Source organism: Alosa sapidissima, chromosome 10 (assembly GCF_018492685.1).
Source record: "Alosa sapidissima isolate fAloSap1 chromosome 10, fAloSap1.pri, whole genome shotgun sequence".
In the NCBI taxonomy this organism is placed as follows: Eukaryota; Metazoa; Chordata; class Actinopteri; order Clupeiformes; family Clupeidae; genus Alosa; species Alosa sapidissima.
In genome coordinates this window covers 7000449-7070900 of record NC_055966.1, presented here as the reverse complement: position 1 = coordinate 7070900, position 70452 = coordinate 7000449, and the positions used below count along the sequence as shown (strand labels likewise).

The 70452-nt window shown below is 44.3% G+C and overlaps 5 protein-coding genes and 1 long non-coding RNA gene across 10 annotated transcripts in view; 3 read left to right on the top strand and 3 right to left on the bottom strand.

Moving 5' to 3' along the window:
* Positions 1–12482: 12482 nt before the first annotated feature.
* Positions 12483–39711, bottom strand: smarcc1a (SWI/SNF related, matrix associated, actin dependent regulator of chromatin, subfamily c, member 1a). 2 transcript variants are annotated; one of them, XM_042106884.1, is made up of 29 exons: positions 39474–39711; positions 38001–38120; positions 37661–37746; positions 37467–37548; positions 37035–37127; positions 36160–36229; positions 35648–35717; positions 35320–35395; positions 35058–35183; positions 34454–34572; positions 33806–33933; positions 33041–33100; positions 32884–32921; positions 32414–32535; positions 31944–32015; positions 31555–31668; positions 31221–31374; positions 30844–30954; positions 30295–30348; positions 29745–30003; positions 29037–29198; positions 23839–23897; positions 23107–23249; positions 22637–22639; positions 22422–22572; positions 21979–22113; positions 19563–19902; positions 18992–19117; positions 12483–14901 (listed from the first exon to the last, which is right to left on the bottom strand). In XM_042106884.1, exons 1-29 carry the CDS (start codon positions 39657–39659, stop codon positions 14810–14812), a joined length of 3351 nt encoding a protein of 1116 aa, XP_041962818.1. In that variant the 5' UTR covers positions 39660–39711; the 3' UTR covers positions 12483–14809. The 2 variants fall into 2 exon arrangements, with proteins under 2 accessions (XP_041962818.1, XP_041962819.1); XM_042106885.1 differs by having other exon boundaries at positions 34454–34548.
* Positions 39712–40250: 539 nt separating this feature from the next.
* LOC121720845 lies at positions 40251–41172 on the bottom strand. Its single transcript, XR_006034646.1, has 2 exons — positions 40746–41172; positions 40251–40556 (listed from the first exon to the last, which is right to left on the bottom strand). It is a non-coding gene; the product is annotated as an uncharacterized LOC121720845 (long non-coding RNA).
* Positions 41173–43352: 2180 nt separating this feature from the next.
* Positions 43353–49725, top strand: LOC121720842. Its single transcript, XM_042107304.1, has 16 exons — positions 43353–43424; positions 43656–43726; positions 43842–44124; positions 44412–44569; positions 44670–44720; positions 44867–45149; positions 45322–45470; positions 45550–45630; positions 45852–46134; positions 47032–47183; positions 47442–47555; positions 47842–48124; positions 48290–48438; positions 48733–48810; positions 49006–49288; positions 49477–49725. The coding sequence occupies exons 2-16, from the start codon at positions 43657–43659 to the stop codon at positions 49634–49636; spliced, it is 2577 nt and encodes an 858-aa protein (XP_041963238.1). The 5' UTR covers positions 43353–43424; position 43656; the 3' UTR covers positions 49637–49725.
* A 193-nt stretch (positions 49726–49918) lies between these two features.
* On the top strand, positions 49919–51847 carry pkdc (protein kinase-like domain containing). The gene is made up of 2 exons (XM_042107307.1): positions 49919–49973; positions 50270–51847. The coding sequence occupies exon 2, from the start codon at positions 50282–50284 to the stop codon at positions 51254–51256; it is 975 nt and encodes a 324-aa protein (XP_041963241.1). The 5' UTR covers positions 49919–49973; positions 50270–50281; the 3' UTR covers positions 51257–51847.
* Positions 51848–52375: 528 nt separating this feature from the next.
* Positions 52376–61683, top strand: herpud2 (HERPUD family member 2). Of its 2 annotated transcripts, none has more exons than XM_042107306.1 (9): positions 52376–52531; positions 53268–53537; positions 54733–54810; positions 55655–55765; positions 56919–57070; positions 57625–57744; positions 57957–58307; positions 60323–60422; positions 60914–61683. In XM_042107306.1, exons 2-9 carry the CDS (start codon positions 53391–53393, stop codon positions 61088–61090), a joined length of 1236 nt encoding a protein of 411 aa, XP_041963240.1. In that variant the 5' UTR covers positions 52376–52531; positions 53268–53390; the 3' UTR covers positions 61091–61683. The 2 variants fall into 2 exon arrangements, with proteins under 2 accessions (XP_041963240.1, XP_041963239.1); XM_042107305.1 differs by having other exon boundaries at positions 52396–52531; positions 53151–53537.
* A 7198-nt stretch (positions 61684–68881) lies between these two features.
* The window catches only part of tbx20 (T-box transcription factor 20), a 7753-nt gene continuing 6182 nt past the window's right edge, over positions 68882–70452 (bottom strand). Inside the window, exons 7-8 of one of the 3 annotated variants that reach the window (XM_042108301.1) lie at positions 69703–69821; positions 68882–69384 (exon numbers count right to left, since the gene is read on the bottom strand). In XM_042108301.1, the coding sequence (XP_041964235.1) occupies positions 69044–69384; positions 69703–69821 (460 nt within the window). In that variant the 3' untranslated portion in view covers positions 68882–69043. The remainder of the gene's footprint in view (positions 69385–69702; positions 69822–70452) is intronic. The other 2 variants (XM_042108302.1, XM_042108303.1) reach the window with 2 other exon arrangements.

Below are 70452 nucleotides of genomic sequence, written 5' to 3'. Positions count from 1 at the left end.
CATTTTAGGACCACAATGGACAAAACAATCAGTTTATGAAACTGAGTTATAAAAAGCTTAAGCATCCAACCAGCTGTGGTGTAAACTTATTGTGAGAGTTGCGACCCACACAGCATATGTTGTTTATTATTGACAAGAACAAATAGTTCCCTTATGAACTGTAGCTGATTAATGTCCCTGAAGTTTGACTGGCTGGGAATCGAATGCTAATTGTCATTGTAGCCAATCTGGGAGCTGGAGGTTTCAGAAGCGTTCAGCAGCATTCCATGCTCTGAAACTCCCAGCATACCTCCTGGTGTCTCTCCGACATTCCCAAACACAGGCAAGGCACGCAAGTGGAGTTTTCCACAGAGTAGCTTCATTCCAGATGTATTTATGCCATCTCACTACATGTAGCCAGAGGTCTCTTTTTTCTTCACTACCACTACCACTACCACCACCACTTCTATCCCTCCATTCTCCTCTCCCTTTTTCTTTCTTCTCTCTCCCTCCATCTTTCACTTCCTTTTATTCCAGTACCATTAGTGTGTCGTTGCTATTCCTGGCTCTGGGCTGGGCTGAGGCTTACAGGACACTAGCTGATGTGCTGCCAACCAGAGCAGAACTAAACTGTTTGTGCACCCCCCCCCCCCAAAGCCCCCCTCCCTTGGTGCTCTCCCACCCCCATCTCATACACAGCCTTAACTTAACACCACCCCCACATCTCTCTCTCACTCTCTCACTCTCTCACACACATGCACACATATACACACACACACACACACACACACACACACACACACACACACACACACACACACACACACACACACACACACACACACACACACACTTCATTACCACATAACTCCCCATCCCCCACACTTGGCTCTCTGTAGGCGCTCCCTTTTTCATTTTGCGCTTAGCTGCAAATTTTTATTTCTTTTTTCCCCTCTTCTCTCTCTCTCTCTCTCTTCAGTCAGGTGATTGTGTATCAGCTGCAGAAATATGCATGACACAGCCATCACTAAACCCAACCCATGCATAACAGGGACAAAACAGTAGCCGCTTGCACACCACATGTAAAATGCAGATGGAACACCTGTGTAAAATGTGCTGCTCTATCAAACATTGTTAGTAATATCACAGTAAGACAGAAAGTCTTACATTAGGCATGTTAGCTAAAAATTCACACTAGAAGACCTAAGAAATAGTCTTTACAAAATAGATTGGGATTGCTGTTGAATGCCTCCCATATTGCTGTGGTTGCTGTCATTCAGACTAAAGTAGGTCTCGTGCACTAAAGACCCATGCATTGAATTGATCGGATCGATCCCTCGCTGACTGGATCAAAGCTATTGAGTGGCGCAGAGCTGGGCGAGGAGGATGTGCGTGAGAAGAGGGTCGTTGACCAGAAATAAATCGAGTGGTCGTCCATGTCCACTCCGCACTGCTCACCGGACGACAGCAAGTGGAGCCCCGATGAAAACGCCCTGTCAGATGCACATGTGTCCACTCCTCAGCCAACCACCACCACCCCACCCCACACACACACACACACACACACACAGACACACACACACACACACACACACACACACACACACATACACATACACACACACACACACACTGCCTCCTATGTGCTTCTGCTGATGGTGAAAGAGAGGGCTGTGATTAGAGATTAGAGAATCTGATAAGAAGATACATCAGAGTGTCTCAAAATCTCACACACATCTATACAGTACACACACATACAAAACAAATGGTCATACAACTAACCATGTTCGAATTTTACACCCATCCAGTATATCTGAACATTACATTTAAACATACACACATACAAGCATAGACACAGGGACTGTGGTGGTGGAACTCTGAGAGCGCTTGGTGTGTCAGCCGTGCAGAGCCTCACACTGAGATGAATGAATAATGCAATCCCATCTGAATGGAGAGAGAGACAGAGAGAGAGAGAGAGAGAGAGAGTGGTGCTTACATATCTGCAGTGCTAATTTTTGCAGACATTTGGCCCACTTTCCAACTATGGAGATCTGCAAACAGAGAGAGAGAAAAAAGCCACTGTAAAACATGGAGCAGACAAGTGCACCGCACATCACATTCATCTCTCAGTCATGTTCTCAGTCCTCCAAAATATCCTGCACCCAACAAAGACATCACAGCACAAATAAGGCCAGCTCTCTCAACCGTGCACGACCAACGAGGGTCCAAATGGTTGGACACATTTGTGTCTCATTAATTCAAACCAAGCAGAAATGGTAAATTGATTGAGAGAACAATTGGGTTGATTGTCCAGCCAAGCCAAAAAGCGCTTACATAACTGGAGCAAACAAGGACGCGAACAAAACAAGAGCAGGTAATGAGAATGAAACCTAATGACGTATTTAATTTGCGCCTCCATCTTCTGAAGCCTGGCAGATACAGGTAACAGAAACAAGAGCAGACCAAACGGATGAGAGTGATCACACAGCGATGGCCGCTAATGAAAGTGATGGCACAGCGATGGCCGCTAATGCTCCCATTGTCGGAGTGAGCTCATGTGAGCACAGCTTAATGTTCCCTCCCTAAATTGCGGTGAGATTGCGGCCGAATCCAGGGATGGGGTAGAGCTCCAAACTCCCCATCATCCATGACCAAGCAACATTACACTAGCCCATTAACAGTGTCATGCACTGAGCCATACTGACTGGCGCGCCTAATTTTACACAGTGTGGCCAAGATAATTAGCTCAGTCCTTAATGCCGCAAAATGGCCTATTGAGGAGCACCCAAAGGCGCCGATGAGCCAAGAGCTAATAAAGGAGACAGCCATGAAGCCGGGCAACAAATGTTCATTACACCTGTGTGCAAGATTCTAATGACACAGCCATTCCTCAGCAATTTTTACAGTCGCAGGATTCTACAGGGTAGATATGACTCCAACAAAGAGAGAAGGCTCAAATAAAATTGAATGTATTAGGTTATATTAACATGGACATACATCATGAAGTGAGATGATGAAAAGCTGTGGAAATAATTAAATTCTCACAGTGGACATTAATGTGGGACGGTCCAATTCATCTTTGCTATTTTTATCAAATCGGTCAAAATAGGTTATATCTAAAAGCGTATTTATTTTCATAGATTAGAAGATGTCAAACTGGTGATTTGCTGTGACGGGATTTTGTGGGATAAAGAGGTCACTGGGACACGGAGAGAGGACACAGGTGAGGTGCGATGCTGGATGAACAGGCTCTGTGTGGATGAATGATTTGCGGTGAAACAGCAGCAGCCTTTGAAATGTTTCAATTCTTTTTCTCTCCATAATTTGTGGTGACAATGAGAGAAGGGAAGAGCGGCTATGAGAGGGCAGATGAAGACAAGGACCTGGGCGGTGTGTGTGTGTGTGTGTGTGTGTGTGTGTGTGTGTGTGTGTGTGTGTGTGTGTGTGTGTGTCTGTGTGTGTGTGTGTGTGTGTGTGTGTGTGTGTGTGTGTGTGTGCTCCTTTCCAGAGATGTTTGTGAATTGCTGGCCTACTTTTGCACATTCTCCATTTTTAATGCCCCCCCCCCCCCCCGTCCGCCCTGTCCCCAGTGGTGCATGCCAGACAACAACCTGTCACATCAATAAGAAACAAGATGGAGGTATAAAGAGACACAAAGGGGGGGGGGGGGGGGGCGACCCAGTTTATTTTTGGAGGGCTTCATCTGCTGCTGTCTTGGTCATATCTGCACCTGACCCGGTTCACAACCATCTCACCCTGGCGCTACATTCACTCCAGAATCAGCCACCTTCTCAGTATTCTACCTGTGGAGATTCTGTACTGATATCTACTTTGATTCCATGTTTGTTGTAGATCATGTGTAGAGTAGATTGTGTCGCTCTGTTTTGTTGTGTGCCACTGTATATTGTGTACATATATGTGTGTTGTATGCCTATGTAGATTGTGCACCTATTTCTTGTCCTACCTCCGCTACTGTTTCTTCTCCTGTCTGTGGATGAGGATATGATCTAATGTGTCATCTAGAAATATTAAACTGTATACAGATGTTAACATCACTGCATCTGTGGAACTGTTCCGTGTTCACTTTAATCTGACTTTTTCACTTGATTTCCCATTTCCCTTATTTTTTTCCATAACTGTTAAATGACCTATGACAAATGCCTCAGAGAAAGTGAGTGAGAGGGTTCATACTGATCTGGCCAGTTGTGCAGACATAACTCTGTGTGACACTGCGTCTGTCCTTGATAACAGCTGCCTATGAAATGGATCTGTCCTCTCTCTGGCATGGACGGGCCACACCTGAGCCAGACGCGGGCCTAATCCGGGCCGGCACCGGGACCAGGCCAGCTGGGCTCAGCCAGGCGTGCCCTGACAGCAGGACAGGGATACAGCATGACAGACCTCAGTTTGGCAGGACTTTCACTTTTGCACTCACAAAGCTCAGCAAGCGCTCTGTTCTAAAGGCGTGTTCCAAAGTGTGTTCCAAACTTTGGTCAACAACAATAGATCTCCCATGGAAGTCGGCAATGACATCAGCTGTCAACTTATTCAGCTTAGCTGATTCGCTGAATCAGGAGCTTCAGATATTACATGGACTACAATACAGATACCAGTGTTATTAGTACTAGTAGTACTAGTATTAGTATAACATATACGGTTTATGATTAAATCAAATGAATGGTTTACGATGAATCAATGGGGCGGCCTTTACGAGCAGTTAGACTTTAGGATGTTATTCTCTCTCTCATGAGCACAGAAATTAGACATTATTTAGACATTATATAAGGCGACCTAGTACAAACTTTCATCTAAATTGTTATTATATAAGGCATAACAGCACGTGGCTGGATCCTTTGGGTGGTTTTGTAGTGTTTTATGTATGTGGATTATGGATTTGTTCTGCCACATCATTTCTAGTCTACTTCCCTTCAGGTCCTTCAAGTGCAGCGGTCAGCACTTAGCAGCTTTCCGGAGTCTTCTGAATGACACGCTTGTCACTGGTCAGCTAGATAAGAAGAATAGAAGAAGTGTAGAGGACTAGAAGAGCATCACATTGGTTGGCTGGTTATAACGTCAGATTCTCTTGTGTCTTTTTCATTATGTCTGGCCTATTGAATGATCTTCTTGATGATAGAAACTACACATGAAATAAGGGTCTTCTGAGCCTTTATATAATCCGTTTTCAAATGAAACAGCAGTAAAAGACAGAAAGCCGTCTTTTCCGTTTTTCCCCCCCGGATGATTGTCTTGCTTTCTTTGGCAGGAGCGAGTGAACTCCAGAGAGAGGGAGATCAGAAGTGAGCTGAGCACAAGAGGAGAAGCAGGGGAGAGTATCCTGCCCACTCCGTCTCTGTCCTCAAACATTACACTGAGGACATTGTTCACTTGAATAGACATGGATACATTTCCATGTATAAGCTTCACTCGGACACTTCTCAGTCCATTTAATTTGTTGTCTGCACATACACGTTACTCACATGCAGTGCATTGTAAACACATTGTAAACAAAAACTTTGACCATCACTCTAATGTAGGTCTCGCAGCAAGTAGTTGGTCAGTTCTCATGTTGAAACTGAGCACAACTGAACACAGAATCTCTAGAGCCGTTCCTCACTAGAGATGAAAGCATAGGACATAGGGGACCTCATTAACTGTGCAGGCTATCCAACACTAGGTAGTGAAGTTAGTTCACATGTGGAGATACAGATAGATAGATAGATAGATAGATAGATAGATAGATAGATAGATAGATAGATAGATACTTTATTGATCCCCAGGGGAAATTCAAGGTCTCAGTAGCATACAGACAACACACACACATTCACTAACAGCAGAGGACAGTAGAAGATAAAGAATATACTAAATATACTAAAATACACATTATACTAAAACTTAATCTAAATAAATTCTAAAAACAGTATCCACATAGTGGTGATTAATCAATCAAGAGGCGCTTGCAATGACTGAGGCAGGGACTGAGCCTGTGATTCTCTGTGCATAGTACGGTAAGGTAAGGTGCTCTGTGTGAGTGAGTGTCACGGTGCTCTTCTGTGGGCTACACTTTACTGGGAGGCATTGGCCAAATGTAAACGCCAGGCCAGTCCAATACATACCCTTATCACAAGACCCTTAAACGTCACTTGTGAGTCAAATGATCACTCTGTACTTGTGAGCGTATGCTGATACTGGTTTGGCACATAAATGATGAGAACTATAACCGAATATAAAGGATACAAACACACATGATGATATCATGGTGATGCTTTTTTTTGCTCAGATACAACCTACATTGAATGATCATTGCGTGTTTTGTATTTTGAAATTCATAAATTGCATAGCCTACTTCTGGGTCATGCTGTGAGAGATTATTTTCCAAAACTCAATACAACATTTGCCGTTTTCATTGTTATTAAAGTTGTCATTGTTATTACAGTATGTGGTATGCTAGAACAGATCCTTTTGACTTTTTGTATGTATTATGCCACATGCTATGCTCATTGAATTGAAATAAAATAAAAATTTGATCGCAAAAAACGTACAGTGAACGTTTGCTCACTGTAATTTTTTAGTCGTGCCTCTGCGGCAAGCTAAGGTACTTTCAGGTTATTACTCAGGCAGACGCTGGGGTACCTATCAGTTTTGGAAACACTCTGCCTCTGGTGCAGCGCTCCTGTGTGAGCTAAAGGTCCTCTAATGTGTGTGTGTGTGTGTGAAAGAGAGAGAGAGAGAGAGAGAGAGAGAAAGAGAGAGAGAGAAAACACGGGTAGGTTGTGGATGACTCACGTGCTCTCACTGTACGCCTGTGGGGCGTGAATTTAAAGCACCCCGCAACTCAAAGCAGAAACTCAAAGCAGATGCTGAGAGCAGCCAGCCAAGCGGCAGAGAGCAGAGAGTAGAGAGGCCACGTCCAGGCCTCAGCTCCCTTCCTGAGGGGCTCAGGCCCATCCCCTTCTCCATCACAACACAGAGCCGACAGTGTGAGGAGCCGCATAAATCAGCAACATGGATTTCTTATTAAACTGTCATGGCTGTCATCATGTCCATCCAGATAAAGACTGACCCAGGAGTGGACTTGGCTCTGTTGTGGTCCTGATCGGTCTCTAAACAGGTTCTGATATGAAACAAGTCTAGTTTGTAGATTGGCTGTTTGGGCAGTTGAGAAATCCAGACTGGGAGTCTGTGATATCTGGCAGACGCATGAGCCTCACACAGGGCAGACATGATGTCTGGACACAACCTTGCTGATGTGTGGCCGGACATGTGGGTGGGAACAATGACGCCATCTGAGATTTCTCAACTCATCCAAATGCTCCCTGAAGGCAGGGAAAGACTCAAAGGGAGAAGAGGTGAAAAGGACATTCAGAGGACAGTTTTATCTACGATATTTGTGAGCCAATAATTGGCACCTCTATGACACCAAAGCTGCGTTGAATTCATATTAATGTGATGGTAGACAGCATGTAGACATTACACAACCTAAACCATGTAAAAGTAAACTTATGTTTTCTCTCAGTCATATATTTACAGTATATAGAATATTGATATTGAGTGCAAAATTGTCAACACTTCGAAAAAAATGTTGAGTTGAAAAAAAAAGTTGAAGCATATTCTAGTTAGCCTGCTGAGACTGGAATAAGTTATTATGTCAAAAGAACGGATGGAAGATGACAGATGTAGGGTTTCACGAATAAAGTGGATAGGAAAAGCAAGTAGGTTTGGTCTGTGTGTGTTTGATCTTGATGAATAATCATGAATTCATGAATTCTAAATTCATAAACAGAATCTCATTCAATAACGATTCTGGCATCCTATTCGGTTGTTATTAAGTCATGATGCAATAATGGGGTGATAATTTTCTTTCCAGGTCCAACGGCTTTCAGAGCCGCTCGTTAGGAAAGTAGCAATAATAAACAAAAATGTCAATGGAATATCAATGATATTGATGATAATGATAATGACACCATTATAAAACCATAACTCATAAGATACAGATGAACAGATATGTCTTTAGACCCCTCTTGAAAGACCCAAAACTATCACAGGAACAGAGTGCACTGGGCAGCTCATTCCACTGAGGAACCAACCTAAGGAAACTGAGGAAACAAACCTAGATTTTGTTTTACCCTCATTAAAATGGAGGTGATGGTGACAAGGTTTACAAGTTGTGAAAACCGGCTGGCTGCACTAGTAAATGCTTTTCACAAAAAAGCTGTTGGGCCTGTGACATCGGGCTTAACCGGATTACACAAAAAAGCTTACATCCATAGAGGGACCGTTGTCTCAGACTGGAGACTAACATGTCACAGATCATATATCCAACTCAATCTCTCTGTGTGGTGTGTGTGACTCTTGGAGTAAAGCACCTCATGCTCCTCTCTCCACCCCAGACTGTGGTCAGCTGAGCGGACTGGCGGGGGCCCTGAGGCCCTGGCTGGAGCCGGCTTATTTACGGGGTCTAATTGGACGCTCGCAGACGGGCCTGTGGCTGTGTCCCACTTCTGTCCCATTCTTGTCTGCTAGCCATTAGCTGCTGGCTAATAATGAGCTGGACTCGTCAGACACAGCACTGACCAAGCAGTCCCTCCATTTCTCGATGTGTGTGTGTGTGTGTGTGTGTGTGTGTGTGTGTGTTGGGTGTTGAGCTGCAGCAAATGGCAGAGGGACTGTTGTGGTCTTTCCAGACTAGACAAACAAACTCCATCAAAGACTCACACATTCACATTTAACATACCAGTCAAACGGTATTCACATAGCTGCTGGACATTGGGGTTTGTTGCTGTATGTTGTGTTGTTGTACATATGTGTACTTTATTTGCCTTTAGACACCAAGAGGCTAAAACAGGAGGACCACACTGGCGTGCTAAACTAGAAATGTCTAGTGACGGACTACAGTCATCAGATCGAACACTAGCAAAGCAACAGGAAGGTAATGGTGGTGGGGCTGTATGTTACAGTATATTGGGGATATGGGTTCAACTCACCAGATAGATTTTTAACAGAGCAGAAGGCCAAGATGATGCATCTCATTCTGAAGGTGGATCCTCTTGAGTATTTCAGTAGGTGAACTGCACTTCCTTAACAGCAGATACTGGGGAGCCAGGCAACATCAGGTGGAATAATGAGAGCAGTTGCCATGGGAACCTTCTGAGAAGGAGTAGGGCAAGACATCTAAACGGCGCTGTCAGGCTGCAGCTGATAGGAAAAGAATTATGATGATGCATCTGACATGAATTCAGTTTTCCTTTTCTACTCAAAAAGTAGCACACTCACATGAATACACACACAGGCACACATACTCTCTCTCTCTCTCTCTTTCTAAACACTTGAACAGACCCTGGCAGCCTCTGAGCAGTGGCCATCTGCACATCACACACAGGCTGTCACTGTTTGTTTGTACAATTTATTTTTAAATTTCTTCTTTTTTTTTTTTGCCCGCAAGGGACCAAACTGCAAACTCTCCTTACAAACACATTTACCTGGCACCCACAGTCCTCACCACTCAGTGTTTGCGAGGTGTTAGAAGTATTTATTGAAGGCTCCCCACAGAACAGTTTTTTATGGACATCAACTTCGATGTCCAGTAAATGTGAATGCTGCCATCCATGTATGAAAGGATTCCGAAATATACCAACTTAAATACCAAACTCTTTGGCTCCCCTGTGCAGTAGAAACTGACGGATGAGTGCAGGTCCTATGATGGTGAAAGTACAACATGCACAGGCGTTTTCCACACTCCTCTCCCTGTCTCCTAGTGCCAGGGAGGAAGCCCATATCGAAGGAGCCTGAGCTAAAGGCAGACTCCCTCTCCAAGGGGCTGACCATGTCTTCTTGCTTCAGGAAATCAGTGGGTGCAAACACACACACACACACACACACACACACACACACACACACACACACACACACACACACAAACTGTTGTGTGTTTGCGCCATTGTTAGAGATTGTCTGATTCGCGCTGTCGCATGCTGAGATCACTGGATCAACAGCCACAGGGAAACAGGGGAGAAAGATAAGGGAGTAGAGCTGGAGGGGATAGGATGAGATGAGACGGGAATGAGAAAGAAGTGTGTGTCTGGGTGAGTGTGTGTCTGAGTGACAGAGGAGGGCTGCCACAGAGACAGACAGAAGGAGAGAGAACAGAATCAGAGGTAAAAGAAAACAGCACCATGGCAATCTCAAGAGAGAACAAAAAAGAAAGATGAAAAGATGGCGAGAGGAGTCAGAGAAGGGAGGAGAGGAGCAGGAGGGAGGAGAGAAGCAGGAGGGAGGAGAGAAGCAGGAGGGAGGAGAGGATCAGGAGGGTGGGGGGAGTGAGAGGGAGAAGAATGGCTGTGTGGGGATAGGGGGTGAGGCACACACGCTTGAGTTGTGATGCTGTGAGCTCATCCTGGGTGGCAGAATCAGCACAGCCAAGGGAGGAGGAGGCGAGAAGAGATGGGACAAGGGAGGGAAGGAGGGAGAGGAAGATAAGAGAGAGGGATGGAAAGGAAAAAGTAGATGAAGGGAGAGAGAGAGGGGGATGAAGCAATGTGTTAATTATAAAGCAACTATAGCGTGGCGATCAAGCTCTTAGCTGCCATGACACCAGAATGCAACATTGCTTTCTCAGCTGCACGGCCACTGCATGAGAGACAGCATGATCACAGTGTTCTCTCCCTCTTTGTCTTTCTAAAGATGATATTTAATGGTCTCCTCCGCATGCCAGGGTCTGGCTCTCTTTATATCCCGTTAGCCCAGAGCGAGGAGGCTAAGCATGAATCATTAGGAGTGTGCTGGCAGTGCCACATCTGGTGTGCCTGATCGCACCGCTCGGAAACAAAGGCAGTTAACCATCATCCATATGGAGTCTGACCCAATGACAGGCGGCACAGTTAAACAGCCAGGTCATAAATATACACACACTGATGGTACACGCACACACACACACACCCTATAGTGCCAATTGGAATCTGGGGCACCGCGTCACATAAATATATGTATTTTTGAACTGGCCTTTTTAATGTGCATTTTATGCAATCCCTACATCTCCAATGGGAGGGTAAGGTGTATCAAGGGTTTGATACACACACATATTATATTTCACTGACTGTAAATGTTTCATTCGTATGCACAGAAAATAGTGGAATAATTTCTGATTCCAGATCTTTAAATTCTAAAATCGTATTCCTCTCGTATTCTCTCAGAATATCAGAAACAATCTGCATTAAGTGAGTAATTAGTTTGCCATTAGACTGCTGTGCTGTATATATTTGTGATTCAGACCATGTGTCTGGGTTTTAGTCAAGAGCAGGCAATCATGGCCTTCCAGATGGCCAACACATCCACATTCTCGCACATTCCACTGCACGGCCACAAGACTGTGCAAATCAGGCAGACACTCGAGGATAAACAAAAGTGCCCCTCACACGTCATGCTAAATAAAGACACATCGCTCACATGGTGCCAGACAAGAAGGCAAGACGCTAACATGCCATGGCACCTCACACACTTCTACCAAAAGTAGACACAATACAACTCTGCAGCTTTAGTCACGGCAGCCTTTGATACTTTTCGCAAAACGTTTTAGTAATTTATAATTACTAAATATATAAATATAAAATATAAAAATATATATAATATTTTTTTTTTTGTAATGTAAAGACTAGGCCTACACATTAACATGGAATTTTAAGTCTTTACACATTGGACCACTTTTCCACAGAAAATGTCTTATCACTATAATCTTTATTACTGATGTTTATATTACTAAACGCTTGATTTCTGCTGGAGCTGGACAGATTAGCCACTTGTAAGATGGACTGATTTACTGCTGCTTGATGTGGGCGTGAGTGAGTGGGAGACACCACACTAATCCCTTTCCACAACCAGGCAGACCCACCCGACCCCCTTGGTTGACCGTTGCAGGTCAACCCCGCTCCACCTGCCGGATTATGCAGCCGGGATTAAGGTTTATGAAATTATAGAGCTGTTTTTTTATGATTTCTATTTATTTATTTTTGACTTGACTGCAGAGGAGGGGCAGCGTCGTCATGTGACGTGCTCGAGTCTGGCACGTGTTAAGAACCCAGCTGCTGCTTTCCACCTCCAGGAGCTTGTGTGTGTATGCATATCTGTGAGTGTGTGTATACACACACACACACACACACACACACACACACTGCATCTATAAATGGTTATGTGTGTGCACGAGCATATTGCAAATATTAATGTTTTAACCTGGGATGATCATTGATCGATCAATTTGTTTCTTTATCTACACAACATGGTCCATTCAATTCTGGTGAATTATTTAGAGTGTCACTAAAGTGGCCTAAAACCATGCTGTACAACACTTTGGGTGCATACTCTGGAGACACGGAGAGATGCTAGAATTTAAAAAACAAAAAACAAAATTTTATTTAAACAGTGATCAGGTCTCAGTACCAATGTGCCTGTTAAAAATCAAAATCAAACAAAAGAAATAATAACAGGAATAAACTACAAACTTCAGGGAACAAAGATAACAGAGTCTACACAAACTTTATTTTCTTAAAAATACATTACCATAAAATAAAAAGTAGCAATAAAAGATATATATGTGGGGAAGGGGGAGGGGATCAGAAGGGGAAACGAGGGGAAGAGTTTTGGTTCCCGTCTCGTGTTTGGAGCAGCCTGGAGAGCTGAGTTAGGGGTGTATTTGCATGGTGTTGATTTTGGGCTCGTATGTATGTAGCAATGGGGCGATGTATGAGCTGAGGGTATGGCATGACCGTGTCACGCACACATCCACAGCAATGGTGGGCTATGTATTAGGCATGTGCATGTGTGTGTGTCTGCGTGGGTGTGTGTCTGCGTGCGTGCGTGCGTGCGTGTGTGGGTGTGTGTGTGTGCGCGTGCGTGCGTGTGTGGGTGTGTGTGTGCGCGTGCGTGCGTGCGTGGGTGTGTGTGTGTGTGTGTGCGCGTGCGTGTGTGTGTGGGGAGGATTGGTACACCTGAGGAGTAGGAGGGCACGCACCCTCCACACAGCAGTTATGCAGCAGTCACATGGGCACACGGAGAGAAAGCGAGAACAAACTAGTGCATTTGCGAGAGAGGAAGAACTAAAACCTAAAAGAGAAGGAAACGAGTGTGAAGAGAGACAGAGAGAAAGAGAGAGGTAGTGAGAGAGAGAGAGAGAAGCGAGAGAGGTAGTACAGTGAGAGAGGTAGAGCGAGGCAGGGGCAGCTACGGCTTCAGCACCTACGGGAAGAGCGCACGCGAGGGGCCGGCTACAGTATGTCTACAAAGCAGATCCTCCCTCCTTTCAGTGTGACACCAGGCACAGCTCTGTAAGGACAGTGTGTGTGTGTGTGTGTGTGTGTGTGTGTGTGTGTGTGTGTGTGTGTGTGTGTGTGTGTGTTTAAAGACAGTGTACATGCATGTTTTGGAACAGTAACAGACATCAGTGTGTCTGAATGTGTGTGTAAGCGCATGTGCATGTCTGCTTTGTGGAACATTCAGAGGGGAAGAGTGTGTCCGTGTGTGTGTGTGTGTATTTGCCTGCGTTTGTGTGTGCGCGCATGTGTAGCACACTACTTGGCTTTGCTGCACGACCGCCCAGTGAAAGAAGTCAGAAGTTATGGCATGTCCACAGGTCCACATTGATCTCAGCAATGTGTGTGGCTAGCTGGGCAGAAGGCCATTAACAAAGACCTCTTCCCTCCATGTCCAATAAAAGAAACCAGCTGTGTTGCCAGACACACACACACACACACTTGATGCTTTACACCACCGCAGAGAACACACCAGAGCTAAGTCCTGGAGAGGTAGATTCCCAGATACACAGCAGGTATGGGGGTGGGGTGGGTGGGGGGGGGGAGCAAAAAACCTCTCAGTGTGTGTGTGTGTGTGTGTGTGTGTGTGTCTCGGTGTGAGCATGTGTCTGAGCGTGCATTTGTGTGTGAGCTAAGAAAGGTGACCCTGTGTAACTGTATGCATCCATGTTTGGTCACAGATGCAAATAACTTCCCGCATTTACAGTAACGCCATACACACACACGCTACTCTAACACACACTGAAAACTCTACTTCACTGGGCACTGAATAGGAACATTGAGCCGGACGCCCAGGGGCTTGGGACTGGAGCAGAGGTGCCACTAGGGAGGACAAGGCTCTTCAGCTAGTAGCTACAGTGTTATTCTGAGTTGCAGGGAGAGACAGAGAGAGAGAGACAGAGACAGAGAGAGACAGAGAAAGAGAGAGAGAGAGAGAGAGAGAGAGAGAGAGAGAGAGAGACAGAGACAGAGAGAAAGAAAGTACACTAGTCCACCACCACCCCACTAACTCCTTTCAGTTCCCCCCAGTGTGAACTTAGCTTATGCAGAACACCACAATATACACATACAGTCCGTCACATTACAGGGGAGGAGCCGACCACCAGCCAGTGCCCACCTCTGCTCTCAAAGGCCCCTGGGTGGCTACTTAACAGCAGGGGTCACTAGAACCAGCACCAACCAGAGCCTTACTAAAGTCAGAGACAGGGAAGGGTGGGGGGGGGGGGGGGGTTTAGGGGGTAACCAGTGCTATTGCTGAGCTGGAGAGGCAGGGGGAAAGGAACATGGCATCCCTGTCCATGTGCCCTGAGCTAGTAAGCGTGTGTGTGTGTGTGTGTGTGTCTTTGTGAGCAGAGAAGGGCATAAGGCCCTGAGAGAGAGAGGCTTGGTTAGAGAGGACCCACCCACAGCAAGGCAGTCAGCAGAGACAGGGGTCTGCCCACAGGGTTCAGTGTGAACAAAGGAGGGGGGAGAGGGGGACAGCTTTCGCTTTCTAAACAAGAGGCTCTAAAAATGACCAGAAACAGTGTGTGTGTTTAGTTTTCAGCCACGCGAGGCGGCACAGGCGCCGGAGGTCCAACGGGGGCTGGAGGCATCCCATCGTGCTGTCCAGGCATAGGTCCTGGGTCTGAGGAAGGAAACAGGATGACCACAAACAGCATTACTACCCACATCCATATGTACACACACACACACACGAAAATGAATGCAACAGACACCCCTGTGCAAAACAATTTACAATTTCCCTGAATTACAGGAAATCTTTTAATTAAAGCGATGGTTCGGAGTAATTTCACCCTAGGGTCCTTTGCACCATGACCCCGAGCCAAACACCCTCCCAGAAACTGTTTTCCCTTGGTCGAACTCTGGTCGAGTAGCCCTGTCAGAAACTAATGAGTTTCTGCAGGCGTAATGGAACCAACCTTTTTCTCGTACGAAACTTTTCTGGTACGAAACTTCTACAGTATGTTCTTTACTCATAAAACGAGGCATTGAAAAGTTTGTAGGTACACCAGGAGTTTATTTAAATAACACTTGCCTGATGGATGCTATTATCTGCGACTATACCGCTGCGTCGACGTTACATTCGTGATTTGGGAAAAGCCCGTAAAAGTCCTGGCAGGAAGCGTTTTTTGGTATATCCAGTTTTTAATATATTTTTTTTCCGAAGTGTTTACAACTTAGTGTTAACTAATAATTGTTGCAAACTGGTACTACAAACAAACTATTAGTGCATTTCTGGATCTACATCCTTATGCATGCTTCCTGCCAGGACTTTTACGGGCTTTTCCCAAATCGCGGAAGTAACGTCGACGCAGCGGTATAGTAGCAGATAATAGCATCCATCAGGCAAGTGTTATTATGACCGCCGCGCAGCGAAGCGGCGGTCATATAGGTTTAGTCAGATTTTTTTTAATTTTTTTTTTATTTTTCGCATGCCCAAATTTCCGTCAATGATTCCTGGGACACTGAAAGACCGGGGTACACGAAACTTGGTGGACATGTAACCCCACATGGATAGCATGGAACCATCGTTTTTCGTTTTGATCTGTAGCCCCCCCGCTGAATTGGACCCCCCGAAAGGAGGGTAGGGCAGACACAGTTTTCTGTGAATATCTCGAAAACCGTAGGGTTTAGGAGGACCTTTTTTTTTTTGTATGTTGATCTCAAGGGGCCATGTCAACCCATTCCATAACCACTCATTTCATGTATAGCGCCACCTAGTTAAACACAAAAAAGTAAAAATGAGGTGGTGTAATTGAAGGTATCTGTGACCTAATATAGTCAAAACTGCACGAAATTGGAAGTGTAGGATCATTATGACACCCTCTGTATGCACACCAAGTTTTGTGGAATTCCGTTCATGGGGGGCCACACAATAAATTAATTTATGTTACTATACACCAACTGGCCTGTAGGTGGCCGGAGACAGTTTTCTGTGAATATCTCGAGAACCGTAGGGCCTAGGAGGTCCACCTTGGTTTTGTATGTTGGTCTTAAGGGGGCATGTCAACCCATCCCATTACCACTTATTTCATGTATAGCGCCACCTAGTTAAAAATTAAAAAGCAAAAAATTAGGTGTTTTCATCTCAATATCTCTGGCTGACGAGGTCAAAACTGCACGAAATTAAAAGTGTAGGATCATTATGACACCCTCTGAATGCATGCCAAGTTTTGTGTACTTTCGTTCATGGGGGGCCTTACAATAAAATAATTTATGTGTACATTTAGTGACGTACACCAACAAGGATTCCCGGGACACTGAAAGACCGGGGTACACAAAACTTGGTGGGCATGTACCCCCACATGGATAGCATGGAACCGTAATTTTTCGTTTTCATCTGCAGCCCCCCCGCTGGACTGGACCCCCCGAAAGGAGGGTAAGGCAGACACAGTTCTCTGTGAATCTTTTATGGTATGTTGGTCTCAAGGGCCCACATCAACCTGGCTCATAATCACTCATTTGTGATTTGCCCCCCCGGTAAAAAATGAAAATGCAATATTATTCTGCTTTAATTGCCCCTATCTTCAGTTAAGATGTTCAGAACTGCACCAAATTGTATGTGTATGATTGACCTGGCATTCTCTGGGGGTCTGGGGGTATGCCAAGTTTCGTAGAATTTCATCCATGGGGGGGCTAAAAAAATTAGGTTATGTGTACATTTAGTGACTGTACACTCATTGGCCTGTAAATGGCGGTGCACACATATACACATGCACACACACAGGCACCCACATACTATCGGTATTAGAACGGCCGATACATAATTACAAATTCAATAGGATCAAAAGAAAGCCAAAATATTCATCATCATCATCATCATCATCATCATGGCTGCATTTTCAGTATTGGCGATAAGTAGTCGTTTGTCCACTAGATGGCGCATCGTTGCAGTGAGACGTAATTTTGTTGGAAGTTAAAAGTGGGTTGGAAAAATAATGGACACTTCCTACAAGGACTGTAATTTACCGCAGCGAACATCTAATAAGGACAGGACGATGTTCACATGAAGTGTAAGTGAGGATGAAGTGAGGATGTTTATCGGACATGCTTGGTTTTTACTGCAGGTACGTTAATCTTGTAATATCAATAAGGACCTAGGTAATGTTACCGTTAGCGTTGGTTGAGTGATGGAGGCCCATTTGATTGATTGCATTTGTAGAAAACTATAAATGCGGTTATACCAAGCAAATGTATAGCAGCACTGTTTGTATCTTTCGACTGTCATTTATTGCACGTGCTACAAAATCATTCTGTGCAATGGAAGATTTACCAACGTTACACTACACCGGTCTGATACAGTTTTGCCTATACATGCGTGAGACTGAGACGCCTGTTTATTTTGTTTTAAGTGCGTGCAGGGTGTGAGAGGGGAATCGATGTGCTTTGATTACAGCTTGGTAGTTGTAGTCTGTGAAATTAAAAAGCACGTGTGTGTGAAGTATCCAAACAATGACACCTTCATTTCATTATGGCTGCTTTAGCAAAACACCTTAAGCTACTGTGTAGTAGTGGGTCCCATTTAGAAGTGGCTACTTCATTCGCGCTACTTTGGCTATTCTACAATCTATTCACCTTTTCAGCACCAGTAGGCTACTTTCTGTGCAGTCGCACACACACACACAGGCATGCCAAACAAGCATACACAAAAGTTTCAAGAGTGGGGGATGGAGTAAAATATGGAGACAAATTGAAGTGTGATTTATTTTCGCGGAACGGATGTACAGGACTGAGCGGCGGTCATATTTTGTACCGCTATGCGGTACATCTAGTTTAAATAAACTCCTGGTGTACCTACAAACTTTTCAATGCCTCGTTTTATGAGTAAAGAACATACTGTAGAAGTTTCGTACCATTCAGGGCATTATTAGTGGGGTAATTTACGAGATAAAAGTTGGTTCCATTACGCCTGCAGAAACTCATTCGTTTCTGACAGGGCTACTCGACAAGGGTTCCCCCAAGGGAAAACAGGTTCTGGGAGGGTGTTTGGCTTGGGGTCATGGTGCAAAGGACCCTAGGGTGAAATTACTCCGAACCATCGCTTTAACTACAACTTTTTAAGTGAATGGAATGTGGGGGGGGGGGGGGGGGTGGGTTTGTAGTCTAAATAGGAACACTGTCTGTTTCATTACTTTATGTCCATGTAATAAATAGCCTGCTACCCTAATGACAATTTGATGGTAGGATTTTTGGAAGAATATAAATCTTGTCTTTAGTCGACGTCAACACACGGAAAGATTTGAGTATTTTCCATTGGGGTAGGACAGGCTAATATGCTAGTTACAGCTTATTTTATTAGTCTATGCAATGGTGTCGGTCTTCAGCAGCTTAACTAACTATGGTGTCCATTTCATTACTTCATGTTCAATAGGCTGCTACGCTAACGTAAATCTGATGGCAATGTAATCTGCCTGGACAGACATATGATACCATAATGTCAATTAGATGGTAGGTTCATCTGCATCCACTGTGATCAACTGGTAGACTGACACCTGTCCAGTTGGGTGTTTCTAAGAACTGTCTGGTCTGAAAATGCCTATTGGTTTTGACAAACACCACCACACACAGATCTAAGTGAACAAAGGCAATGACCATCAGTCCTACAAAAACCAAATCATAGGCTTGTTGTGAACTCTATCTCTGCTGAACATACTGAACAGGCTATAGAGATCGAGCACATCCTCATGATGATGATGATGGGTGAGGGTTCTTACACATGCCGTTGGGGGCACCTGGGTGTCGCGGGCCCATCATGGGGGGCATGCTGCCCTGGGGGGGACCGCCAGGGGGAGGGCCGGGCATCATTCGGCCAGGCATCGGCTGACCTGGAACCATTGGTCCTGCACAGAAAGGAGACCACAAAATAAGCCAATCAAAGCCTCGCAGGTGTAAAGGTTAAAATTAGAAGTGGAGCTACAGTCAATGGCTGAACACTTCCATATATGGTAATGAGCTGAGTGAATAAGTCTCAGTGCCCCACTTGAGGAAGACACATGCATGCATGCATGACCATGACCAAACACACACGCACACACACACACACACTACTGAATTAAACACAGGGGCCTAGGGACAGAGTGCTCATTCATTATAGAGCACACGGTGCTAAAAGGCCACAGCAGCGCTGCTCCATGCCCGGGTCAGACCAGCACACGTGCGTGCACACACACACACACACACACACACACACCCCCCCCCGCTACACCACACTTCTCACCCCAGCTTCCATTCTCATACACATGCACAGACCTGGGTGCTTTCTCCCTACACCTTGGCGGTGCTCACCTGTCGCGGTCGGGTGGTGTGGTCCCATCTGGTGGTGCATGGGCGGGAAGCCGGGGCCCACTGGATGCCCGGGGCCTCCGGGGTGCCCAGGGTGCATGCCTGGCATGGGCCCGTGGGGAGGTGGCCCGTGGGCGGGCGACGGGGCTGGGGGTCCATGGGGCCCGTGGTGGGGAGGCCCACCGTGGTGGCCCCCGGCGGCGGCCGCGGCGTTCTGGGCAGCGGCGGCAGCTGCGGCCGCCTGCTGCTCCATCTGCTGGCGGGCCTTCATCTCAGCGTACTTCAGCTGCTCCATGTGGAAGGCCTGCCGCTCAGTCAACAGCTGCTGCCGCTGGAGCTCCAGCTGAGAGGGAGAAAGAGAGAGAAGGAGAGGGAGAGGAGAGGGGGAGAGAGAGAGAGAGAGAGAGAGAGAGAGAGAGAGAGAGAGAGAGAGAGAGAGAGAGAGAGAGAGAGAGAGATTAAGGTAGAGGGGGGTGAGAGAGAGAGGGGGAGATAAGAGACAGATAGAGAACAGAGATGGAGGGAAGACCGGATGAGAGAGTGAGTAAGATGAAAAAAAAAGAAATGCAGAGGACAGCGGAGACAGGGCAGAGACAAAGAGTGCAGAGGACAGAGAGGAGACAGGGCAGAGACAAAGAGTCATATCACAGTTCATATTCTGCTCCGTGCTCTCTAAAAGTTGTGCAAACACTGTACAACTCATTTTGGCCCTGCAGTCTGAATCTTAATCAAGGCAACAATCAACACTCCAACCATTGGGGTTTCTGGCATGTCAAGACATTTTGGTAGGTTGATTTGGACCCGAGCACAGCAGTCGGGACACTTTGATTGAGAGGAAAGAGTGCGAGTTCTAACATGGGGCGTGATTGAGAATAATCACACCGTGTCACACTGGGCTTTAAGAGAGATGGACTGGACTGCTCCCGTGGAAGGACTCAAAAGAGACTTGGAGTCCAAACCTGCTCCCTGTGGCATGTAGAGAGGAGCAATATTTCTGCTCACAGAACAGGACCCCAAGGGTCATACCAAGTGTTTGGGTAAGAGTGCGCGCGTGCATGTTTGCGTGCATGTTTGTGTGTGTGTGTGTGTGTGTGTGTGTGTGTGCGCACATGTATGTGTGTGTGCATGTATTTAGGGGTGTCTGAATTTGAGTATGAATGTGCAGTTAGTATGAGGGTGTGTGTGTGTATATATGACCGTGTGTGTGTAGGTAAGATAAGCAGATGGCTGATGAAGCCGTCCAGTTAAATGATAAATAAGCAGCAGTGCTGGGCAGTGAAGGAAGAACAGAAGGCTAAGATGGGGGGAATAAAAACAGAAAAAAAAAAAAAAAAAAGAGTAAAAAAAAATCCAACTGCACAGGGTTATATAAAGCCTGATTCTTCATGCACTATTTACAGCTAGCAAACTGGGTTACTATCTACAGGCTTGCAAGGCATCTCTGCTGCTCGCCACGTCCGTTAGCCTGCGAGGTCACCGAGTGCAACCCACACAATACAGCCACACTTTAAGCCATGGCTTGTCTTAACATGGGAATGTCTAACACTATTTTTGTATAACAAGGGGAATTCCAGGCGAGGTGATCTCGTGTGTGTGTGTGTGTGCGCTTACTGGGCAAGACATGTCTTCAGCAGCACTAGTGATAAGAAGATAGGAGTCGCTGAGGAATCTGAGGGATACCATTTCAAATGTTGATATTTGGTTAAACAGGCAGCAAAAAGACTGTTTCACTGCTGCAGCCAAAGTGTATTTTATGGATTGTATATACTTCTGTTCTATTACTGTTGACAGATTAGCAAATAACTATATAACTAATTTGTGTTTTATATAAATGTAATGGACAATAACCCTTGCTTATCATATACTGCAGCTAAATGAGGCTGTGACAAACTGCAACACTCCCTCCTGCAAATGAGCTCCAATTTAATGAAGCCTTGCATCTGATTAGCATAATTCAAGAGCCAAGTGGACAGGGTGGGGAGGGAGCATTCATTACCTCGGGGAGGATTAGGTCGGAGGGTAACTAACTCCAGAACAGAAACAGGCATTTAAACAAAAACAGAACATGGTTATCTAATAGAAGATGACTCATCGCTCGGGTAACAGAAGTGAACACAAACAGTAAGAGGATTTGAGACGAGGCAGACGCAACTTAAAGTCTTGCAGGTCTGAGGGGGCTGTGAAACCGCGTCACAGAAACAAACAAAAACACAAACAAACAAGACACCATGGTGGTGATGTGCAGTGTGCACACACTGAGTGTGTGCGTGCATCTATGTAAGTTGGAGGGTGGAAGTGCAATTCTTCATAAGTAAAGTGGGTCGAATGGGTTTCTCTCTCTGTGTGTGTGTGTGTGTGTGTGTGTGTGTGTGTGTGTGTGTGTGTGTGTGTGTGTGTATATATATATAAAAACACGTACAGCTTCCTTCTCGCGGTCCATGATGGTCTCCAGCTCCTCGAAGTGTCTGAGCTTGATCTCCAGCTTCTTCATCTGCGTCTCCACCAGCAGGGCCACCAGAGACTTGATCTTGCGCTCCTCTACAGCCGCCAGGTGCTGCGGGGCCCAGCGGAGGACAGGAGCCAGAGAAGAGGAGAGCAGAGAGGGAGGAGAGAGGGAGGAGAGAGGGAGGAGAGAGTGGGGGTAGAGGAGGTAGAGAGGGAGGAGAGAGGGGAAAGAGAGGAATGGGGGTCATTTCACTGACTGGACCAGGGCTCATCTGCAAAGCCCATCACATGCAAGGGGTATGTGCAATATCTGATCCTTTTTTTAAAAAAACAATTAAAAAATCAATCATTCGTCCTTTTCTTTGCAATATTTGATTTCAAGACATGGCCGTCTCCATCGCGTGTCGTGGCGTGTACCTTGGCCTTGGTGGCAGCGGAGGCAAGAGCGGCGGCGGCGGCCGTGGCGATGTTCCCTTCACCGATGTCCAGCTCCACCTTCTTCTTCCGGGCCTCTTCCTGCTCATCCTCGCCCTCCTTCCCGTCCTCGGCGGTCTCCATGGACTCCTCCAAAAGTCACCGCCACGTATTCAACACGCTATTTGAGGTAATATGCCACACAGTGGTGAGGTGTATTGCTGCTTTGAGCAATGCAGGCGATTTCTGGTCGGGTTGACACAGCTGCAACTCATCAAATCAAGATTTAGTCACTGATCACACAATCCTCTTCTTCCTGCTGCTACTCTTAAGAGTAGTAAATCGTAGGGTGCTCAGTACACACGAGTCATTCAGAGCTTTCTGGACATATCCAAAAAGCTGCTATGCTATGGACGCAAGAAATGTCTGATCCGATGTCTGACAATGAAGCATTATCTAATCTAATCTACTCAGCCATCGAAAGCAGAGGCTGTGTGGCTTTCCAGAAACGCCAGACCCTAGTAAACCTGGAACACGGCCCATTGAGTATGTGACAGACAGAGATGGGGCCTGATTGCCTCTAATCCCAGCTGGGCCCCTTGAGTATGTGACAGACAGACCTGGGGCCTGATTGGGCCTCCAGTCACTCATCCAGTCAGTCTGTGTGCTGGTTGGGCAGCGCTGGCGCTCCTTACCTCTGCTCTTCTCCTCTGCGCTGTCGCTCTCCTCCTCCCCTCGCTCGGACGCCTCCGCTCCCTCTGTCTTCACCTTCTCGCCCTCGGCCGGACGCTCGGACTCGCTGGGCTTGTCCGCCTCCTCCTTGGACTCCGCCTGGGGCCCCGGGAGAGGAGAGAAAAATGGGTGAGACACGAGGGGGGAAACAACCAAGATGAGACAGCTGACTGCTACACATACAGACTCCTGGCTGCGTTAAGCAGGTTTGATTGGTCTCCTGTTAAGTATGGTTAGGCGTTTTATTCCAACTTCAAGGGACTATGCTGGTACAGTATATATAAACAAAAGCAGAGTGTCATCTAGTGTCCTTTCCCACCAGGGTTTCATATGAATAAGACTAACAGCAAGGCTCATCAGTAGAATGTGTCTCTCCCCTATATTAAGGCATAAAATCAGGCAGCCTTGGGGGAAAATAAACATTTAACTTAGTCGGGATGACATCGGCCATTCAGGCTAGTTTACTCTTGGCCATTTCCCAAACCATATGTCTGGGAGCACTTCATGATGAGGGACCATAAAAGAGGAAATTAAGTGGGTAACACTGACTATAAACACAGATAATGACTTCAGAAACTAAATGGAGCCACAGCAGATTGCCACTTGTCCAGAAAAGCACACGTTCAGCAGCTCATCTCTGCGACTTCTGTGACCTCTACAGTACAGCGAGACCAGTCGGCCAGCTCACCTTGTCAGGCTGCTGGGCGTCCGCGGAGTCGGTGTCCATTTTCTCTGAGTCGCTGCCATCTGCAACACAAGCACAGAGGGATGCATTCAGAACAACGCCCGCCCAGTCGGACTATTTAACAGGACGCAGGCGAAGGAGAGGAGAGAAGTGGAATCTAATGGGGGAGGAAGAGGAGGAGGAGGAGGGTGGGGTGGGTGAGTGAGCTGATGCAGGCTAATGCTGTTTTCACCGTTTCACAAAGTGCATTAACCCGACACTAAAACACACCCAGCGCGCTCAAACACGCCCGCAGGGCCAGTTTACTTAGCGGCCAGTCGATAGGCTTTCCCCACCGCCGCAGCCCTGACAGAGGCAGACCGAACACACACTGCACTGGAGGACACCGCGGGAGAGCCGTGTGTGTGTGTGTGTGTGTGTGTGTGTGAGTGAGAGAGAGATTCATGTTCAGCAGGGCCAGTGAGGATCTACGAGGTAGGTAAAACCGTCTGGACTGGCGGTGATAAACGGCGCTTAAGAGAGCGGCTGGATGGTGAGCGGAGGAGTGAAGTGACCCAGCACAGAGTGGACCCATATTTAACGTGACCGCTCCGCAGTACAGGGTGTCCCGAACACAGGCTGAACTCAGATTAGAGAGAGAGAGAGAGAGAGAGAGAGAGAGAGAGAGAGAGAGAGAGAGAGAGAGAGAGAGAGAGAGAGAGAGAGAGAGAGAGAGAGAGAGAGAGAGAGAGAGAGAGAGAGAGAGAGAGAGAGAGAGAGAGAAAGAAAGAGAGCATGGACAGAGATACAGAACGAGTGTGTGTGTGTTCACTACAGAGGTTGGCAATGAAAGATAGATAATACTATCCATGGAAACATTGTGCATCAATATCACTATTATTCACAGCACTTCTGTAGCGCAAACCTCAAGGTAATAGTTAATGCTAACACAAAGAAAAATGTGCCCATTAAGACTTAAACGATCTGACCCATTCCAGACTTTATGATGGCGGTTTTGGCACTTTGAAGGCCACTGGTGAACCGGGGAGGCCCAGAGGCCATAAGTCTGTTGTTATTAGAAGCACAACTGGGACACAGGCCTAATGATGGAGACACATATGTAGTCCTATGTGATGGTGGAGCTATTAGCCGTAAGGAACAGTGTGCACGCCAAACATATATGAGTGCCTGTGGAATTGCATTATGTGCATTTTCATCATCTTTTACAGATCTGTTTGTCCATATTAAAATGCAAAAGGAGTTTTCAAACTAACACGGGACCATCACTGTTTCCAATCTGCTCCATTTCAGGGGCTCGGACACTACAGAGTAGTAGGCTTGAGAGACATAATCGTACAAGGTGTTGGAGTTTAAAACGAATGAAATACTGTGGACACCCTGCTAGTTGTAGGGTAAGGGGCGCGATTCAAATAAATCTTTTCACTACTCCATGCGGCTCTTTAACAGCCACACACTGGGATTGATTGGCCTAGGAGGGAGTGAAGGGAAGAGAGAGAGATTTGCCAAGAGGCCATGCCATGTCAGTGTGCTGACAGCGCTGGGTGATTATGGCAGCTGTGGTGTGATGTTCACGGGCATTGGGACTAAACAGCGTGTGTGTGTGTGTGTCTATACTGGACCCTCAAAATGTCAAAACCATCGAGCTTTGGCAGCTGACTACATTAACCTTTGAACCAGGGTAGATCTTTTTGTGAGGCTTTGTACATGTGTGTGTGTTTATGAGTGTCCATCAATATAAAAAGCTCTGTGTGTGTGTGTGTGTTTTAGCTGCTCCCTACAGAGTGTTTGTGTGTGCAACTGCTGTTATGCATGTGCATATTTGTTTTGAGCAAAACCAACATGGTTTTGCTGTGTGTGTGTGTATTGAGTGGCACTGTGTGCATTCTCTGAGCCTGCAGTGTGGCACACTGAGCTCACACTCGACTGACCCACTTTTAGCCGCCCACCCCCTCCCCCCTCCCCATCTGCTGCTGCTGCTGCACTAATCTGTGCGTTGCCACGGCAGCCAGCCTCTCTCTTTCTCTCACACAGATATATATATATATATATTCACCTCTCTGTTGCTCCTGTCTGGCCAAACCCTCTGTGCACAAGGACACACAGCATGACCACACTGGATGTGCAGGACACTGACTGAAGGCACAATGGCAGCATCAGGTAGCCGTCACATTAACACTAGTGTCCCCACCGGTCCCACTCTCGGTGATGCAGCAGTGTTGAAAGGAATACAGCTTCAAGGAGTCCATCACAAGGTGAGCTCTGGAATGATTGACAGCTGGCTCCAACAAAAAAACACCTACCAGCAGAGCCCCTAACATCCACACAAGCTGCCGCCACCCATTCATACATCCTGAAAGAGTATATATACTTATACTATATAATCATATGTATAACGGCAAATAAATAGAGTAATCCGATATCCGAGCTGATATTAAGCAACAAGGAGGGAAAAGCTTAATCTCTGCATGCATTAGTGGTGGGGTAGGCAGCAGATAGCAGAGCCAGACAGGCCGAGGTGGCTGCAGCCTCCACCCATGATGACTGCATCTCCCTCAGTAGCTGAAGCTCAGATAAAAACACTGCTCAGCTGCTGCCCCCTGCTGGACACCAGAGCTACTGCAGATATTACCAACAATAAAGGCTCTGGTACGGTCCTGCGTCACATTTGCGCGTGGACGTGAAGCATACTCCAACTTCTGCTGTCCTGAATGCGCGTTAAATCATTAAGGTTAGCGCCTGCGCACTACGGATTAACTGTGATACTCTGCCCCACCAACTGGGGGCGGTACGTCGAGCCTGAAAGTAGGACACAACCACAAAAGAAGCCTGAAACGCCTGAAGAAAAGAAGAACTTGGGATGTGCGAGCACTGAACGAAGGAAGAGCTAATGAAGGAAAAAGCACCACGAGTACTTTCGCCTGTCTGCTGGGAAGTTTGATAAATGGAGCGATGCGATGGGCCAATTTATCATCCACCAGAACACACACAGCACACCTGTTGGTATAGCTGAGAGACTAGCTTAGCCTACTTGCTTATTAGGCTACTTAGCCTATAGCTAAGTGACTCGGTGCCGCGAGGGCAGCAATATTGGTGTGATACAAAGTAAAGACATTTTTCTAAACACAGCAGTGTCATGGTAAGAAAGAGTTGTGCGTACAGATGTCCTTATTTAAATTTGTATTGAGTCTTCACACCTGCCTCAAACCAAAAAGTATGAACCAAAAACCTGTAATTATGACGTGTCAATAAAAGTTTTGAAGTAGCCTAACTCTTTGTGTTCATAATGTATAATGTCCCACTGTGATAATGGGTGTATTTAGAGCGAGAGGTAGCCTAGGTTATTCCTTCAATTATTATTATGATAACGCATTATCCGGTGTTGACAGGCAAGTTTCGAGATTTGAGTTCAGCATTGTTCAGGAGTAGGTGATAATGATTGCACCTGGGAGAGGTAGGCTACATTCCCTTTATTATTATAATCACTATTGATAACGCATTATATACGGAACAGGCGAGAATGCATCTCGATCAACAAGTGTTACTGGGTTTCGCCTGAGCGTTGTAGATAGATACCTTTATATGGCTCTGGGTTTCGCGATTTGATTTCAGCATTAGGTGCTAGGCTACGCTCATTTTTAAAAGATGCATTTAATCCAAAGTCATGTCAGCTCTCTATGCAGGGAGTAGGGCTGTCACTTTTTATTCGAACATGACATGAAATATCCGTAGTCGAACTATAAATAAACTATTTGGTTTTTAGTGCTGTGTAGCGCATTTCTACAGTCTATGATTAGTTTTATTTTATTGTTGGCCATCTCATTCAGTGCTCTATGATCCAGGGCTCATGACCAAATCAAGCCAATAGCCAGTAGCCACAATGAGCCCATGCAGCCACCCTGTTTTGACAATGAAAGATAACGCACAGAATGGCCAGCCTGAGCGGACAATTACGTCCCCAACTCATCTAAAATGTGGTGTCTTGAAATACTTTGGGTTCTACACCATAGATGGTAAAGTAACCGTTAAAGATAATGTTAAAGAATGTATCTGTGGATTGTAGCTTTACATCGGTCGAAGTTGACTCCATGTCGTGGTGTTTCACGTAACTCGATAGCCAGGCAAGCTGAAGACAGGCACTCTGCTCCATCGTCGTTATGGTAACCAAACAAGTCTTCTTCTGTCTAGGTTTGTTTCTAGGTTAAGTGTTGTTCTTACTGGAGGGGAGTGTTTACAGCAGTTCCGGTTTACACATGCGCAGTCTACGCGTCACTTTGACGCGCGGTCTTAAATTTCGGTCGACTCAAAGACGCGACGCATGCCGTAAAAATGACGCAATTCTCGTCACGCGCTCACCAGTGCGGGAGCGTACCATAGGCTTAAGGTCTGAAGCTACTGCTGCATTTGTGCTGGATGCAGGGGTGAAAGTGGGCCGGTACGGTCCAGTACTGCTTACCACTTAAAGATTCAGTGGTGGTTAGCAGTAGAGCAGCTGCCTGCCAAAACCAGGGCTGCTAACCCTCACGCATTGAGCACGAGACTCACGCAATTGACACGTCACTCCCTCTACCACACAGGCCTTTCCTTACAGGCCATTCACATGCGGTGGAGGCTTCCACGTAGACGCTTCTCATTCACTTTTCATGGGCTGCCACCAGACTTTGCTGAACTAAATTATGGGAGCGTGTCATAGCTTTGCTTGCGTTGTTCGAGTCAAACGCTGAGAAATGCTCAACTTTTCAAGCTGCAGCACGAGCGACAACCAATCAAATTGCAGTTATGCTAATGAGCAAAAGCGGTTCTCAAAATAAACCAAGATGGCGCCCGGAGTTCAGTAGATGGTCTGAGACGGCCGTAATTGCAGATAAACAACATTCGTTTAGCTTTTCTATGCTTAGATTTTGTGAAACCTAGCGAGAAATAGACACTGTACATTCTAAAAAAGCCGTTTTTGTAACCTCAAAACATGTCTGAAATGCAGTGTGAGCTAACTAACTGCCCTCCACTGCTAGGTAACAGCGGTGATTGGTTGTTGACCTGTCAATCTCCCTTCAGTGCCTACACAAACCCGAGTTTTGGGAAAACTCACCCACCAGCAACCCACCAGCAAGCTTTGCCTGAAGCGTATGTGTGAACAGGGCATTACGCTGACTTGTCATTCTACTTCCTCTAAGTGTGTGTGTGTGTGTGTGTGTGTGTGTTACCTGTCTTTTCGGGCTCCTCGGGGGCAGTGCCGGCGATGCCGCTGCTCTCCAGGCCGAAGGCGGGGTCCACCTTGCCCGTGTTGCGGGCGGCCTCCTGCACCTTCTTCACGTGGGCCTCCACCAGCTCAGCAGGCACCTCCTCACGCACACGCGAGAACTCCTCTGCAGGGAGGACCAGGAGAGCCAGAGAAGAGGGGGAGGAGAGAGAAGAAAGAGAAAAAGAGAGATGGAAAGAGCAGAGTGGAGAGAGGAGAGGACAGGGGACAGAGGGAGAGCAGAGACAGAGAGTTAAAGCCAAAAAATTACACTCACAGTAATTTGTGTAGAAATCAACAAGACAAAACTGATTTTGCACACTGTTGCGTACACTAGTGATGCACCGATATGTCGGCCTAACACTGGTATGGCTATCGGTAAATTATATAATATTAACCAATGGCAGCCGATATTTATCTGCTCCATGACAACAATTCTGCACTAGCTAAGTGTGCTTTTATCCCTGGACTGGCACAGTCGCAGATAGCGGCATGAAGGGCTGAAAGACTTGAAAATGTGCCAGTTATTTGGTCATAATGAATATTTGTGTTTCCCTACCAATAAAGGGTAGAATTAACAACAAATAAAAAGCCAAATTGGTATTTCAAACCTTGGTATCAATACAGTTTTAAAATCAATGCATCCTGTACACCCCTACACACACACTCTTACCGAGGGCAGCTCTGGCTGCGGCGGCGGCCACGCGAGGGTCCACCACTGAGGCCAGGAAGGCGACGGTGCTCATGACGGGGTTTCCAGACTGGCTGAAGGGCACGGGCTGGTAGGCCAGCGGTCCCATGGTGGCCTCAGTGCTCTCCAGGTACGGGTCCTCGATGGGCAGACGCAGGAAGTGAAGGATGCACTCGTCCTGTGTGCGGCTGCCCACGTGCTCCGACACCTTGTTCCAGTCATCCTTGTACATCTCCAGAGCCTGATGGGAGGGAGAGAGAGAGAAAGAGAAAGAGAAAGAGAGAGAGAGAGAGAGACCGACCAAGAGATAAAGGAAGGGTGGAAATGTAAAATATAATACCAGTGAGACAGATCACAAGTCCTGAGCCGAGTGGCAAACAATTTTATTGAAGTCACAAGGCCAGAATCAGCAATGGTAATTGGTCTGTCTGCCTTGACCCAGGGTCTCCCTCTCCCTGTGTGTCAGTGTGTGTCAGTGTGCGTGCATGTGTGTGCGTGTGTGTGTGCGTGCGTGCGTACACACTCCACTCACCTCAAGAAGGAGCAGGGTCTCCTGTTCAGTCCACTCCCTGCCAGACTTGCTCGGCTATAAGGGCAAAATGAGGCAGGCAGTCCATCAGTGCTGAAATTCAGTATAACGGTACAAGAAATGGCTGTACAAGTCAACGTTCTGGGATAATGATCGAGTGTGGTAGCCGTGTCCACAGCATGTTTATATCCGTGCTCTGTGCACCGGTCTGCATAGAGTGCCTGTGTGGACTTGTTGGGTAGACTGTGTGTGTGCGCATGCAATCTTTAGCTGGCTCAGGGTCAAGAGAAAACCAAACTCATTTACACTTGTTATTTATTTCGCAGCCGCTACCATCCACGGAGACTAACTGTACAGATACACATTTTCAACCAGTGTGTTTGCTGGCTGGGAATTAAACTAAACTTATAAAAGATTATCAGCCACTGAAGTTTTTGGTAGGTTTAGTATAACAGATATTTTGAAGAAGAGCAGGGTCTTAAAACTCTCTCAACTTTACCGGTGACTGGATACTTCTATCCTGTGTCTGAAACTGAAACTCTCGCCCCTTACCTTGGCGGGCTTCTTGGAATACATGTCCGTCCGGAGGCCGAAGTTCTGCATGTCACTGTGCTTGTCTTTAAGCTTATCTGGGAAGTTCAGCATCTGCTGGGCAGGCGGCACCTACACACACACATACACACACACACACACACACACAGGATCTGTGATATGCCTGCACGGTCCAAGGAAAAACATTCAAGGGTCTCCATGCATCGCAGCTAAGCTCTTAACTTAACTAACAGTCAATGAAGCACGTACACACTAGTTACAAACACACCATAAGTGCCATAAAAGTGTTCTGGGTATGCAAGTGAAAACCATAACCTACTTCAACTATGCTGAGAGCACACATTAGTCTTTCTAACGGCTGCATTCCTAGTACTGACCTGTGGGGGGCGGTGGTGCAATGGCACCAGGCCTGAGGGAGTGTCAGCCAGCACGTTGAAGTGGGGGGTCGGGGGTGGGCCCATGGGCAGTGGCCGGCTGTCTGCGTCCACCTGGTAGTTGATCAGTCCCCACTGCTCCAGGAAGGCATGGACCCTGAATGAACCAACAAGATGTAGCGTTAACTAAACGGGACACCACGAATTACCATCAGGTTTAAACACACACACACACACACACACACACACACACACACAGTCTGGTTTCAGGCTCTATGACCTTGGGGCCCACTGCCCATCCAACCCTCGAGCCCCACCAGACGGAGGATGAGCTCACCTCATGACGGCACAGACGTCCCCGGTGAGGTTGCGCCGGCAGGAGGTGGAGGTGAGGTACTCCTGCGGGTTCAGACGGTAGGTGTCGATCATGAAGTTACGGTACGCCAGGTATCTGAAGGACAATGGACAGAAGCACAGCCGAGGATGTTAGACACAAAAACCGAGTCGGAGCCGGGATGTGAGGTCAGACAAGTCAGAGGTAGGAAAGCTGGACACTCAAAAAGAATGGACATGTCCATCTAGAGTGCTGCACACACCACTGATACTTGAGCATGCAGTAGATACCTCATTGTGTATACAACATAGATATTGTGTGTGTGTGTGTGTGTGTGTGTGTGTGTGTGTGTGTGTGTGTGTGTGTGTGTGCCCATGAACAGGAGGACTCACATCTCTGGAGTTTTGGATCTGTTCTTGCCATTGAAGAACTCTGGCAAAGCCCTTCGCTCAATCTCATGGATGCTAAGGAAAGAAGGTGTAGGACAGTTAGACCACAACCACCACTGCACTGAAACACATTCTTACACATTGTTAAATCTGATGTTAATCTACAGATCATTCAGCTGATCACTTGTGTATTTCATGTATTGTCCTCACACAACTCTTCACTTTCTTAAACTGAAAAAGAATAGACTGCACAAACATAGGATAACTAAAGCTAAAAATATTTGTTTCTCGAATTTTTAGCAGCGATTGTCCTCACTGTCATTTGCAAGCGAATATTGAACGAATATGTTCGTACAGTTTTATTGCTTCATCTAATCCTACCACTTTCGATTCAGTGTCAAATCCACATTGATAAATGACAGTATGGCTACGCCTATGTTCTGTCCTCGGACATCAGGGCTACTTTTTCTCACCAGTTGTAGTCGAACCAGGCGGCGTAGCTGGGAATGATGATGTGATGGGTCTGTTCGGTCACGTTGTCCTCGCCGGAGTCCAGCAGGCGGTTCACCTCAGCCTTGCTCTGCTCTTCATCATCCTGAAATGAGAGGCTGACTCCTGAGCTTACGTTCTCAGGAGCTTTGGGGTGCTGGAGCTTTGAGCTTTGGGGTGAATCACTCTAACAGACTATTAGCCCCTCAATGTATCAAACTCTTATTATATGTCAGAGCATTTAAAAAAACACAACCCCTCTCCTTTTAACATTTCTATCTGCATGCATAGCATACAGTCCATAAGCATTCTTATTGTGACTGCAACATTCGTCTATAATTACACACCATACGATCCACATGTGTGCTAAAAAGAGTCTTTGGGAAATAGCTATCCTATGGAAGTGTTCAAGTAACACGTGTTGGCTACATCACAGAACTGTTGCTGCTTTTACCTTGCCTCCAGACACCACAGAACCATCCTCTTGCTCATCTGAAAAATGATTGTAATAACGCATTAATTAATTATAATTGACTGCTTATTTCACATATGATGCCGGGGCTAATAAAAGAAAGCAAGCAAAGACAGACAGACAGACAGACAGACCGTACCCAAATCGGCCACAGTGCCTCCCTTCACTGGGGTATTCTCACTGTCTTTCTTCTGGTTGACTGCATGGACCAATCCAGGAGTGCACACGTGCACGTGAGGGACAGGCCAATGAAGGACAGGATAAAAATGGAACAAGCAATTACTTCACCTACACCAACAAAGGCCCTTCAGAAGGCACCAGTGTGTTGATTACTCAGAAGCCAAAGGCCTGTCAGAGCAATGTGGGACAGCACCAAAGGGACGTTCCATGCACAAAAGAAAAGCAGCGGCTTCTTTTAGCCACAGACTTCTACAGGGAAGACGAGAGAGCGTTGAGGACATTTATTCCTCAAGCCAATGAGCTGATAACTGTCTTTTTAGTGGATTTTCGGAAATTCTAAACTAAACCCAGCTCTTGAAATGTGAGATTTGACACCATTTGTGTAAATTTCCCTCACAACCATGGCATAATCTACAGTCCATCTTCAGCTAGCATTCAATCAATGATGACATTTTGTCAAATATACAAATATATACATGAATTTCTGGAGTCCCTGACCTGCTGAGGCCTGTAAAGGTCACAACTAAAATGAAATCCTGATGAATTCCAAACTGACTGCGACCGACTTTACATTGGTTCTCTGCTTCGCAAAATCTCAAAAACAGCCTACTGTTGTTTACCGCAAGCCAACTATTTGCATAAACTGACTAGGAGCGGGCACTGCCAGTTTGAACCAGCTAGGTGGGAGGCAGAAGCGTGGGCAGAATGGCAGACTGCTACTGACCGGTCTTGGGCAGCGCAACCTCCTCCATGCCAGGCACAGGCGACGGGTCCTCCATGTCCTTGGTGAGGTCATCGTCCTGCTCGTCGTCATCACGATGCCCACGGCGTTTCCAGTGCAGACCAGGGTTCCTAACAGACACAGCCAAGCAGAAGCGTAAGCAACCACAACAACAACAACAACAAACATAAAAGCCAACTCAAACTGCTCAAATATAAACAACCTTTCATAGGTTCTTCTATGGGGCATGTTGAATAAGCAGAGGGGCGCTAACTCAAACCCCTTTGCAAGATTTTCTCTATCAAGTCTGCCTCATCCAAGTCCCTTTCTAAGTCACAAGTTGAACAGAGGGCTACCGACTCTAAATCAGCCCTTCTTATTGCTGTGTATGTGTAGGTTTATACAGTATGTATGTAGACAAGTATGCATGCATGTGTGTGTGTTTGATGTAATGAACTTTTAACCTATTTATTATCTGTTTGTACCGTCGGACCCCAGGAAGAAGCTCATGCCCAGCTAATGGGGATCTTAAACAATAATCAACTGCTTTTCTTGAAGGATTATCACTCACACACAAACACAACTGTTATTTATTAAATTCTTCAATCCCTTTCTGAGTCCCGCGCTGAGCAGAGGCGTGCCGACTCTTACCCTTTCTTGGCACCTTTCTTTCGGGACTCGGCGGGGGTAGTGGGTGGGGACGGGGAGCGCCTCCTCTTCTTGCCTCCGGCCATAGACTTGCGGTCCTTGCGATCAGGTGTACGGGAAGACTGATCAGAAGCGTGGGGGTGAAGGATGAGAGAAAGAGCGAGAGAATGAGAGGATGGAACGGCTCCTACGCTTGGCAGGGAGGGAGGGAGAGAGGGAGGGAGGGACGAGCCGGCGAGTGGAGGGTCAAGGGTGGCAGGGGAGGAGGAGGAGGATGCAAGGTGGCCACGAAGGTGGAAGAAAAGAGGAGCTTGAAAGGATGGGTGAAAAAAGATGACAACAGCAAAAAACAACTACACCACAACTCAAGAAACATGAAACACACACACACTCACTCACTCACTCACTCACTCACTCACTCACTCACTCACTCACAAGCATGCAAGGTTCCATCACCACACACACACAAGCATGCAAGGTTCCATCACCATACACACAGTTAAATCAAAGTCTTAGCAGTACACACTGAGCAGTTGGCAGGAGCCACTGAAAGCAGGTCCCACTGAAAAAACACACACACAACCACGTTTCTTCCTTTCGTCCTTACCTCCTCTTCGCGAGGGAAGACGCGCTGGCGGAAGAACACAGGCTTCTTGTTCTCGTCCATCTCGTAGTCTTCCTCAGTCACCCACTCGTTGAAGGCGTCCGTGTCCAGGACCCATTTGGCGTGCACCTAGGGCGAGGGCGGAGGAAGAGGGAGGAAGAGGAAGAAAGAGTGGGGGGGGTGAGGCAGAGCATCTGAGGAAAGGCCCAGTGTAGAGCGAGTCAGAGATCAACACACAGTGATGTAAACAATCCGTCCTCCTTACCCTCCAGGGCTTCTCAGAGCTGGGTGGGTCTTCCACATCCGCATCCACATCACTGGTAGATACCCAGGTATCATAGCTGTGTGCAAACAATTATGAGGTGAACATCGGTTTCAATGCATCGAAATATATAGAGGGCAACAGCACTTCCTAAAAGCTCACAGCTCATGCTGTGTCAGCACTGGAGATAACATACTTGTGTGTTGGTATTGATTTCATATACAAAAATAATTTAAAATAATGCCTTGTCTCACTCATGTTGCGCTTAGCATGTGTGAGGCACCAAATACTCGCTGTCTACAGAGCCACCACCGATGCCATCACATCTCACCTGTCCGGGTAGAAGCCCCAGTGTATGAGCACCTGCTTATCCTTACGCATAACTGGACGCAGCCACTCATCTGAAAAACATTTCACACACACACTTTTATCACCACTCTGCTTTGAATAATAACAGATGCATAGAGCAGCCCAGTCCAACTACAGAGCTACACTTGGTCAGGAAATCATGCATCCTTCAACACGCTATGTGGATTCTTTCTTCTCAGATTAAATGTAAATAAGGCACTACAATGGGAAGGGTGCACAGCATAAAATCTTGTGTCAGGCTGCATCATGCTGAGAGCCTGAATGTTCGTCAGCCTGAGTAGCTTGTCCCTCACCGTCTTCAAATGCACTGTTGGATCTGATCAGTATGTGCTTTTATTAATAATTGAACAATTACCAGTAACAGACAAGTAACAAATCAAAAGTGTTTTCAATAGTCCTAAAGTTTGAGTGGTGGGATTGTTTTCAAGGTTAATGCTGGCCTGTGGTGTTAATGTGCAGAAGAGGAAGGCTCACCTTCATCCTGTTGTGAAGGAGATGGGTGAATGATGTGGGTGGCTTTGGACTTCTCTTCAGTGATGGTTCCCTAAACAAAAACATTATAAGTAAATTGCAAACATTAAGAATGCACAACATTCAAATAAATTAGATTACAACTCCCTCCACTGTACAGTAAGTTAACAGAAGCAACATTACCATATCCCAGAAGATGAATAAGTAAGGGATAATGTATTGTCCGCCGGTAATTATCAGAAAATAAGTCCCGACAGGGAGAACAGAACCCCGACGCGCAGCGGAGGGGTTTTGCTTCGACCTGAAGGGACTTATTTTCTGATAATTACCGGTGGACAATACATTATCGCGCTTATTACACGGCTACTTGCCAAAAACGAGAAAAGAAACCTAACACAATGAATCTTTAAAAATGATTTTGCTACCATTTCGTGTCTTCCGCTGACAAAATAAATAGTTCGCCACACAGATAGAACTTGAAAGTTTCAGGTGTTGCGTGGCAACGTCTTACTAGCTTACTTTCAATGAAATTCCATTGCAATAAGCGAACTGAATTCTTGCGGAGGGATATGAAAGACGTTAATCAACCCGTTGCCATTGACAGCGGTGATTATATACTTTGCCGGTGATTTATATAGATTTAACATTGGGCCTTCCCAACGTTCGGGCCTTTCATGTGAATGGAACTTCCTGCAACACTCTGAAGAGCCGTGTAATAATATGAAATAAATTCATACATCCACCATTAATCCTCACTACAGCTCTTAACTGTAAATACACCATGTGCCAGCTTCTACATCAGGCTACATGAAGATTCCTACTACATTCCCTAAAACAGCGCAAACATACAGCACATGAATGTTTGTAGTTGCTTGCACCTGATGCCTTTTGATGATGTCCTTCAGTTTGCTGACTTGTTTTTGTTCCAGGTCGGACGAAAGATACACAATTGGGCGGGTCAGGCAGTTATTCTGAAAAACACAATGACATTTCATCTATTAACATCCCTCATCTTACATTTACACATTTATTTTTTTAGCAGACACTTTTTGTCCAAAACCACTTCCACGTCAATTATATTACAAGGGCCATTGTCCCCAGAACAACTCTGTGTTAAGTGCCTTGCTCAAGGGCACAACAGTGGTAGATAGGAATTGAACCCTCAACTTTTCAGGCTTTTGCATGCTAACCCAGATCCTTATCCACTATGCTACCACCACCATTGATATCTTGTGACATCCCTCACTCTTGGTATGGACATTCTCCTGTCCTGAGTGAAGTACCAAGACCACAATATGCATCATCATTACCTGGACCAGGGTCTTCTCAACATTCATGAACATCTCTACATTCCTGTCCATCCTGGAAGGGTTCTGCAGGTCAAACCTTCGCCTGTAGTCACACAAAAGGTGGCACGGTTAGGGGGGTGAAAGCTAGGCTTTACCAAGGCATGACCAAATCAACATCTGCACCACTCTGCCCTCCCTCAATAAGTATGACTCACCAGCCCTGTTCACTCTTGAATTTGTAGGCAGACCCCAGGATGTGACACAAGGCACCCCCTGCCTTGAAGTCAAGGAAACTTTTAGCCTGAATGGACAACAGATAAACAAACAAACAATGGTTAGTGTATGACCATTTCTCTTACACTCCTTTGATTTATGCAACTTAAAGATGCATGGTAGACAGAAACACATACTGTATGTTACATCTGGTATGCCATCAGTCTGTAACAGCTGAAAATTTAGACATGTGGTGCGCACAAAGCTTACCAGTTGTTACCGCGAGTTTTCAAAAAGTTGTAAAAATGTTTATAATCTTGTGAAAGAATAGGGGGAACTCACAGGTAGTTTGGTGAGGGCTGGGTTGTTCACCCTTCGGCCAAACGCATCCTCCTGGAACTGCAACAGCTGGATGACCAACCCAGCCAGAGACTTGCTAGAAGGGTTGTCAGTCTGGACATACTACACACCAGAATTGTGAAGACAGAAAAAAAGAAAAGGATTACCGGTGATTCACTGAAGAACACAAAGTACTTCAATCAAAATGGTCTATCAATAGTTAAATAATTCCATAATGAATGCACCAACGATGGGTCAAAAGAGTATATACGAGATTAATAGTTTAAAAGTAATACAGTGCCATGAAGGGGCTCTTCAGAAAGGTTCTCCTATGTTTACATAATCAATAGAAAATAACTACATACACAGTATAGAGACGGGTCTATTGTCTGTGAATGGTAAGACATGTTGCCCTTTTTGTTTTTAAAATAGTCACTATCGCTAGTTTCAACAGTCGTCTTTGTTTGAGCGACAAATTGCCATAAACACCCGTCATCAGAGAATCACACAGAATCTTTATTTACAATTTGAACCTGACTTCTCACCTCAATATGACATAGCACAAAACAGTTCAGCTGGTTGTACAGACACAGACCAGTGCGAGCGTTCTACAATTGTTAATTGCATTCAATCCCATGATCTGCCAGACGTTAGCTAGCGGTTTGCTAATATTACCAGGTCAGGAAAACGTTAGCTAACCATAACGTTACTCATTCACTGTCTGTGCATGTAACAATCCCCAAATATTACGTTGTCTACAGATAATCGACATACAATTCGTATGGATTAGAATATATGGATTACCTGACGTTAGGTTGCCTACTGACTTGGCTACTTAACACTGACGGGGAAATATCAAAGGGACTTCTCTCAACCGTCTGTTAAGTTATCCATAACGTTAGCTCTCAACCGTCTGTTAAGTTACCCTTTACCTTAGCCTCCTAGCGCTAGCTGGTCAGCTAGGACTGTTAGCAATACATGCTGTTCTCTGTGATTGTGATGTGACACATTTGGACTTTCTTCTACACATATAGACCATTTAAATCAACAAACTGCCCCACAATAAAAGACACACATAGTTTTGGTCTTAATGGGCGAGCAAGCTTAATTTCCAACACCGCTTTCTTGCAGCGACCCGCCAGCACGCTACATAAACGTTAGCTGAAGTTTGTGAGCTAACACAGCTAACGCTAGCCAACGTTAAGCATGTAACGTTGTCAAAACATTAGCCTGCAAGCTAGCTGATAAATACTATTAGAACAGACAGTCTTGCCGACTTTGGCAAGAGTACTAAGCGTCACATTTCATATCAATGACTGTGCAAAAGCAAACCACTTCGCTTAAGCACAAAACTTCCATAACAAAGTTGCGAGCGGTATCTGAAGGAACATTTCTATTGTGTGATTGCAGCTGGCGCGGGCCTTTCGATCAATGGAGGCTAGCTAGCATTCTAGCTAACACCAGAGGATGGCCAACCTTTTTGTAGTGCTTCCCGATCCACTGGCGCACGGACTCCAATTGATTAATAGTTTCTGAATTCTCCCAATATTTTGAAGATGGCCCTCCATCTTTCTTCCTCCCGACCGAAGTTCCTGAGCCGCTTTGACTGGCTGCTGCTCCTCCAGAACCAGTTCCTCCTGCTGCAGTCGCCGCTGTCGCCATTGTTTCTTGTTTGGTGCCCCTCTCTTCCACAGCGACACACACCACACAAGTTTAAAAATGAAACTGCGCAGCCGCGGATTTAGGCAGGCGGACTGTTTAGGTATATCTCGCGACATGTTAAATTAGGCCTATTATGTTTATCCGAGCCTGTCCGCCTGACCCCTATTACAAATTCAGTGTTTATGTTTGGAATTTGATATAACTTTTCTATTGTTTTCCCCCAAGCTATAGTTTGCACACGGGGAGGTTGAGAGGGTAGCCTAAATAAAGTGCAATATTTGTCTGCAACCTTTATGAAGGGGTTTCAGTGGTCTTTCCTAGCAGACTCCAATTAGTTGAAACCTTGAGTAGGCTACTACATTTCTCCCCTTTTTGAATAAGGTAGGCTATATGGCCATTTGAAAAACGTTTCATGGGTATACACCTTATGGTATAAAAAGAGTGTAATTTTCTATCAAATTCGATCAGACTGGTAACATACAGTAGAATATAGACCTAAAGTAACAACAGTTTTATTTGTGTGCAGACAGCTCTTTTCCATGGTAAAGATGGCCATTGAATTGCCCATATTCAACAGTGCCTTCAAACATATTATGTTCAATAAACCTTTTATTGAAGTGTGTTTCTTTTGTTGTTGTTGTTGTTGTACTTGCACTTGTGGGCCAAGAAAAATAAACAAGCAACAGCAGAGGTATGAAGATGCAGTTTGTGGTTTGCAGTGACATCAGAAATGGACTTCCTGTCCTGTCCTCTCCTTCCCATCTCCAGTCCAGGGCCTCAGCACTTTGTCCACTTTTTCCACCTCCAGCTCTCCTGGCTGTGTCCTCTCATCACCCATGTTAAGTTTGGAGGCCTCTCCTTCCCCTGTGCTGAGATCCATTCTGATGTTGTTTACGTCTGTTCATTATAGAGTCAGAAAAAAACAAAGGGTTTTCCTGTAAAATATCTATAAATATCTATTACATACTCATCATCTGTCAGATGGAACATTCCTTATGTTAAAATCAGTCTACAGACAATTTTGGTTGAATTTTGAAATGTGTTTTTGATATTTTGTTCTACTGGCCTATCTGCACTTATACTCACTCAGAGTATTCTCCATTTTTGCCAGGATAGAGGGTTTTTCATCAGTGGTATCATTTTGATCATTCGGCACATTCTGAATAATATCGGTATTATCCTTTATGTGTCGACAGAGAACACATCCCACTGTTCCTTCCCTCTGTTTCTTCTTGGCTCTCTCCTCTTGCACCTTCATCAGTTCACTAATGAGACACTTTTGTATGGCCCGTTTTATCTTCTTTTTGCTTTTCATTTCTTCCTTGTAATTTTCCTCATCAAGGTGGACACCTAAAGCCAACAATTCTTGATACAACTCCCACAGTTTGTATTTCTTAACCTTTTTCTTGATCGCTTTAGTTGAATCAGTATCCTGCCGTGCTGATACACAGCTGGTCAGAAACCAAAAGATCGACATACCAAACAATTATTAATCAACTAACTTCCAGACTGACTTAAGACAGAGTGACCACAAAGTGTAGTTTCATAGAATTGCTGTCTTATGTTCTATGACATCATAATGTTGTCAAAATGCCTTTGTGACAAACAAAATGATGCTGAGAGTCTGAGAATCTGAGAACATTCCATGGAATGATACCATACCAATACCATACTGTGCCACAGTAGGTGGACCTTCTTTAGTCTCCTCCTCCTCCTCAGAAGATGCTGTTGAGCCTTCTCGATCAGGGTAGAGGTGTTGAGGGTCCAAGAGAGGTCCTCAGAGATGTGGACCCCCAGAAACTTGAAGCTGGTGACATGCTCCACCTTAGTCCCATTGATGAGAAAGGGGGGGGGGGGCTAGCTTTAGACTTCCTGAAGTCCACAATGAGCTCTTTAATCTTCTCGGTGTTGAGAGCCAATGCACCATGGTGTTAGGTGCTGGACCTCCTCCCTGTAGGCCGTCTCATCATTGTTGCTAATGAGACCAATCACCGTATGTCGTCTACAAACTTGACAATGGTGCAAAAGCCACAGGTGTGCGGTCGTAGGTGAAGAGGAAGTAAAGGAGAGGGCTCAGCACACATCCTTGTGGTACGCCAGTCAGGGTGATCAGTGTTCAGGGTGCCATCAAAATGTTAAAATAAACCAATACTTATATGAGTTAAGCCTGTCCTTCTAGTTTGTTGGCATCAAGCGTGGGTGTGTGTGTGTGTGTGTGTGTGTGGGGGGGGGGGGGGGTTAGGACAATTCTAAGGGCACAGCACTGACAGGGGGCCCAGAATTATTGTCTGTCATAGGGCCCAAAGTTTCTAGCAGCGCCCCTGCCTCCAGAAACCGTTGTTTTGTTTGAATTTGAAGCAGGTTTCTGTAATGTTTGTGTTGGCATAATTTGGAGCGTGTTTCTGTAATGTTTGTGTTGTCTGAATTTGATTCAGATTTTAAATAAACATCACAAAAGGGGCACTCAAAAGGGTTACTCAAAAAAGTGAGTTATAAGTTTTTGCTTCTTTAAATTATGATGAGACTACTCATTACTACACTGTAAACTTCACTACTCATTAGCCACAAGCCATGGGCTGTGAGAGCTTTAGAATGTACATGACAGTGTATATGAAATATTTCATATATTCACAAATATTTCAAGTATGTCATTTTTATTAAAATATAGCCTGACCAAATAAATACATACTAATGTGGATCCCTGGCCATTTATTTTTCTTTGACATTGCAGTTAGCTCAGCAGATATGCAAGGAGATAGCAGCCCAAAGGGGCTCAGGGGGCAACAATGTCAAAACACAAAACACTCTTCTCCAATCTGCCTGGACATGTATCTGGCCTTGCTCACCTTTGCCTTGGGTTGATCTATTTGTCCCTGTCAACTTTAAACACAAAGGGTGAAATCTGTGCCAAGAAGAAAATATTGCAGAAACACAGTTGGATAGACTGGATTATGGCTACTGCAATTCATTTGCATGCATGGCTCAATTTCTTAGTATTATACCTGCTCATCATCTTTATGCTTTCACTTTGTGACACGTGCAACAATTTGTCCAAATAAAAATCCAATATACTTTTTATAACATGATTATTACAGCACATATTTCACATAAAGTGGTTTTGTCTTGTCATTGCGTTGGCTCATTTCATTGGACAGAAACACACTTGCACCTGTAAATGAGGTACTGGACATGAGACAATTAAGTAATAATGACATGTTAATGTATGCAAAAAATTGGTTTACTTTTGTATCATGAAGAACAAAAACACTATTCTGTAATCCACATTGAAATTCTGTGCCTATACTCTTGGCTGGCGTGCAAGTTGTAAACTGTATAGCTGGAGAGCTTGCCATTCACATACTTAACAACTATACCCCACACTCTACCCTGCGTGGAGTTGCCAAGCTCATTCTGAGACCAGACCTTAACACACCTCGACAAAGGCCTGCATACATGTGTGAAGCTTTACTTGCCAAGGTTCTTGGTCATTGAAATGCTAAGGACACACACTCTATGGATCCTGGGATACATGTGTTTAATTAAGGCACAAACAACGAAGCTCTGTTGAGGGCTATTTGAAAGCAGACACTGTGTTGGTCAGAGGAGACAGGCTCTGGCAGGCAAAGCCTCAGGGAGAGTATGGACCCTGCCTATACTCATGTTAAAATCTGCCTGTCCAGATACATGCCTTCACACACACACACATGGGAGCCACATGCACTGTGAGCAGCCAGGATAAGACAGCAATAAAGATATCAAACTAAGGTAGGTTTTATGTCTCCTTCAGGCATTTAGAGCTTACTGAGTATAGCTATGTTCTATGAAGGAAAACATCTTGCTTGTTTATACATATTTCAAAGGAATATCAGAAGGACCATTGAATTTATTTCCTATTCTTGCTCCTGGAACACTCATTTACTTCAGTGCTTTTCCTGACAATGTATCTTTATTTGCAATTCTGTATAACTGTAACATGGTTTTATTCTTCACCTATAGCATGAAAGTATTGTGTCTACTCCTTCTGCTTGTGGGATATGGCTTGTATGCTGCTGAAGCCTTTGCATTGGGTATGTTTTCAAAATAAAAAAAAATCAGTTGTTTTAAAGCATTTATCTATCGGATAAAGCATTGAAGTCATGGTCATGATAAAAGTAATTTCAACCCACATGCCAATGGTTTCAGTGAACGTAGCTTCGAGAGGCAGGACCACTCAGTCATCAACGTTCAACAGCTCCACTGCTGCCAAGAAGGCCATCGATGGGAACCAAAGCGGTGTGCTCCTCGAGGGGTCATGCGCGCACACGGAGGCTGAGACCAACCCCTGGTGGAGGATCGACCTGCTGGAGACATACAGAGTCGCCTCCGTGAAAATCACCAACAGGCAGGACTGCTGTGCGGAGAATATAAATGGAGCAGAGATCCACATCGGCAACTCACTGGAACACAATGGCAACACTAACCCAAGGTGACAGCTGTGTCTGGGCATGTGGACTTATGAGCATGACTTCCTCCACAGCGTTTTTGTTTTTATGTTACATGTTTATATATAAGGTGTGTTTGTCTACGGTGACAACACCTATGTGGATCGCTGTAATTGGTTCTCATATCACATCACAATTCATACAGGTAAAGTGAATAATGAACAACTTTGCAACCAACTTACCAGCTTGTTAAATTGTAGCTAACTTGTTCCATGTATAAACAAATGAAACATTTCTTTAATATTTAAATTTTTTACTGTGCTTGTAACAGGTGCGCAGTGATCTCATCCATACCAGCAGGAGGAGCCAGCACCTTCCAGTGCAATGGGATGGAGGGCCGTTATGTGAATATCTTCAGCAGGGGCTACAGGCAGCATCTGACACTGTGTGAGGTGGAGGTCAATGCTGCACCTGTACCTGTTCGTGTCGGTATGAAATCAGAGTTGCCAGATATTACTGAAAAAAGCATTTAATCTTAAAAATGTCAAATATTTAGTTTACATTCCAGCTTTCTCTTATAATCATTTAGATATCCAGCCGACCACTCTGAATGGGCTTGAAATAAGTGATCCCCCAAAAGGTGAAGTAATAGAATATGTGCTGTTCTATTCAATATTCATTAATTAACAGTGTCTCAGATGTGTCAAGTGTACAATTATAGTTAAACATATGACATGCTGAGATATTGCATCAGTGATGAACTGTTATTTTTCTGTACTCCCATAGAAAATGTGGCTTTGAATAAACAGGCCACGCAGTCATCGCAGTACAACTACTTGGGCAGTCCCAACAACGCTGTGGATGGAAGGCGCAATGCCAGGTACAGTGAGAGGTCCTGCAGTCGCACGAAAACTCAGATCAACCCCTGGTGGAGGGTGGACCTGCTGAGGCCTCACAGCATCACTATGGTAACCATCACCAACCGGGAGGACAACGACCCTGAGATGATTGATGGGGCAGAGATCCGAATCGGGAATTCCCTGGAAAACAATGGGAACAACAATCCACTGTGAGGACAATGTTTCTCATGTTTGACATGATGAATCCTCTGGCTTAATATGTTGTCTCAATAGCGTTCCCCTCATCAGTAGTTCCTCTAAAAATCTCTCTTTAACAACCACAGATAATACAGCAACCACTGCTGAACACCTTCACCCCTTTAATTTAACATCCTTTTTCAGATGTGATGTCATTTCCTCCTTCCCTGCGTGGGAATCTAAGACGTTCTACTGCAGGGGCCATCTGGGTCGCTACCTTAACATCTTTCTGCCAGGCTGTGACAAGCATCTGGCACTGTGTGAGGTGGAGGTCAATGCAACCCCTGAGCAAGGTCAGTAGAAGTGTTTTTAAGTAAAAACCTTTACAAAATAACTATAATAATATAATTTGAATAACGTCTTGTCTCACAGGGGAGGAAATTGAGGATGAACAACCAAAACCTGCAAAAACACGAGTAAACACTAATTGCCCTAACACTAAAACTGTGCTTGGTAAGACATAAACATTAGTTTGGCTTAAATGTTAATTTAAATAGTACCTTTATTTAAGAATACTTAATGGCATTTAAGGTTGACACACAAGTGGCACTTCTAATAGGATATTAGTAATAAAGTAATTGCTATACTGCAGTTCCACATGTGATTGTTAAGTATTGCCTGAGTGTTCATAATGGTATCTTTTAATGGCGTTCTCTCTGATGACCTCCTGTAAGAGAATGCAGCCACTGGAGGGACTGCCACCCAGTCGTCTCAGCTGGACGCGCTCGGGGGTGCCAATAACGCCATCGACAGAAACAGGAGTTCCACCTACTCAGACGGCTCCTGCAGTCAAACCAAAGCTGAGATTGACCCCTGGTGGCGGGTCAACCTGGGAAAGGTCCACAATGTCACTTTTGTGACCGTCACCAACCGTGGGGACTGCTGTTCTGACAGAATCAGTGGAGCGGAGATCCGCGTTGGCAACTACCTCGACAATGAGGGCAACAACAACCCACTGTGAGTGCGTCCTGTGGTCATTCACACAGACCTGACCTATAAACTTAGAATAGTAATTTATTTATTAATTTGTTTACTTGCATAGCTAAATTTCTTCATTTATTAGTTTGTGTATGTGTATTTATTATTGCATTATATTATATGCATGTATTAGTTTGTGTTGTGTATTTATATGTTCTTGGGTTCTCTATAACAAACAAGGTATTGAAGCATGCATAGTGGGGTCCACAATCCCAATCCCATATACATAGGAAAATGCTCCTCCCGGTCTTTGAGCTGTCTGATCAATACAAAAAAATCAGGTGTTTGTACAGTCTCGATATGGGAAATAAACATAGTGGCTCTGACCAAGGTATGAATGGAAAGTATCAGAATAGATGTTGAGCTGAAATATCAACAACCTTTCGAGAAACAGAAACAAACTTGTGGACAGTACTAGCCTGGGAATACCCAAACGAACCTTTGGCAAATTCAGGATTTGCTCTGCAGGTCTGTCTGGCCAAGAGGCCGTTGAAACCAATGTCCTTAAAACACAGGCACGCAAAACAGAATTGGTAATCCGGCATGGACTTCTTTGGAATTGAGTAAACAACTGCATTCAAAACTTTCATTTACGAGACACTTCTGAAACGATTTGGTGAGAGTTTAATGCACCAATTTATAGGTTTAATTTCACTGCTAGTTACGTCCCTGCTGGAAGTCGTAAGTCAATGAACCTTTAACTAACCCAACCTAACCTTTTCCTGACCCACTCTCAATTACAGTCGAGAAGCTCTGCGTGTTAACTAGGCTAGGGCAGTACAGGAAAAAAGCTGCACTGCAAATATAACATGCCGTCTTGAATGCATACATTGTTAACGCCGGATTTAGGTTAACCATCGCTGTCTCTTTCTGTAGGTGTGCAGTGATTCCTTACATCCCAGCTGGCCAGATTAGGACTTTTGAGTGTGGTGGGATGGAAGGCCGCTATGTCAACATACTGCTCCCTGGCCGAGAGAAATACCTGACTCTTTGTGAAGTAGAGGTGCATGCCAGCACCTTTCAACCAGGTGGGCTGGTATTAACTTTTCCCATTCCATTCCATTTTCAGTTGTACTGTACATGGGAAATGAAAGTCAATCAGGTGTTTAAAATAATTGTACAGTACATGGTTATTATTACCATGTCTATGTCCAAAATGCTTTGTTTTAAAAAACATTTTGTCGAATGAAAACAGTAGAGAGAGTGTAATATGATGTGCTTCTTGCATGATATACCCGTTGGCTGTTTGATTTGATTGTATCTGAAATTCTGTGGCTGTCTATTAGGCCTACCTTTCTCAGCGCCTCCCTCTGCTGTACCTAACAAGGCGGCCCCCAACCCTTACCTGACCTGGCTGTGGGCCCCATGGCAAAAACTGCGCCACCCTGTGCCTCGGAGTGGTAGGGATGCTTTTTGATTTTGCCCTGTTTACAAGGAGGCATTTAGCAGAACTGTCCATCTGTTATGATAGCACAGATTATCATGATTAAACAAGTGGCATGTAACTGTTGTGGTCTGATCAAACCCAACTAATTTTTAGAACCTTTAAGTATTATATTTTAAGAATAGTAGGCCAGAGGTAGTTGCTGTTGTACAGAAAGAAATATATTTAGTTTTGCAAGTTATATTTCTTTCTATCACTCTATGTCTGTCTGTCTGTCTCTTTCTTTCTATTACCTTCTGAAGATAACGTTGCAGTGAAGGGGAGAGCCACTCAGTCCTCTCAGTTCAGTCGCCTGACCCATGCTGAGAATGCCATCGATGGGAGCCTGGATGCGGAGTACCTCTCTGGCTCATGTGCCCACACGCGACTTCAGTCCGACCCCTGGTGGCGAGTTGACCTCTTGGCGGTGCATAGGGTGGACTCCCTGACCATCACCAACAGAGAGGACTGCTGTGAGTGGAGACTGGACGGGGCCGAGATCCTCGTTGGGAATTCACTGGAAAACAATGGGAACAGCAACCCAGTGTGAGTAGTATGTCAGGTTCAAAAGGTGCTACCGCGTCTCAGGACTCAGAGCTCACTCTCCACATGTTAGGGAGAAACAGTTAAAAATCATCTTTATTTGACTTGTGTAACTGGTAAGCATGCATAGCCTACATTCATGTCTATGTGTGTACATATTTCTTATAGGTGTGCTGTTGTTTCTTCCATCCCTGCTGGGGAGTCCATAACCTTCCAGTGTCACGGCATGGAGGGAAGATACGTCAACATCATCCGACCGGGATGCTTCAAGTTCCTCAGTCTTTGTGAGGTGGAAGTTCACGCCAGGCCTGTGTCTGGTGGGTGGCCCATACCACTGCTTTGCTCACACTGGGATGCACTGCCCTATAACATGTCCAAGTGAAGTGATAGGCTTTGTTGTAGTGCATCTGATCTTCATTTCTATTATTAAATGCCTTGGAATGCTTATGTCATTACCATAGACATCAGAGGGACCCTCCTATGTCCTTATCAGCAATACTCTATCACCTTCATATCATACAGAAATGTACAATGTCAATAAAATTGTATAAATTAGGTATGGATGTGGCATATGATGATGTAAAGTATGTACCCTTGCTCTTTACTGATAGGAGTTTCTACACTGAATACTGTAAAGGATTATGAAGACAAGCCCTTAGAAACACAATGCCCTGATGTCCAAGTACCTGGTAAAGAGTTTGAACACATGTGACTACACTCAGATCAGACTCAAATGCTCTTAAAAATGTGTGTTTTTAGATCATGTTGAAATGTGTTATAGAATGGCTCTGAGATTCTTCAATGTGTTAGGCTATCAAATGGTAACAAGTTAGTTCTCAGTGTCTTGACATACTATATATCTTTCTTGTGATATCTAAACCCAGAGAACATTGCCTCCCAGGGAAATGCTACGCAGTCCTCTCAATATGACCACCTTGGAAATGCCAACAATGCCATAGACAGAAAGCGAAACCCATTGTACCACGCTGGCTCCTGCTCTCACACCAAGCGGGAGACAAACCCCTGGTGGAGGGTCGATCTGATGAGGAGCTACAGAGTGACCTCTGTGACGATCACCAACAGAGGGGACTGCTGCGCTGAGAGGATCAATGGAGCCGAGATTCACATCGGTAACTCCCTGGAAAACCATGGCCACAACAACCCTCTGTAAGTCGCCACAATGTAAAACAAAATGCTATATCAGGCTAATTGAATTCAGCTTATGAATATCATACATCTACAATGGGGTCTCTAGTGATAGTATTGTGGAGAAATGATATATGCAGAAAATATACATTTCATACAGTTTATCAGATCTGAAATAAATAATTAATTAGTGTGGGCTTTTTGGACAGGTGTGGTGTTATATCAGACATGAGAGAGGGAGACTCTGTGACATTTTGGTGCCGTGGAATGGAGGGTCGTTATGTCAGTGTCTTTCTTCCTGGAAGAAGAAGATACCTAACTCTATGCGAAGTAGAGGTCAACAGTACCGGAGAGAGTGATCCTCAATAAAGATATATAGGAACTGTGGAGTTCCATGTTAAGGCCTCTCTAGCAAATTAGTTATTCTCTCTTGATATTGGATTGATACAGAATTCTTATTGATACTGCTCATAATGAACAAGAAAACAATAAAAACAAATTAAACAATTGCATGTGTAATTCGTAGACTCTCTCTCTCTCTCTCTCTCTCTCTCTCTCTCACACACACACACACACACACACACACACACAGCGCGCCTTGCATTGGTACTCCCTACCAATAGGTGGCAATAAAATGTTCAGTGCTACACTGACATGAGGAAATCATAATTCTGACGAGGCACATGAACACTGTGAAGGGCTTCAGGTAAATGTTAAAATTTTATAACGCGAAATGTCTATTATTGAATTATGACGTTCCACTTATTTTTCTGCTAAATTGCTGATGTCCATCGGGTAGCGTAGGTAGCATATTAGCGTTCTTCATGTTAAGAACACGCCTACGCAACATTAACTTTGTCCACCCAATCTAGCCTCACCACCACTTCAGCACTTTCTCACATCTTTCTTTTAACTCACGTGTGCTGTTTTATTATGCATGACATGCATAACAAGTTTTTTCATAACTTCTCATATCACCTTTCTCGTCCTTTCAATTGACAGTCTATTTTTGGAATGCAATCATATCAAGACCTCATTTTGCAAGTAACCGGAGCCAAGGCTTTACGCACAGGTGCCAAAATACAAACCCTTTGGAGTGGCTATGGCGAAATAGTGAGAATTAATTTGGAAAACTGTGTCCGTCCATCAGTAGTCGTCAAACATGTCAAGTTTCCACAGGAGTCTGCACATCCAGGTGGATGGAACACCGACAGATCTCACCAGCGAAAGGTGCGGTCATACCAGGTGGAAACCCATTGGTACCAAAACTATTCCACCAATGATCGTTGCCGTGTTCCCGTTTGTCTTGCGGCTAGATCATTTGGGGATGAGCAGGTGATTGTTTTGGAGGATTTGGATGTGGCGGGATTTCATCAGCGAAGGACTAATGTGAACGCTGATGAGATCAATGCTTGCCTCAGTTGGCTCGCTAATTTCCATGCCCTCTTCCTGGGAGTTGAACCTAGAGGATTATGGCCCATAGGTACATACTGGCATCTGGAGACCCGCCCCGATGAGCTGGAGGCCATGTCAGACCAACAGCTGAAAAACGCAGCCGGGGAAATAGACAAGATACTAAACAGCTGCCGCTTTAAAACCATTGTGCATGGGGATGCTAAACTGGCCAACTTCTGTTTTTCCGGGACAGGAAATGGGGTGGCAGCGGTGGACTTTCAGTACGTGGGGGGTGGCTGTGGGATGAAGGATGTGATTTATTTCTTCGGCAGTTGTATGAATGAGAAACAGTGCGAGAAGAGGGCTCCAGACCTGCTGGACTACTATTTCTCTGAACTAAGGGCAGCTGTTGTGGAGGAGCAAGTGAATTTCAAAGATCTGGAAACGGAGTGGAGGGAGATGTTTGCGTTTGCATGGACCGACTTTCATCGTTTCCTGCTCGGATGGATGCCAGAGCATCAAAAGATTAATAGGTACAGCAGGAAGCTTACTCAAGATGTGCTAAGTAAGCTGAAGCAAAAGCACTTAAAATGAGGCTTTTGGTCACACATTGCAAATGGGAACACTAATATTAAGGACAAGGATTATTTTATGTGATCATTATTCCATGTGTTGCCTCTTCATTTGGGCTAAAAAGGAAATATGTTTTCTCTCATGAATGATACAAATCTCAGGCCTGGAGCAAAATGCCCATCTCCATTGCACATTCAAGTATCAATCTATACCAATGTTTGTCCAGCACTGATATTGCTACAACACAGATGGCCAGATAGTTCTTTTCTATGCATTGCATGCATTCTCTCTTTTCTATTGTTATGTGTTTATGGGCATGAAAAATATGGGCAAGTGTTCCAGTTTAGATTTATTGCATTGCAGTCCAAAAGTCCAGAGGTTTGTTAATGGTGTTCGATGCTCTCTTTGCATTTCTTTCCTGCCTGGATGTCTGAAATGGCCAAAGCGGTATATTCAGAGTTCCAGACATGTGGACTGTGGGCACTATGACATACAACTATTTCTATCTCATGCTGATGAAATGTGTATATGCTGCGTCACCTGTAGAACAAAAAAGAAAGTGTATAACACATGAGTACAATGTGATGAGACATAATAAACATCTATGATCTATTTATTATTGTTTATTTCTTATTTATCTACTTTTTGTCATATATACCTCGTCATATTATGTCAATGACTAGAACCTCTTCACAAGTGAACCAATGACTTCATTGGTTCTCTGTTAGTCATTGATGTGAAGCGGTTTTACTTCTAACACAGCAAGAATCTTTTAAGATTCTTTAAAAACAGCACTCACTGATGCACTTATTCTTACTGTACTCTACCTTTTTTAAATTGTCCTAAAATTGTTGAGAGAATTGCTTTAAAACTTAAACTGTTTACCATGTTGTTAGTTGCTTTGGTTAAAAATGTGTCAGCCAAATGTAATGTAATGTAAAGAATCTAAGCAAGATTGAGCATGTGAAATTCTAAATAGCATGAATTTCAGTTGTCTAAAGTCTGTAGGCTATATGGAAAAAATCTTTGTAACAAAGCAGAATGTGATGCTCGCAGCTGTCAACAAAATCAGTACTATGGAGATGAAGGTATTTGCTTTCTGGCCTGCAGAAAATCCTGACCCAGACACAATCTTCTCTGCTGCCACCTGGTGGACATTCGCTCACCTTACCATAAGACAGATAGTGATGTAATTTCCGGTGATACACCCGACTCCATTTTACAAGATAACAAATAGAGTGTTATGGATCCGCACCAAAAACAAAGGACTGAAAACGGCAGGAGCGGCTAAGTTGGGTGGGTATTAACTCAAGTACTTCATTGGATGAGTTTGGTCTTTATCACAATCCTTTCATCTTATGTGTTCGTGAATGCAAACTCCGGTGTTGTGTTTTCTTGGAATTCTGTTCCACCTAGCGTTGGCTAGCTTCCCCAGGGAAGCACCATAGCGCTAACTATGTCTTTCATGTAACTTTCGCTCTTAGTGCATTGCACTGAAGAAAATAGAGTGCCACGTAGATTGAGGTGCTTCCGTATGTATAGTGTTATCTTGGTGTCCCTTGTCAGTTCATTCATTTTTGCTGTCAGGTAGAAATGTTAACCCAAGCTAGAGCTGTCTTGGCATAAACATTGTGTTTGTGTGGTTAGGTTGGGTTGTTATGACAGCTGTCAAGTTAACGCAACGCGACAGGTGCGTTGTCATCGTGTCATGTCTATCAACCGTTTGTGGGTCAGCCTTACTGGTGTTTCCATCCCTTGTGGTCTGTGTATATTTAACGTGATGTAACCGATGTACTGTAATGATAACTAAAGTTCAGGAAATATTGGGAATGCTACAGAATACTACTTTAGGCCTACTTGTTTTTAAAAATGTAAACATAGGCATCAATTGTCCATTGTTATGGTTGTCTTTCAGGTTGTCTTCAGTTGAAGTTTGACACCTCCTTCTTGACTGGAAGATTTGTTTAGACACATGTCACCCGACGTCTCTAACAAAATGCTACAATAAAAGTTTGTTGGCTATCACTGTTAGGGGTTGGACCGAACGTGACCATGACGAAGATCTAAGGGAAGTTCTTCTTTCAACATAGGACTCAGAATTTGAATTGCACCCCCTCATGAAAACCAGCAAGGGAGTAGACCACTAGCATGAAACATGGACCAAGGTGCAGTTGACAGTCCAGTCACCCTTGTCATCAAGGCCCCCAACCAGAAGTATGATGACCAGACCATAAGCTGTTTCTTGAATTGGACTGTAGAGAAGTTGAAAAAACACATCTCAAATGTGTACCCCAGTAAGCCGGTGAGTCTGCATGCAGTTATTGGCAATGTCTTTGCTGTTTAAACAGTAGTGCCTAAGACATGACATGTCATGTATGCATATCTAACTCCTACATGCCCAGATGTATGCAGTAGAGCTTAGTCTGAGGAGTTGATCAGCAGATCAACCTATTTGTTGGTTGGAGTTTGCAGCTGGTCAGGACATTTTACTAAGGTGATTTTTGTGAGCAGATTCCTTTTTGATTTTTGGAATATTTGGCCATGCTAGATTCTCACCTTCCCTCTGTAATTGGTGTGATGGGATCTACCTCTTGGTAAAATGGCAACATATGACAAAACAAAAAAATGTAAACATGTCTTTAGCTACATGGGGGAACTCATTTTTTCAGCATTCTTTAAACACTAGTGGAAATGCAAGTTTTTGTGATCACATGGTCAAACATGTAGGCTAATGCACACAGACTCAAGTAAGAGTTGATTATACAAATGGTTTTCCATTTGGTTTAAGGGAGATTTGAGAAATGAAGCTCCATGACATGACCTGAGTTTCAATATGAAGTTCACAGGAATTAATGCATTCAGGTGATCTGTTTGTTTTTCATGTGTCTGAACCACTAACATGCACACACACACCTGTGTGTGTGTGTGTGTGTGTGTGTGACATTGTCAGAAACAGAATGACAGAGATATTGAGTTGGGGTGAAAAATAAAGATTTAAAAATATATATTTAATTCATATTGAAGACCTCATAGGAAAATCCCATTGGAAATGGCTCTAAGTTCTGCACAATGGCAATACTAGACCGAAGAAAATGTGTCTTAATGTGTATCAAATATTATGAGGATCTGAAATTCCTGTTTTTTTCCTGAAATTTTTGTAGACTTTTTCATGGGAAAAAAACCCCACTTAATCCATGTAACTTCGGCTTAAGACTAAGAATAGTAGGTCAAGAAAAACTTCTGATGTAGCCACATACTTTGACTGATTTGATGTGAAATGTGTGTTTATACCTGCACTTCTACACCTGCAAATGTTTAGAAAAAATATTATTTTCATGTAGTTCATCAGAGGCCTGTAGGAAAGTGCAGCCTTGCATGTGAACATGAGCCCTGCATATGAGCCATGAGTCTGTGGCATAATGGATGACCTTTTCAGAGCCCTCTGCAACTGACTGGTAAAAGTGCTGTTGATAAGGTGGTTTCTGTTTGTGTTGCAGTCATCAAAGGACCAGAGGCTGGTGTACTCAGGACGGCTTCTCCAAGACCATCTACAGTTGAGAGATGTCCTCAGAAAGGTGTGTGTTTGTGTGTCTGTGTCTGTGTGTTAGGTAGGGAAAAAGAGAGAGTGTGTGCGTGCATGCATACTTGTGTGTGTGTGTGTGTGTGAGAGAGAGAGAATATGTGTGTGTGTGTGTGTGTGTGCGCGCATTGAATTGTTGTGAGGTAGGCCTTAAGTTTTCTGCTGGGGTGGTTGTTCTTTTTGTGTGCCCACGAGTTCCAGTCTGTTCTCTCTGCTGGCCTGGCGCTGTTGGCTGTATTGTCCCCATCATCCACCCACAATAATGAGAGCAACAATAAAGAGCAGGCTCCCGTCTTTGGCCAGCCACGTCTCATTAGGGCTGTTAAAAATAATCCATTATAAGGCCACTGTCTCTCCTCTGAGGATTGGGCATTTCTTTAAGCCTCAATACTGCCTGGACCCAGTTTCATGCATTATTCAGTGACTGTATAATTGATATGATACTGTATAATTTAGGCTTTAAGAGTCTTGGTATCTTCTCTTGGTATCTGCTATACCTGTAAGATAGATAGATAGATACATAGATAGATAGATAGATAGATAGATAGATAGATAGATAGATAGATAGATAGATAGATAGATGTTTTATTGATCCTTTTGGAAATTCATCTTACACCATACAGCTTTTCAGATAGACAGACGACAGATAACAACAGGACAACCACACACTCCCATCACCCACACAAAACAACACTCAACACCAAGTATCTCTATATTATGGAAAATGCCGTATCTGTAAGTTGCTTTGGGTAAAAGGACATCCCAGAGTGAATAGATATAAGTGTGAGAAAACAAACTGAAACGCTTGGCCTAAATGTAGACGTGTGTGTCTGTCACAGCAAGATGAGTACCACATGCTCCACCTGGTATGTGCCACCCACAGCCCCCCCGAGTCACCATCCACCCACAGCAGTGCCAGCACCCCTGGGACAGCGGACGCCAGCTCTGGGGTGAGTCCGCCCGCTCACCTGCACTGGAGCTCCCCTGGGTCTCCCCCCCTCCATCCCTGTGCAGTTACACTGGCTAATCAGTGCTGTGTTTCATGTGGGGGTTAGGCTGAGTGGGAGATAAGGTAGAAGGGACACTTTATTATACTTACTCTGGCTTACTTAGGTCCATTCATAAGTTTCCATTGAAAACTGCAATGATTTGTTTCAAAACTGTATTAGCCAATTAGAGGAATTGTAGGTACTTTCCTTCAGTCACCAGTGGGGTATACTACGAAGCATGTTAGACATATCTAGGCTATGTAGACATATCGAGGCTTGACAAAGCCTTGACTCAGGGGTATACGTTAAGTGATACTACGATAGCAGTTATGTGAAATATTTGTCAAACTAGGCTTTCAGCTCAGATCTGTGCGCGTTCTCGGTGTTGGGATGACGTTGGCCAATCGTGAAACGTGGAGACGCACAAGACCGCCTCTATTTAAAAACAATTACTTCCGCATTCATGAGCGATAGCTTAATCTACACTGCGGTAATTTTTTGTGTCTAACCTATAACATCAAATAAATAAGTTGTCATCAGTTGTTGTATGGTATGCACGTCCATAGTGGGATATTTGCATGCACAGCACTATTAAAGCACATTCGAGATCCAAAATGTTAGTAGAGGCGGAGCTCCACCTGTAAGACAGAATCCTACACGTGCGAGAACTTCGTTTTTAAGACAATTGATTGGTCAGTGGGCGGTAGATTACACGATTTGAGCTATCACTTAGCACATAACCTCCTCCCGACCAGGTTTGGTTGACAGCATGAGATACCATGGTGATATAGCGACACTAAAACAGATCTACTTTCGTGTCACAGCATACCCTGGCTTTGAGCGCAACATACCTCGCTAACCCACAAATCGAGATTTATAGTATACCCCACAGATCTATTAATGAAAGTGAAAGAAAACAATTGCACTGAAATACTGATTGTTTTTACACAGTGAAGTAACTTGGCCTTTTGAATGTGCACTGTCCAGTTTTACTTTGTCACCATGTCCTGCTTGAATTTTTTCAAGCATTTTTTCATTCTTGAATCAGTTATTATTATATTACTATATCATGTCTTACTTTAATGAGTGACATTGACCTTTTCTCATCTTTCAGAACTTTGACGGTTCCAGCTCCTCCTCGTCCTCCCCAGCCAGCTCGCCCAATCAGGATGGCCCATCCACCTCCACCACAGGAAGTTCTGACGGCCTGAGGCATCGGGGGCCCTCCCACACGGTCAACCCTGCTCCCCCAGGCATCATGCAAGAGTTAGTACATAACGCCACCCATGCATCTGCCTTGCAGTCTATGACTTTTAGTCATAGCTCCTGAGAACGGTCAACTCAATGACCACTCACAGACATGCTCAAAGAAAGACCCATAATGGAAATGATAGAAAAAGAAAGATGTCTGCTATGTGTGACGAGCAGAATGGCTCCTACTGTGTGTGTGTGTGTGTGTGTTTGTGTGTGTGTGTGTGTGTGTGTGTGTGTGTGTGTGTGTGTGTGTGTGTGTGTGTGTGTGTGTGTATATTCAGCTGGAAGGGAAAAGAGTTACCTACTTTATATCAAGGTCTGACATGTACAGTAATTTCCTGTGTATTAGCTGCATTGTGTATAAGCCGCAGGACAGTGTTTTATGCAAGTAAAAAAAAAAACATATTAATACCATATTAACTGCCTCCATGTATTAACCTCATAGCTGAAGAAATTTAGCAAAATCAATGTATTAACGGTATCCCTGTATTATCCTATGAGTTAGTAGTATTGAGTGCAAAACTCTGATGCTGATTATATTGAGTATGTGTGTGTGTTCTCCACAGTCCAGCAGGATTCCCAGTCCCCATGCAAGCAGGAGCCCCTCTGCCGGCCCATCCCATGTACATGCCTATGCAGATGCTGTGGTGGCAGCAGATGTATGCCCGTCACTACTATATGCAGTAGTAAGTGCCTCATTTGACCACATCACCCTCCCCATGTGGAGCACGGCCTAGAAATGATTAAAGATGACTCACCCTCTCTCTCTGCCATGGCTGTTCATGAAAGTCTTTTTTTGTGGGTAGTGCTCAGACACATTTTTCTATCCTGTTGAATTTGTCTTCTGGTGTTTCTCTCTCTCTCTTTCTCTCTCCCTCTCTCCCTCTCCCTCCCTCAGTCAGGCGGCGCTGGCAGCCTCTCAGGCCCCTATCACCGCCAGTGCCCCCTCCCCCAGTGCCACACTCTCCCCGCCTCAGCCCCCCCAGGCCAACGACCCCCCAGCCGCCGCTGCCGCTGCCCCCAACCCCGCTGTGGCCGTTGCTGCCGTGCCCGAGGACCGGCCGGCCAACCCCAACATCCAGATGAATGCCCAGGGTGGGCCTGTGCTGAACGACGACGAGCTGAATCGCGATTGGCTGGACTGGATGTACACGGTGTCGCGCGCGGCCATCCTGCTCAGTATTGTCTACTTCTACTCGTCGTTCGGCCGCTTCGTCATGGTGATCGGAGCCATGCTGCTGGTGTACCTGTGAGTTGGGCCCCGCGTGGGCTTTTTCAAAGGGGGCATTTTGATGGCTGTAGGCCTTGCTATAGTGTCATAGAAGGTACTCTTTCAGCTGCATCTCTTGCAACACAACAGGTTTTGTGCTTCTAATTCACATCTTTCATAATCTCATTAAAAGTGATTTCATTGAAAGTGAAAGCAGACGGGTTGATAAGCTGCGTTTTAAAGACAGGGTCATGGATTTTCTGGAATATCATGGAATTTTGGAAAGTCTTTTCCAGACATGAAAAGTCAGGGATTTTTTTTTAATCATTTTTGGTGCAAAGTCATGGAATATCAGGTATTTTTGTTGTAGCAGTTTAAAATTTACTTGCCAAAAATAATATATAAATATTTCCACACAGAATTAGTGTATATCTGTTTTTTAGCTGTACTGCTTGCTTGAGTTGGCCAAAGTTGTTTATTCAATGCCCATTTATTCATCTTCCGCTCTAAAAAAAGCTACGTGGCTACTCTGAAATCATTGGTCGGTATATTGTATGATTAATTATATAGTAAGTAATTCATTTTTTTTGTCAGGGAAAGTCATGGGATTTTACATTTCTTTTCGAGTGGGAACCCTGTAAAGAATGTTTGATTCAAGAAGCCTGTAGTGTGTGTGGCGAACTAGGCCTATTTGTTTCGCAGCAGAATCCATGAAACAGCCAACAAATCGATTTAAAAAGACACAATTTATGAAGTTGTTTTTTTCTCGTTTTGGCTTTGCATTGAGCCTCCAGTTTGCCTTGTTGGGATTTCCCGATGATAAGCATCTCATGATGCTGATATTGATTTTTAATTTCTGCCGCATGTAGGCTACTGTGCTTGAAGTTCACTGTGGCAGCCAATTAGCAAACTGGTTTTCATTTTTTTATCACAACACCTGTCTAGCTTAGGTCTACTAAATAGTTTAACACCTTGTCATTTTGCGCTTGTCACATATTTTGGGATGACCTTCTATATCACCACGAGAAAACGTATGGTGACAGTGACTAAGACTAAGTGACTAAGCTTTGGTATGCTTGGTAAATATCAGTCTTGCACATAATATTAAGCTGAATCTTTAGTGAAAACATAGCCTACTGTAGAATTGTGCTGATCGATAAAAAGTTGGTTATTTAAAGGCACAGTCTGCATTTTAATTCTAACTTTCCATTTACTGTGTGAGTTGTAGTGTGTACAACTCGTGATGTCGACCTAGGCCTAGCCTACACAATCCTGGGGCAGTATAAGAACAGTTGGTGCCTACCATTTTATTTTAGGAGGAGAGGTGTAGGACCTACAATGTTACTTTGAGAGGAGAGGGAGAGGTGTAATTTGATTCCTTTTTGAACTGAAAAATCAACAACCTTCAAGCGGCATCCTCTTCAATCAGCATCAATATCAGTAGGCCTATCACCTTCCCTATTTTACACAGGCCCAGGGGACTGTTAGGGGGCAGGCTATATATTATCATCAAGTAGTTTCAATTATGTAGGTTTAAGTTATAAACAAAACATGTTTCAAACTGAACAAATCCATGGCTCTACATCATTGTTGGCAAAATGATCATGATGAACTTTATATTCCAGCCATTTCTATGGTTTAGTCTTGCGTAGGCGTATGGTACTTTGCTCTATTATTAATTTAATTTCTCTAGGCCTTATAGGCTGTTTTGTAATATGCTATAATGTATGAAATATATGTATCTCAATTTATCAATAGTTTCCATAAAATTCATCAGATCATTTAAGGGGTTATTTTTTAAAATTCTTCCAAGGCGGAGCTTTTTCTAGTGCCAGGGGGGCATCACCACTCCGCACTATGTGCTCTGTATATTGTCCTGCTTTTTTGACCTTTGCCAATCACTTCCCTGCTTAATTTTCACTGTTTCTACCATGTCGTACCCTATGCAAACCCCTCTAATGTGTGTGTGTGTGTGTGTGTGTGTGTGTGTGTGTGTGTGTGTGTGTGTGTGTGTGTGTGTGTGTTTGTGTGTGTGTGTGTTGTGCTCCCTGCAGGCACCAGGCAGGCTGGTTCCCCTTCCGTCAGGAACAGAATCCCGGAGCGGGAGAGGCACCCCAGGAGGAGGTCGACCGCCACAACGATATGCAGGAGATGGTAACCAATTATATTCACACACACACACACACACACACACACATGCATCTCACACTCGCTTTAATCCACTAACATATACACACACACACACACACAAACCCCTCACCTTCCAGTCTATTGAGGGATAAGTTGAGCTAAGGTTGAGACTCAAGAGCATCATCATTAGGCACATTTGGACACAATAGTTCTAAGAACACAGTTCTACTACCTACTAACTAACTTAACTACCTGCCCCAAGGTAGGAGCTCAAAGAGTTAAAGGAACTGCAGTCAGAGGAACTCAATAGTCCTCAGTTCCATGCTGTCCGAATGTGTGGAGAAAAAAAGGGTTCTAGGAACTGCATGTTGTAGGAACTGCAAAAAGTTCCTACAGTGCGAAAGCAAATTGTGAATTTTGTGTGTGTGTGTGTGTGTGTGTGTGTGTATGTGTTCAGTCAGAGCCTGTGAGTCTAGTCCTCTTGACAGTCTTGTAACACCCCCCCCTCCCCCCAGGAGCGTCTGATGGATGAAGGCGTAGACGAAGAGGACGGCGAGAGCGGAGAGGAGGGCCAGCCGGACGGTGCCAACCCCGGGCCACCTTACCCAGGCTTCCTGGCAGCTGCCTGGTCCTTCATCAGCACCTTCTTCACCTCACTCATCCCTGAGGGACCTGCCCACGGTGCCAACTAGGGTTTGCCTGTGTGTGTGTTGTGTATTGAGTGTGCGTGCGTGCGTGTGTGTGTGTGTGTGCGCATGTGTGTGTGTGTGTGTGTGTGCGCATGTGTGTGTGTGTGTGTATTGAGTGTGTGTGTGTGTGTGTGTCAAAGAGTGGGTGAGGCACAGAGGCCTGAGCCGTGTACAGCGAACTGTTGAAGAGGAAAAAGAAGCAAAGTGAGCGGATAATAAAAGAATGAGGAGCCCCCCCTCAGAATCATGGTTGTGCCATGTCAGCAGGTCATAAATGCTGCTTTTATGTGTGAGTACACATCCCTTCTGCGTTAGTTACTAAGCCTACAGTTTTACTATGATTTTTGCTTTTATTTTTATTTTTGTTTTGATCACGTCAGGAGGTACTTTTCGGTGGACTGACAATGTCTGTGTCTTCCATATTTTTCACCTGTTTTAAAAAAAGAACTTAAAAGACTAACAGACACACACTGACACATGCAAGCAAATATGAGAACTTATATAAACGCTATGTAATGCATATTTAAACATATGGATCTCGTTACAAGAAGGCATTGCTTTTTTGAATAATAAAAAAAAAAAACGTTGGAGTTTCAGTACCTTTCATGTATTTCTTCATCTGATGCTGGGCATGTTCAGTCAGTATGTCATGACATAAACTGGTCACTAGGTGGCACCACTTGTCCACTAATTAGACCTGCAATCTGACAGACCTGGATTCTCTGACAGTTATTTTTCCATGAAGTGACCAGAGGGGTATTTCACAAAGGCAGAATTAAGACATCCAAGATAAGTGATAAAGCGAGATTTGACATAGTGTTGTCTGGTCATCCTAGCTCAACTCATTCCACTAACGCCAATCCAGGATCAGTAGGAGCGACTATGTCAAGCCAGGTGTAAGTAATTCAGGATGTGTGCGCGTTCTCGTTTCTGCCCCAAAGAACTCACGGTTGGAATAAAAAAGACGCGGAAAATAGCGTCATTCTCACAAAGTGAACAGCCGCTTTTGATATAGACTAACAATGAAGTAAAGTTGTCCTTTTTGGAATGGGGAATCATGGCTATTTCTGTAAAACATCAGGAGTAGGCGTGGTAGACCAACTGAATGCAAATTTACGTATGCACCCACGTGTGAGTGCTTCCTTGTCTCGACACGCAACGTCAATAAAAAAAAAGCGCTTTCCATAACAAAGATGCACATAGTATGATATACCTTTATATTATAGTTGAAAACACCTTCGAAAACTTGCCCCTCCACTTCCAATCAACTACAGTAGGCTATACATCAAACGTCTAATAAAATAAGCAAACAATGAGTACCTAGTCCTATGTTAATAATTATAAGGCTATCACAATTAAAATAATAACCATATGGTAGTAGGCAGACAATCCTTTTTGTTTTGCGAGCAAATACATTTAGCAAATAGTTTATAAATGGAATAAAGCCCTTTAGGAGGTCTGATGTGAATGACAGCTAGCTGAACCAATAAGACAACATAACTACCATTAGAATTAACTTAGCTTGGCTGTTAGCCTGGTCGGGACCAGGCTAGGTGCAGAGAATAAATCCCCATGGTAACTTATGTGCCATCTCTTTTGTGAAACCAAGTCTAGGCTAAATTCATCCAGGATAACCAAAAAATCCCAGCTTAATCCCTTATCTAGGTTTTGTGAAATACCCCTCTGATTTGAATTGTTTTTGTTTGTTTGTTTTTTGATTACCATAGAGACAAATCTCAAATGTAACTCTTTGGACAAGCATAATTTATCAGCAAGCAGAGCTTGCTCTGTCAAAAAACACGGCCATAAATCTGAAATAAGGCCTCCGAGGCTTTTTCATTTCTCTGCCCTTCATCACATGTGGACAGATATCATAATAGCAGTGGTGGCCTTTCATCTCAAATGACAATAGAAACAACTCTTCTTTGTGCATGGAACAAGTGTATAAGATATCAGGATTACGAAAATCCCCCCCCCCCTTTTTTTTTTAAGTTATGGAACCTACCAAGCCAGAGAACCACTATAGATAGCCTACCTGATTGCTCTTTGGAGGTGATCATACCTTATGTAAACATAAGACGCATGAGTGCACCCCACCACTGGACCTACTGATGTTGGAGACGTGTATAGGTGGAAAGGACTGCAGTGCACTCCAGCGTCCTCAGAAACCTCTAATCAAATGAAGATGGATTCTGTTTAGTTCATTGCAACAACACAATTAATTATGCATGACGGAGCCTTTATTGGGTCCTCATTTTACTTGGTGCCTTCTTAAGTAACTGAGCAAATCAAGTTAGTCTCCTTCAGTTCAGAGCTGAGGCTCCCTTATCGGAGGTAGAGATTTTCAATTAATGTCCTCCTTGTTCTTTCATTTCTTCTTTGAAAATCTCATCATCATAATGAACTTTAGTAGCTTCCATGCTAAATGGTGATGTCTGTTGGCTGGCGTGGTCTGAGTGGCCCATGTAGTGTGCACAAGTTCAAGCGACTATTCAGGAGACATTCTTGGCCTTTCTTGACATTTCTGTCTTTCTATTTATTTATTTATTTATTTATATTTGCCTGGCTGTGAATGGCAAATCCCGAAAAATAGTCATGCAAGTTAAGATCATGTTGTCTTGTGCGACTGTGTGGTGGTAATGGTGATGGATGGTTGCAAGTGTCTGAGTGTGAGGACGCTGTGCTCCAGAGAAGCAGCCTTTCTTCTTGGTTTCTTTATCAGCGAAGGGGATGAAAGTGTGCTATTCTCAGGCCTGGCCGCCACACAATAAACAAGCAAGGTCCAAACCGCGGCCTCTGACATAGTGATGCACGCCTGCTGTCTCCTCGAAACGCTTAAACGGCCACCAGACAAAAAAAGAGATGCAAAATTGATGGAAATGACATTAGATTCATCTAGCAGTACTCACTGTGTAAATTACACTGTTATTCCCTCAAATGGACTCTCTGGCGAACTGCTCTTTTCAATTTATTTCACCATACCTCACCGCCCCGAGACTGCCCTTCGCCTATCCCTTTAATTCAATCAGCGTCTCGGTGGATGTTATTTATTTGTTTATTTATTTATTTTCAAAAGGATGTTACCGATTTTATCAGGGGATAGAAGTGCTCCCTTCTTCCTGGTGAAATGGTGACTAACGCCCTGCTATTGATCCACCGGTGGGCCTGCGGCTGTGAGAGTGACGCCGCGGAGACTCATGCTGAGGGCGCACTCAGGGCTGCTACCAACTATTAAGTTGTGCTCATTAGGCGTTCTGTTGGCTAATGCCTTTAAAATACACACCATACCATACATCTTGTGATATATAGCCTTGTATTTCAGTATCTTTTACATTTTATGAAATAATTGTAATATTTATAAATATTTTATTTATATAAGCCTACAGGTGCATCTTGAAAAAATAGAATGTCATGGAAAAGGTCATTTTTCCCATAATTTATTTCAAAAAGTGAAATATTTCAAGCCTTTTTATGACTTTATCTTGATTATTCTAATCTTGATGACTATGGTTTACATCTAATTAAAAATCAATTAAAAAAATTATACAGAACTGTCAACCTGAGATGAGCACTAATCAGCTACAGTACCCTCCAGAATTATTGCCACCTCTGTTAAAGTTGACTAAAAAGAGGAATATAAAATCATCTTTTGGAAATTGATCTTAATCTCTTGAATTTCCCCTTGGGGATCAATAAAGTATCTATCTATCTATCTAATGCCTTAAAGTAAAAAAAAATGAGGAGATATCCAACATTTAAGGACACCAATTTTCTTTGTGAATGAATAATGTATCATAAATAAATAAATATTCTTCCTTAATATACAGGGGTCATAAGTATTGGCACCCCTTTGTTAAATTCCCATAGAGGCAGGCAGATTTTTTATTTTTAAAGGCCAGTTATTTCATGGGTCCAGGATACTATGCAACCTGATTAAGTTCCCTTGGCCTTTGGAATTAAAATAGCCCCACATCACATACCCTTCACCATACCTAGAGATTGGCATGGTTTTATTTCAGTTAGCCTATTAGCTGGTTTGATTTGCATTGAGCTCAATGAGCATAAAAATATGGGAATTTAACATAGGGGTACCAACACTTATGACCCCTGTATTTTAAGGAAGAACATTTATTTATTTATTTATTTATGATACATTATTCATTCACAAAGAAAATTGGTGTCCTTACAGGTTGGATATTTCCTCATTTTTTTTACTTTAAGGCATTAAGATCAATTTCCAAAAGATGATTTTATATTCCTCTTTTTAGTCAACTTTAGCAGAGGTCCCAATAATTCTGGAGGGTACTGTAATTAAGTCAAAACCATTGACTATAATTGGGTCAAAACAATGGACTTTTCCATTATATTCTAATTGTTTTGAGATACACCTGTATATGCTACAGTTCAGAAACATTGCCTTGCATGACTCAGGCTGTATACACATGACCCCGGAGTAGTGCATAATGAGGTAGCCTTGTGTTGTGAAATGCAGCCCAAGTCTGTGCACTAATGAAGACTGCAGCGTAAGCATTAGCATTAGCATAGCTCCAAAGAGAGAGTCGACCTCATCATCAGGAGAGTTTTATGAACCCTGCTCTGGGAGGTCTCATGCACTGTGATTCACAAATCAATAGATCTGTTCCGAGATCAGGGTTGGCTCTATGGGATTACATTAGTCAATAATTGACAGTAGGCTACATATCAGTTCCGCCCCCTAAAGGAAGTGCATTTCAACTCAGTGGGCGCCCTGAGGCTTCTATGGTCATGCACAGGACTGAAAACAGGACCTACTTTACCCGGTATTCAAGTCCTCCCTGATAATATCTAAGTGTCTGTCACATAAATATTTTTGTTCATTTTTATATTTCACATGGAAATGGAAATTGGTTATGTAACTTGGTGGATGGTGGTTATTATAGCAGGTAATGGAGGATCCTATTTTTTATTTGACCTTTCAATGTGCTTTTAAATTATTATCCATTATTTTTTATCTGGTTATTTTAATTGCCAGAGATGCCTTTTGTTGTAAATCTAACCGCATCACTCGCCAACATCAAATGTCCAAACAGCAGTTGTGAAAAATACATCAATATCACTAGATGAAACCAAGGGCTTATTTTGGAAAAAGGTAAATGTTATTAAACTTTAACATATTAATATTTTCATTAGACAGAACATTGCATCATAGTTGATCACAGATTTCAAAATTTGGGAAATCACAGTCTCAGAGCATACATTTTGTTTGGGTGATAGAGTATATATTTGTCATTGTTTACAAATAACATCTATTTTTAAATGCTTGAAATATTACATTATGTCGTATCATTTTAGAGCAGAAATAAATATATTGCACTTAAAAATCATCCAAATGATGTTATGTTACCGTATGTCTAGGTTACACAGAACATGGAAAATAATACAATAATACAAGCATTAAAAAACACAAAATGACAAACAAACAAACAAAAAAACAGAGAAATCACTCTGCAGATCGACGTTCATAACTGTGCGTACAAAGTCTTCTTTCAGCAAGCAACAGAGTCCTTTCCTCCTTCAGCAAGTACGGTGCCATTATGGATGACATTATTACCAAGTCTGCAATGTCTTTTTTACATGACATCCAGGACCATAATCATACAAGTAGGGACTTCATCCCCTGGACAGAAATAAATTTGTAATTTTTTGTGAGCACCCACTGTAGATTCAACAGACTATAGCAAGAATGGCATCATAGATTTTCAAAGAGTTGGCTTTCCATGCAGATACTACCAGAATCCCTTCAAAACACATCAATTTATGCCACATTTTTAGGTCACAGCTTGGGGGGAAGAGTGAAGACTGATCCTGTATTTGTTTTTTAATTCCCCATCAAATGCATCTTCTCAGAAAAAAAATATATTTCTCAATATATTCTGCCCAAGTCCAGTTAATTCAAAACAGATAGCATGGTAGATGTCAAATAAAAGAAATGATTTGATGAACAAGTACATTTTCCGCAATTAGCATTCTGCAGCTCCTCCGTGGATAAATAACAAAGATTCATCACTAGGTCATCTCTAACGTGGCCGAAGAGTTACACGTCTCCACTCATGGTTTACATTCACCGACACACACACACACACACACATTATCCTCTGTTTTAAACATGTCAATTTTGAGTGCTGTTCCATGATTAGCAGCTGATACACTGACACTGGTGGCACAAATGAAACTCATTTAGCCATGAAGTAGCCTGGTTCCCCTTGCCTGCGGTGTCGGAAGGAGCAAGAGAGAGAAGAGAGTGTGTAAGAGAGGGAGAGAGTAAGAGAGGGAGGGAGTGGGCACTGTGAGGCCATTAGTTACAGGTGTGGACTTCCTCCAAGGAGACTGTTGACATACTTGCTTGGAGATACAATAGATCAGCTCCATGGAGAGAATTAGAGAGCCAGAGAGTAAGCGTGGGGAAAGCTTGGGACTTCATTACAAACCTATAGGCAACCCATAACAAACACTAACACTGCCCATGGAAAGTGAATTGCGCTATTGTTAAGTATGCTGCTTTCAAATGGAACGCACAAGAAGTATCAGTAGGTGAGAATAAGGGGGAGAGTGGAAGCCCACTAGAACATAGAAGATGGTCTGCAGCCCTAGGACCAAAACATGTTGATTACAAGGGAGAAAGGAGCAAGCATCAACTAAATATATTAATTATAAACACTTTGTTTCCACTTTGCTGCAATGTTGAAATGAAATGAAAGCATGGACAGCTCTGTCAATCAAAACCTTTCGTATTTCCCCTATAAAACACACTGAATAGACAAACTAGACTCATTGCATTGCATCATCCATCCAAGTTCAAACCAGCATGATGTGCTTCTTCATATCAGCTGCTTGCAACTTCATCACAAATTGCAGTGATTGATGGGATATTTTGTACAAATGGAAAAGTGGGTTTAAAAACCAGACATGGGGGATGTGAAACGCCTTCCAGCCCTCAAGCCGAACAGCACCGTCACTTAGTCTCAGAGTATCATTCTGCACCATAAATGAGTTCAAAACAACAAGGAGTTAATGACCTTTTTTTTCAGTGGCAGGCATTAAATATTTGTAAGTCTGACATAGAGGTAGCACTTTTCCTTGCTGAGGAAGAGGACACAGGGGGTGGTCAGTATGACTGGACAGTCCAGAGCGCCGCCCCTGTTGGTTTAAGTGGACAGGGCTTTAGTGAACAGCGCTTTAGTGCATCACAGTCTGTTGAAAGTTCACATGTGTTGCAGGGTGGTGATGAGCCCTGTTCATGTCATCTACTCTGCATCTTTCAGGGTCGTCAGTCCATTCCATGCATTCCGGAGGGGGGGGGGGGGCGGAGATGGACAAATAGAGGGAGAAGGAGGAGACAGAGCAGGACACACAAGTAAGTCATCATGAGCAGCTGTCAATCATTTGCTGTCTCACCTTAGCTGAGTGGCCAGAAGAAGGGCCAGACAGAAACGCTTCTGTTGGTTTTGCTAGCAAGGTCCCCTTTGGGAAGAGCACTGTGTGTGTTCCTCAAGTCTCGTTAAAATCCACAATCCTCAAGTCTGTTAAAGTCTCTCTCGCCGTGCTCCAACTGTGCTGAGTACTGCTGCAGCAGTTCCGCGTCATTGAGTAGTCCGTTTCTTCTAAAGTTTATACTCACACTATTTACAAGGAGGACTTATTAAACATGATACATGATATCCTTGTTTTTTGTTTTGTTTTATCAGTGTGGGTGTGTCTATGTGAAGTTTGTGTGTGTATTCTTGCGTGTGTTTATGTTTGTCTTTGTATGTGCACTTGTATGTGTGTGTGTGTGTGTGTGTGTGTGTGTGTGTGTGTGTGTGTGTGTGTACACACCAGCGATTATGCACCGGAGAGTACACACGAGATATAAAGAGAGAAGATCACAGGGCCACACGCATCAGCAATCCCATCAATCCCCTCTGCCAATCACGGCAGTCATACGAACGGCGTCATGACGGTGGAGGAGTGTCGCAGTCCCTGGATGGCGGCGTACGGGCCCTGCTGGAAGTAGTGGTGGTAGCGGGGCATGTGGAAGGAGGGGAAGGTGGGCCCACTGCCCTGCATGGAGCCGGCCAGGGCCGAGGGCGTGAGGGGCACCCCCAGGCGGCTGTAGGGGGGTAGGGAGCCCTGGATGGGGTGGGGCAGGGGGCTGCCCAGGGAGGCCGTGCTGGAGCTGATGGCCGAGAGGGACTGGGGGTGCTGGAAGCCGGAGAAGCCCGAGGTGGTGGTGACCCAGGAGCTCAGAGAGAGGTTGTCTGAGGCAGTGAAGGCTGAGCCTGTGGGACAAGGTACATTACAGCATAAACACATTCCTCACAGCAAACGTTTTGTGTACTAAAATCATTTTGCAGTACAAAGGGCATTATTTAGAAAGGTTTATTACAATATAATAAAAAATATATATAATAATTATTATCATTATTTATAAGTATATTATTATTTTTTTTTTTTTTTTTTTTTTTTTTATTATTTAATACTTGTAGTAACAGTAGTGGTAATAGGGGAATAGCAGTTATACGGCCAGTAGTATTAATGTATGAAATTCACTGCGCCTTTGGTAATCTTTCTAAGGAAACAGAGAGAGAGGGCCTTACCCCTGCCGTGTGCGGAGAGTCCGTCCTCGCCGATGCCCTCCTCCTCGCCTGCGTATGTCCTGATGGGTGACCGGGCGTATGAGTGCTTATGGATCAAATTCTCAACACTTTCCCTGCATCAAAACCCAAGAGACGAGCCCAAGATATATCTCTACTTTCACAGAAAATAAAATGCACACAAAAAGCTATAGGTGCTTTCACCCAAAGTAATGCTGGATACAATGGATGGCATTGGTGATTCATGCCCCTAGCAGTAAGCTGCAAGGGCTGTGTACTGACCACTAAGCCACTTTAGGATAAAAAGGGACACAGTGGAATATGTCTCTTTTGCCGATAATCAGAAATTGCAATGACCTCACCCCCCACACACAAACGGCAAACATCAACATTTAGTCACATCTGTATCGTGAGTAATTTCTGCTTTTTTACACACATTTTTTTACACACATGTTCACACAGTCGTACTGGAGAGATTCTACACTACACCACAACACACAGCTCACGACATGTCATGTAACAAAAATAGCATAAACAGACACACAAAAAAGGATCTTTTAGCACCCACAAACAATACTTGAAAGGGAGGGTTTTCAGAGAAAAAAATCACACACACCACCAAACACACACACACACACACTGCCCTTGTTCCTTTTTTGATCTGTAAGTACATTAGTTCACGTTCGATTAGCCTCTCCTTAGGCAGCCCCCCTCCATGTATGGGAGAGGGCAGCACAGGCCTAAGAGTCCCCT

Excerpts from the sequence above, each read along its gene's own strand:
- smarcc1a (XM_042106884.1), bottom strand. The coding sequence starts at position 39,659 with ATGGCGACAGCGGCGACTGCAGCAGGAGGAACTGGTTCTGGAGGAGCA. Across the intron at positions 35,718-36,159 it reads TCCTTCACAACAGGATGAAG|ATGAGTGGCTGCGTCCAGTT; the intron begins GTGAGCCTTCCT and ends AATGTTTTTCAG. Across the intron at positions 32,016-32,413 it reads GCCTGGTTCGACTACAACTG|CATCCATGAGATTGAGCGAA; the intron begins GTGAGAAAAAGT and ends TTCTTTCCTTAG.
- LOC121720842 (XM_042107304.1), top strand. The coding sequence starts at position 43,657 with ATGAAAGTATTGTGTCTACTCCTTCTGCTTGTGGGATATGGCTTGTAT. Across the intron at positions 46,135-47,031 it reads GAGGGCAACAACAACCCACT|GTGTGCAGTGATTCCTTACA; the intron begins GTGAGTGCGTCC and ends CTCTTTCTGTAG. Across the intron at positions 49,289-49,476 it reads CATGGCCACAACAACCCTCT|GTGTGGTGTTATATCAGACA; the intron begins GTAAGTCGCCAC and ends CTTTTTGGACAG.
- pkdc (XM_042107307.1), top strand. The coding sequence starts at position 50,282 with ATGCAATCATATCAAGACCTCATTTTGCAAGTAACCGGAGCCAAGGCT.
- herpud2 (XM_042107306.1), top strand. The coding sequence starts at position 53,391 with ATGGACCAAGGTGCAGTTGACAGTCCAGTCACCCTTGTCATCAAGGCC. Across the intron at positions 55,766-56,918 it reads CAGCGGACGCCAGCTCTGGG|AACTTTGACGGTTCCAGCTC; the intron begins GTGAGTCCGCCC and ends CTCATCTTTCAG. Across the intron at positions 58,308-60,322 it reads GCCATGCTGCTGGTGTACCT|GCACCAGGCAGGCTGGTTCC; the intron begins GTGAGTTGGGCC and ends TGCTCCCTGCAG.